The sequence below is a fragment of the Dreissena polymorpha genome, chromosome 1 (assembly GCF_020536995.1).
Source record: "Dreissena polymorpha isolate Duluth1 chromosome 1, UMN_Dpol_1.0, whole genome shotgun sequence".
Lineage (NCBI taxonomy): Eukaryota > Metazoa > Mollusca > Bivalvia > Myida > Dreissenidae > Dreissena > Dreissena polymorpha.
Window position 1 is genome coordinate 38,729,474 of NC_068355.1, and position 72,089 is coordinate 38,801,562.

At 34.5% G+C, this 72,089-nt stretch overlaps 4 protein-coding genes across 11 annotated transcripts; 1 reads left to right on the forward strand and 3 right to left on the reverse strand.

Moving 5' to 3' along the window:
* Positions 1-1,888: 1,888 nt before the first annotated feature.
* On the forward strand, positions 1,889-14,046 carry LOC127877339 (uncharacterized). Its single transcript, XM_052423080.1, has 12 exons — positions 1,889-2,114; positions 4,638-4,814; positions 5,359-5,498; positions 6,551-6,790; positions 7,182-7,310; positions 8,514-8,720; positions 9,385-9,547; positions 10,214-10,391; positions 10,752-11,487; positions 11,605-11,813; positions 12,559-12,704; positions 13,510-14,046. The coding sequence occupies exons 1-12, from the start codon at positions 2,018-2,020 to the stop codon at positions 13,647-13,649; spliced, it is 2,562 nt and encodes an 853-aa protein (XP_052279040.1). The 5' UTR covers positions 1,889-2,017; the 3' UTR covers positions 13,650-14,046.
* A 12-nt stretch (positions 14,047-14,058) lies between these two features.
* On the reverse strand, positions 14,059-17,886 carry LOC127865051 (cathepsin S-like). 2 transcript variants are annotated; one of them, XR_008042454.1, is made up of 5 exons: positions 17,603-17,886; positions 16,484-16,673; positions 15,793-15,998; positions 15,283-15,514; positions 14,072-14,613 (listed from the first exon to the last, which is right to left on the reverse strand). XR_008042454.1 is itself a non-coding variant. In XM_052404935.1 (4 exons), exons 2-4 carry the CDS (start codon positions 16,517-16,519, stop codon positions 14,603-14,605), a joined length of 279 nt encoding a protein of 92 aa, XP_052260895.1. In that variant the 5' UTR covers positions 16,520-16,673; positions 17,603-17,886; the 3' UTR covers positions 14,059-14,602. The 2 variants fall into 2 exon arrangements, 1 of the variants encoding a protein (XP_052260895.1); XM_052404935.1 differs by lacking the exon at positions 15,793-15,998 and having other exon boundaries at positions 14,059-14,613.
* An 11,675-nt stretch (positions 17,887-29,561) lies between these two features.
* Positions 29,562-33,647, reverse strand: LOC127865031 (procathepsin L-like). The gene is made up of 5 exons (XM_052404906.1): positions 32,924-33,647; positions 31,995-32,160; positions 30,949-31,154; positions 30,165-30,396; positions 29,562-29,937 (listed from the first exon to the last, which is right to left on the reverse strand). Exons 1-5 carry the CDS (start codon positions 33,158-33,160, stop codon positions 29,846-29,848), a joined length of 933 nt encoding a protein of 310 aa, XP_052260866.1. The 5' UTR covers positions 33,161-33,647; the 3' UTR covers positions 29,562-29,845.
* Positions 33,648-34,781: 1,134 nt separating this feature from the next.
* Positions 34,782-45,487, reverse strand: LOC127865030 (uncharacterized). 7 transcript variants are annotated; one of them, XM_052404902.1, is made up of 6 exons: positions 45,092-45,487; positions 44,480-44,672; positions 43,718-43,923; positions 42,654-42,827; positions 36,806-36,863; positions 34,791-35,103 (listed from the first exon to the last, which is right to left on the reverse strand). In XM_052404902.1, the coding sequence occupies exons 1-6, from the start codon at positions 45,329-45,331 to the stop codon at positions 35,045-35,047; spliced, it is 930 nt and encodes a 309-aa protein (XP_052260862.1). In that variant the 5' UTR covers positions 45,332-45,487; the 3' UTR covers positions 34,791-35,044. The 7 variants fall into 7 exon arrangements, with proteins under 7 accessions (XP_052260864.1, XP_052260862.1, XP_052260860.1 ...); XM_052404900.1 differs by lacking the exon at positions 34,791-35,103 and adding an exon at positions 35,280-36,072 and having other exon boundaries at positions 45,092-45,486; XM_052404904.1 differs by lacking the exons at positions 42,654-42,827; positions 43,718-43,923; positions 44,480-44,672; positions 45,092-45,487 and adding exons at positions 37,304-37,509; positions 37,778-37,970; positions 38,254-38,677 and having other exon boundaries at positions 34,782-35,103; positions 36,806-37,037.
* Positions 45,488-72,089: the final 26,602 nt, after the last annotated feature.

Here is a 72,089-nt window from a genome sequence, read left to right on the forward strand (position 1 = left end):
ACGTCTATGACGCACGACGGACGAAGCTCCACGTACGACGGTCAAAAGGCGATCACTAAAGCTAACATGAGCACATTGCGCTCAGTCCAGCTAACCAGTCATCCAAAGTGAACACACTAACGGTTGAGGCAAAGTTGGCACGCGTGCCAAAAGCATTTTCATGATACGCCCTGTTATTTTTCTTCAAACGGGCGTTTAATAATAATTCAATAAATATATCGTCGCGTGAACTTTCACACTAAGGGCGGCGTCTCATACAAAGTATGACATGTTATCAAACCGACTGCTAGCACTATAAAGTGCTTATATATTTTGTAACAAATGGAAACTAGCTAATCCACACTATTTTTTAAGTTATTAAAACGCCGACGCAAGTGAAATTCAAAGCGTTTTGAGAACAGCCTTTAATCGATGTTGAGAAACTTAAAACACGTTATTGTAATGCTTAATATATTATTATATATTATATTATTAAGTAAAAAAGATTTCCGATAGTAATTTTACGACATAAACACAGCTCAGTTATGTACGTGTACCTCGAAGGTAAATTGAACCCAAATATAAACAGAGAGAAACTCCATTTGCATCAGCAGGGGATCATTTGTATTATCACTTAAAGTTCCTTTATTTTAGGCAAGTGATCAATTGCCATTCATTTTAACAGTGACTTTTACGTACAATTAAAGATTGGGCAACTCGTTTGAATATAGGGCAATTTATACGCAAATGATATAAAAAGCATTATGCATGTTCAAAAAGGTAAACAAACACTAAAGCGAATTATAATTAACACAAACGATAAGACTCCAACATACTAAATAAACATACACGGCTATATGCGAAACGTTCAACGAAAAAAATATATATGCTTTGATCATGAATGAATAAAATCAAATATGTATATTCCACCGAATCCAACACATTTTCTTTTTATTTTATGCTTTTTTTTCACCGTTTATTTACATTATGAAAGAGTTTAACTTGAGAATTTCGCTTGAGTAATAACGTCACTTTTTAACGAATAAAAACAGTGAATTATCAGTTTTAATCCTCTGATATTTCTCTATAAACCACATGAAAGCATACAATAAATAGTTAAAATTAAGTGAATATGATTTAATGTAGCAACCATGATCGCAAACTCTATGGCTAATTAGGCGAATATGATTGAAAGAGCAATCATGATCGCAAAATCTATGGCTAATTCAGTGAATATGATTGAATTTAGCAATCATGATCGCAAATTCTATGGCTAATTAAGCGAATATGATTGAATGTAGCAATCATGATCGCAAACTCTATGGCTAATTAGGCTAATATAATTTAATGTAGCAATCACGATCGCAAACTCTATGGCTAATTAAGCGAATATGATTGAATGTAGCAATCACGATCGCAAACTCTATGGCTAATTAAATGAATATGATTGAATGTAGCAATCATGATCGCAAACCCTATGGCTAATTAAGCGAATATGATTGAATGTAGCAATCATGATCGCAAACTCTATGGCTAATTAAGTGAATATGATGTAATGTAGCAATCATGATCGCAAACTCTGTAATGGCTAATTAAGTGAATATGATTGAATGTAGCAATCACGATCACAAACTCTATGGCTAATTAAGCAAATATGACCGAAAGGAGGACAATGTTCAAAGTCCTAAACTGGAATACCTAAAAAGTTTGAGATCGGCACAAAAATTAGGGTCGGTTGCGTAAGTGGAGACAAAAAAACTCTTTTTACATCTTACATTAATTGCTAATGCATGAAATAGTTCAAAACCCCTCAGAAGAATCTATCTATCTACCGTTGGGAAATATTCTTCCTAAGTGCAGTCAGCGCTTTGATAATCGACTCTTCTCATATCATATATGTTTACAACTAGAGATTACATAGTCATAGAATCTACTCGATTGATAATGGGAAGATTCGTCCACACGAGTGGACACATAAACACGAAGACTTGTTAATCTTTTCTCGTGTCATTTATTTAAATGTTCAAAACCGAACAATATGGTTGAGGAAAAGAACGAAGACTGGACCTTCTCAATAAAGGATTTAACCGAAAAGCAGCATGTGACATTCACGGGGCGAGGGGAGTACTTCGTAGGTATAAGATTTATGTTTAAATCGTATGAATATACCTTTGAGGTAACTTTCGATTTCATAAAACAGCAAACAAACCATAGGTTAATATTGAACATCTTTAAACACCTTTTGCATAAATATTTACATGTTAAACATTTGTGCAATGGTTTAATTTTATGAAACATACGATAATAGGAAGTGAAAATTACTAACTATATACGCCAACATGCATTTCAAAATATTCAAAAATGTTTCTACGATGTAAATGTTTATCAATATGAATGCGCTAAAAATAGCTTTCATGTTGTTCTGATTTCACATTCGCGTTCACTATACGAGAAAAAATGTGGGTGCATCTCCGAATGAAATGGTATAATACTTGATACATTTAAGTTACAATGGGTATGCATGTTACATCATTTAAGACATTATATCTATATTGGCGCGTAGGAAAAACACACCCTGGTTTTATCCTGCCTATCAACAAAATTTACATTTGTTATACGTATATTTAAAGCGGGTATATACGATTTTGTCAAATATTAATGAATTTATATAAAATGTGTAAAAAATTATTATATATATATTTCAATATAAATTAAAATAAAAGTTAAGAAGAACATTTGTCGAAAAATGCGAAATAAGCCAGATATTTAATTCTGAAATTGAAAACGGCTGTACAGCCGAATTCGCCAGCATGTATACCATACATGTACGATGTGAATCTAAACTTAGTTTAACGGTTTATTTGAATTCCCGCAACGATATATATTCATACGACACACGAACACTAACTCCGATCCTTATACAAAGACGAATGCTTCGGTTATTGTAGGAAAATATGTACGTCACAATCGGCTCGGGGCGCTAATTTGTCTTTGCTGCATTTTATGAAATTCGGCTTTAATGTATAATTTTTCTTTCCCATTTTATGTATTGTAACATATTTTATCAATATATTATAATTAAACACATATACAAAATCGTATATACCCGCTTTAACTTTGGACGACGATTATTATTGGGTCTTTATACTAAGAAAATATTATATTTACGTTCAAATGCATATAAAAACATAAAAAAATATTAAACCACAACATTCAGGGTAGCAATTTCTTCGTTTAGTCTTGCTTTTTATTTAAACCATGCAAACTCATCCCAAATATAATGACTAGAAATGTATTTATATGCCCGAATATCCGCTAAACGACAAGACTTGACGAGCGCTTTATGCCATATAAGTATAGAGTACATATTTTAGAAAATAGTGTGATAAAATAAATCAGTAGTCAGTTTGTTGTGGTAATGGTTTTAACAGAAAAAATGCAAACATTGATTCAAATACTGTGTACAGGCTACGTAACATACACATTGACAGTGATGAATATGTATTAAGCGGTTACATATTGTCTTATATCTAGTGCATATTTTAAATAGTTTGCATTTTTTAAGAACATAATTATGCATAAACAGATCCCAATAAAGAATCGAATTAATACACTGAAGGTATAACGTAAATTATTATATCGAGAAATCTCCTTCTTAAAGTAATGTTGCATGGACAAATACATATAATATGGAACACGTCTTCTATCAATCTCTTGCACGACGGTCATTCCATATGCGAGCACGGAACGACAAATCTGCATGGAGATTGGTCTTCTAGATCGTAACTTCCATGATACAAAAATATCTTTCGTTTCTTGGTATATTTCTAGAAATATAACGGTCTGGTTAATAAATTCTTGTTTCTGACAATCACAAAACAAGGATCCGCGCCTAAGCTTTGCCGAGGATAAAAATATTTTGGAAATGGAGAAACTCTGAGAGTCTAAGGAACGCTCAAGTCACAGCTTATCAAATTGTTAAACGAGTCTGGTCCAGTCTTACAAAGCCAAGTCATCCAGTCGATTAAGAACTGGGTAATACATTAATTAAACCATTAGTTCGGATGTCCTCTTCAGCTGCATACTAGCAGATGCGTTTCTTACAAAGACCATTGCTTTTAATAGCCCAGATACCGTATACCATCAATGACGTAGTACAATTAAAAAGGACAGTGTTTAAAGTAAATAGAGCCTTTTGATTATCAAGACTGGAACCGGATTAATTTCAGTATTACGGTCTAAACTCCATCTTATATCCAAAGGCTCTTGCACATTGTTTTCATATTTTTCTAACTGCAGGTGTTTTCTCGTTTTTCTAAACATCGAAGGAACCCGTCAAGTAAGAATCAACGCTGATTGTCTCGACGTACAATTTACCATACATGTAAATCCATAGCACAGCATTTTGTGGCATAAGAATAAAAAAGTACAGTATTTATTTCGTTTAAAGGAAAAACAATCAAAGTAAACCAGTACAAGGCTGTCGTATCGTCCTTATTAACGACGTTGTTTTACTCGAAATGTTCAATTCTTCATGTGTATGACCAATGCAGTTTGAGGCAGCAGTATTACGAATATGCTAATAACATCTCTTATTGCTTAATGTATATTGGATGGATTGCCTCAAACAGTGACTTACATATACTAAAAAAATTCAGGGCTGACCCAGGCATGTGCGTTAGCAGTGGAACGTGACGTAGACAATTTATGCGTACCCTTACTTCATCTCACTATCAACAACCTAGGCGGTTGCGTCATCGCTTGTGGCAACAAGGACTTCCCATGCGGCCTTAGCAACGGCGAGGCACTTTCTGGAGAAGTTACACTAGTCACTGGTAAGCAAATACAATAACACGCACCGTTACTTTGAACTGTTCAAAACTTTGTTAAGATACTAAAATAGAAGTTTGTTCCATATGAACACTGTTTTGCACATATTTGATTTAGATTTAGATTTAAAACACTGCTTTCATAGATATATTTATTGGTAGTTTAAGTCTACGACTTTAAATATACACATAATACATTTCATCATTTGCCCTTAAATGCCTTACTTTACATACCATATTTGTTAAAATCTAAAGAGGACTGAAGTGAAAAACATTTCGCAATTTCAACACGAAAAATAATATATATATATTTTTTAAATCTTTATACCAGATGATTTAGTTTTTATATTTCACAAACATGCATGTTTAATATGATATTACGACTATTAGAGCAAATTCAAACATTGCAATATATCTTAAATACTATTCTTATAACATTGTTATGTCATTTTTTTACAACCCGATTATTTCAAACTGCATAGCATTTTATTAAACGTCTACATACACACTGACTATTTCAAATCAGTCATTTAATTTGGTTCTGGCACAGGTCTTGTGCTAGACATAGCCGATAGACAGCTACAATTCTTCGAAGGCCCTATCCCGAAACCCAGAAGAAAACTCCCACGTACCCCTGGGGCATTCATACAGGACACCCCTCCTTCAAAGCCTGCTAGACGCACGGACCACGTGAGCTTTGTTTTGAGAAATACATTCACCTATAGTATTTAAACAGATACAAAAATACATTTACTATGTATATTTCAAAATACTATTTTCGTTTGTAATTCAATAACATAAACTAATTGAATATAAAAAACACAATGAAACTCCAGAAACTATATCAGAATAAGAATTATTGTTCTCATCAACTGCTTTATAACAACGCAAACTGTAAACATATCATGATCAAAAGTGGGATCAACGCATTGAAACAGTCTAATCACAGCATATGGGTTCTAAACCGGTTTAAGGGCCAGCCGAACCTTACCCCAGAACTTATCACAAACCAAACGGAAGTATCCACATGCTTACCTGTATGCAGTGTTTGCGTTCAAGCCGTGAGCTGATCTTATAACGTAATGATAATCTCGAATACACAAAAAATAATTGCCTTTGTATCCCTGTGACACAGCGAAAATTCACCGAAAACATTACTTTTAAAGGCTCATTTTTGTCTATAAGAATTAAGATAGATATGGAAACATGTCATTGATTTCATTATACCATTTTACGTTTTGATTTTTAAAGTATTTTTATTTTCAAAGTTACTTTTGACCTTTATTAGATGATAAGAAGTATGTTTATTGAATTAGGCGGTGTTTACATTACTAACACACATTAGTAGATGACTATAATTCGATCAAAATATTCGTACTCAACCAAGTTTGTTTAGGACCTACACTTTTGTTTGAACCAAGTCACAGGAACTAAGTTGAATTTTCGAGAAACGCGCACACTGAGTAATTGTATGGATAAACTACAGATATAACATAATTGTAGCTTTTAACAAGTAACGTTTTTAAAGATAATGTGTTGAATAGCTTACGTGCAGTTGTCGGTCGCTAAAAAAAGTACATAGAAAAAGCATTGTACAATCAATAAAAAACTGGTGCACGTTTTAAGTATGAGCCTGGAAATTCTTTGTGAAAATTCCAGGAAAAAACACTATTAAACTATTATTTTATCGCCAGAGTACTTGCAAATATGATATTTCACTTAATGAATATATCACAAAACAGGAACATCAAAATGGCGAAGAAACGGAAACCGGAAAAGAAAACAAACACGAGGAAAACGAGCAGTCTGAAATTCAACCACACACAATTGAACGCAGAATGTCAGAAGATCCACACTTTGAGCTTCAGAGCCCCGAACAAGTAGCCATTGCAGCGGCGAGTCACTTCATCAAACAGCTTCGAATGTTCACCGATGCCAATGTTACTTCCAAAATGGTCGACGATGTATTTAAGTTATTTGTGGTAGGCATACCGTTAAATACGCATTCTTGTTAAGTAATATATTGAAAGACGGTTGAATGGCAAACATTTTTAAATCGTACAGCTGTCTTTCATACATATGTAATGCTGGCATTTTTGTATCCAACACTTGTGATTGCTTTCTACCAAGGACGATATTTATCTATTATCTAAATAGAACATACCGATTAAACGTTAATTAACAGCTAAAATATTGACTACAATCCTTTAAATTATGATGGAATGTATTTGTGACTTAACCCGATTGAAAGCATTAACAATTTCATTCGGATAAAGATGTAGATACAGATTTGAATGGATATTGTAATAAAAATAATTATTTCAATAACAAGTCATGTCCGTAACACGAATTTTTTGTCAACTGTATTTAAAGGACACAGTTGAGTCTTGTCCCGAAGTGTTCGAGATGTATGTACGCGAGATGGCCAGCGGGAAGAGCGTGGATCGTCCAATGCACGCGCCTGCTGTGAGGGTTATTATTGAGATGCTGAAATACACATTGGTAATACGCTAATACTATATCATTGTTTATTGTCTTCAATAGTTATTAGGTAAAATGCTCAATGCAAATTGATAATACTATATCCTTCAATAGTTTTACGCTCAAGTACACATTGGTTATATACTTATACTTTATCACATTTTATGGTCTTCAATATTTTGACGCTTAAGTACACATTGGTTATAGACTAATACTATATCATTTTATGGTCTTCAATCGTTAGACAATTACGTACACATTGGTCATACGCTGATACCATATCACTTTTTAATTTCTCCCACTAGTTGGCAGCTTAAATACACTCCAATATAGTATGACGCCGATACTATATAATAGTTTATTGCCGTCTATAGTTCGGAGATCAACTAAACAATGGTTATACACTTTTATTTAATGATTTCCGGTGGTTTATAGAGAAATATCAGTGAATCAAAATTGATCATTTCACTGTTTCAAACAGTGAAAATTAACAGTGAATATTATTGATAATTTTCACTATTTATTGTGAAATGACGTCATTTTTTACGAAATGACGTCATTATCCCATTATCCTATATTCTTTAGTTAAACTCTTTAACAATGTATACAAACTGTTAATAAAAGCATAAAAGAAAAAGAAAATATGTTGCATCTGGTGGAATATCGATTTTAATTCACTCGTGATCATAGAAAATATATCTTTTCACTCGTGGCTGCGCCACTGGTGAACATATTATTTTCTATGATCACTCGTGAACTAAAATCGATAATCCATCGAATCCAACAAATATCCTCTAGATCTATATACTATATCACAGTTTATAGTCGCCACTAGTATAAAAATCAAATACGAGTTGGTAATACGCTAATAATGTATCACAGTTATTGTATTCAATAGTAAAAATCACAACTACGCATTTTTAATGCGCTAATACTATATACCAGTTTATTGTTTTCAATTGATAGCTCAAATGATTGTCCATTGATTTTCATTAATATATACTGACATGTTCATACATTTGAGCAATGAACTTGCGCAGTTTAAAGCTGAACCCTTCTCAGACGCGTTCACGCTCAATGACACGTTCATTAAGAAATACTTAATTACGTGTAATTATAATTGCAATGCAACTTGGTAATTACACAGACTTCTCATAGCGCATTTAACATATTCGTCATTGAGCTTCAAATACTTGTTAACCCATTCCTAAACGGTCTTTGTAGGACCCAGTCGAACGCGTGGTTCTGATTCTGGACCTTCTACGGACGTTCTCTCACTTCGACGCCAACCTTCCTACACTGGTGCAGCTCCGGGCGTCCGCCACGGTTCTCGGTACGATGACAGCACTCAGGGACGTAGTCGAGGTACAGCGTTACGGGGCCGATATCCTAGCAAAGATCGCGCTCTACCAGCCGAGATTGGACGAGAAGGTTTGAAATTATGTCAGCAATTAAGTTATATGATAAAGCTGATGTAGTTTTTATATGCTTTCCAAATGGCTCCCGCATGGATAAATAGTCCATATAATTAATATGTATTAACTATTAAGTATGACAAACGTTTCATCAAATACTTATACATTGTTGAACGACAGGCGAAAAAAATCTCCTTTAATACACAACATAATAATTGTAACATATCGGTAAGAGTATTGCAAGCAACGTAGAAGCCCCCTACCGAATTATTTTCACATTGTAGTTTTTCTGTACAGTTGTAATGTTTCATAATAAAATCAAATATCCATGTAGGTATTGAACATTTCCAGAAGAGTTTGGAAGGCACATCACAATGTGTGTGTAAATTTGACGGATATTTGTTTGTTTGTGTTTGTTTGTTGTTGTTGATAAACGAAAGGAATGCTACTTGATTGATGGATGCTTTTTTATGAAAACAAATAATTGATAACATATCAAAATAAATTGCATTATATAACCACATCCGACAAACATTTAACAGTTTTGAGTTTCTTGTTTTACAAGTATTCAAGCCAACAGTTGTAAAACGCACATTTTATAATTGCATAAATGTTAAACCCTGAGACAAACTCTGAAGCTGTCCCTAATCAAGCTACACAATATATAACCATAACCGCAGCCCACTATTCGCGAGGTGGCAGTGGATGTCCTACTAGCGGCCGTCCGACAGCTCAAGGCCGACCTCCAGCTGGCCAGATCCGTGAGCAGATGCATGGCCAACCTTGCGAGCAGCATCACCCAGCTGCTCAACAACAGCATCGACAGACTGGCAGAAGACTCAGGTAAGCCGATAGAAAAAAAGGAATTACACGTTTACAGATAAGTGCGTCAAGTTATCTTTTGAATCGGGGCCTGACGAAGAATAAACAAATAATGCTTTTGCTTGACTCTGCAAGTTTGGTAAAAACCGTAGAGGAGTGAAATGGTTCGTCTGCCTTACATCAGCAAGAAAAAATCTTGCGTTTATGTGACGCTGCCAAGTTCGATATAAACCTTACATGAACAGTGAAATGGTTCACTTAGGTGCCTAAATTGGCATGGGCAGCTATTGTGCTTGATATAAATAGTAAAAAGCAAAAGATAACTCGGATTGAAACTCTTATTGGCGCGTTTATTTGGGAGACATGATATAACTTTAAATAAGATTACTTAGCTGCAGGTACCGTGTAACTGGTCGTGTACATTATCAGATACTTGCGTGCGTATGCCATGCATCAAAACATGAGTGCAAAGATGATTGCGTAATTCACCAAACGATGGAGTGTACGGACACGTTATCCGAAGCAAACATTTCACGCAACTTTTAAGATTAATGACTCAATCTAAGCTTTTAAAGACGCTTCTTAATTTTCCTGCTTTATCAAGTTAGGTAACACATGTCAATTTGAAACATGATACCTTCAACAGTTAAGCAATAATTTTATTATGTTTAAATCTTTTCTGTCCAGAAAGGTCAAGTCCTCTTTCACTCAATTGCGTTTCGACTTATGAGAAACTTTTACAACACGTGTTCAAGGAAGCTATTCCGGTGGTGCAGACTTCTATGAAACAGTTCAACACTGACGTCGGCGTTTGCACAGAGGGCCGGAAGCTCATCTTTTTCTACGGAAAATTTCCTCAACTCGAGTATGTCTTAAAATGAGATATTCAATGTTGCGTATCTATACACCCTTAGTTTGTTTTGTAATGATTTGCACAACGTTGTTATTTGATCAAAACAATACACATTTCTCAATTGTTGTATATTTCATACGAAAATTTAAAAGAATATACTTACATGCATAATATTTTATGTACCACTTTATATTTTATATTTGTTATATCATCTTAAAGAAAACATCAATGCCAACGGAAATGTTGCTTGTGTAACGGTCATAATTGGGCATCACAATATTTTGTTCGTACATGCCCCACACCCTTTATGCTACTTCATACTTCAGTAGCTCCTACTTATGCCTTCTTAAACACTTATCATTTACATTTTAGGCAGAAGTTATCGTCTTTACAACAAGTGTGTCGGGAACCAATTTCGGAGGACATTGACGACATATCTGCCCAATGGAATACTGACACGGACATTCTATTGGTAGAAAGCTGGAAACAGAAACCTTCGGGTATAATGAGAAGCAAAGGAAGACCAGTAAAACAAGAGGGCAAGAAAATCAAGTTCGTTGACCTTGAACGCAGTGACAACGCTGAAAATGATTCAAATGACTATGAGAACGATACCAGTGGCTCGGATAATGAAATGCGTGGACTGAAGGTCAACGGAATGGCACCGAATGACGCTACCAAAGCAAATGGAAATCATGAAACTCAAGTGAGAGACTCTGTCCAGCATAAATATGTAATTAATAGTGATCAATTGATACCTGTAGTTGAGCAACAAATAGAACATGACTTTGTTATTATTAACCCATTAGAGACCACAACGAACACATTCAGTAATTTACCACAAACCGAAAATGTTACCACACATCAAGAGGATGCACCGTTCGAAACGGATTCAAAACAAGACAACGGTGCATCCGAAACAACTCTGCCGTTTCCCAACGAAGAAACACATTTTGGCATGCGTGAAACAGATACAAGCATAAAGAAAGAGTTGCATCAACGTGCTAAATCGGAATCTGCAAGTGAAGATGAAAGTGTAACACTTGAGCAATCCCATGGCTATTTACCTCCAGAGGTGGTCTTTTTGGAAAAGTTAATTCTTGCTCAGGTAATGTCTTTTCTCCATACATGATCCCGAAAATATTTTATCATCTTGTTGAAGAGTATACTCTTATGTTAACATTGCAATGCCAGGCTTAATACATACCTCTTGATTTTTTTGCAGATAACTGTATACGCTGGAACCCTAGCTTTCCAGGGAAACGACTCTCAAGTTTTGATGATTATAGACAAGCCCGTCACAGAAATGTTAGAGTCAGTAGGCGCTAATGCTGAGTTGGTGGCGTTTTGCAAACGGAAACACGGGGACACCACAACACTTATGGATGTTGACCCTTCGCTTATCATTAGCGTTATAGATGCGGTCAGATACAAGTGTGTAAACTCGCAACGACTAACCATAATTTAATAATCATTCTAATTTTGTCTTGTAATTTTAAACTAGCATAAATACGTGCATTATAACAAATTGTGAATTTTGACTGCCTTCTGGTATAAACGTTGCATTATACAAATATGCAATTATATACTTTATTTAAATAGTATTGATTTATAGGATGACATGTTTTCAATGAAAGACAGTTGTTATGATATTCTTTTCTCGACGTGTGTGCAGAGAAGCACTTGTGTTCATGTAGAAATCACTGATATGTTTTAATATCACATAAAACAGCGGGAAACGCCCGCGAAGGCGGGATTCACTCAACTGAAAAAAAAAACGTGTGATATTCGATACATGTCGAGTTCTTTCTTAAATATCACATGGCTTACTTTTTTTCTTTAATGCATTTAGCGTATAATGTTCTTGAAGGAATTGTAAGACTTTGGGGGTACCTGCGTGCTAAATCCTATCTTGTCTACAGCTGAAGGTTTAAATTAAATAACATAAAAGTTGCAATCACTATATCGTGATCTAAATAACATGCATAATATGGACAGAAACATATCGGATTTAATGATCAGTGAATAGTACAGTTTGAGAAAACCCAAGTAATCAAAAATACAAGTACCTATGTAGAATAAAAAGTAAAGTGATTTGCATTAGATATATAGAGATAAAAAGTAAAGTGATTTGTATTAGATATTAATCCTATGTTGGTTTGAATCTTTTCTTAAATAGGTCCGTAATGACTGATCTTGTGCGCTCCACTGTTATCGACCTCATCAAACATGTATCGAAAAGAATGCGGAAACCAACGCTGGAGATGGCGTACGCGTTCTTGGGAGATATCTTCAGCGATGATGTTATCGCAAACAATATAGCAGGTTTGTTAGATAAAATGCAAATGACCGTGGTAGTTTTCAGATGGTAAAAGTTGTGAAAGATGTTAAATAAATTTTGTACGAGAGTCATGATTGATTTGAAGCACTGTAGAAGAAGTGTCTGGTAGTGTTCGATGTGAGCAACGTTTTTGTTTCCCCGTGCAATAATTACAGGAGTATGTTTTTGCTGACCTGCAAAGACTATCTTCATCTTACCTTAAATGACATTGTTGATTGTCATTTTGAACTTCAAACTGGAGATGGCGCACGCGTTCTTGAAACATACATTCAGGGGGAAATGTAATCGCAAACAATATAACATATGCGTTAGATAACATCTTACGTACCATGGTAGTTATGAAGCGTTTTTATGTTGTATAAAAATGTACACATTTAGATAAAGCAAGGACCGGTATTATGTTATACACCATATAATATCCATATACGGTCACATTTTTTATAGAAACTTTATACTTTACCGATACAACCAATGATAACTTATTTACATGATATTTCAACCATTGAAATGTCAAGACGAATTCATACCACTCAACAATAATGCGCCTTAAAATTGCCTTAATGTACGTGATAACACAAAGTATTAATATATAATAAGCATAAATCAGAAACGGCTTATTTAAAGATAGATTATACGTATATCAATATTTTTGTAAGTCATAAATCCGTGTATTAGTTTGTTAAATGCTCCATAGAAGTAACGATGCAACACCGTTTCGATTAAGTAGTATATAGTCCATACAAATTATATGTAAATATTAAATACATTCACTTTTTAAAACTTTTTCAGATGGCACATTTCTTTGCGAGTTGCATGAAAGCCTACAGAACGTCAATGATAAACTAACACCAGCAATAGTGGAAGAAATTCAAAAACGATGCGGGTTTCCGGGGCAAAAAATCGTTAATAGTGAACGGTCAACAACGTGACCATCCTATTGAAAATACTGAGACATGTAAGAAACGAATGGCAGACATAAACAGAACACTATTTGAAGCCATTCCAACAGATAAATGGTCTGTTTCGAAAAGTTCTGGTAAACATAAAAACGTTAGAGGAAGTATCGATTGATGGTATATGTGAGCAGCCATACAAGTGTTCACTCGTGCAATAATAATAGGAAAAAAGGGTGTTTGCTGCTGCGCAGCATTTTTCTTCTTTCATTTGGATTGCATCGTGATTGTTCTTTTCAAACTTCGAAGAGTATACATATTAAATATTTTATTATCAATCATTATATATGTACCATAAATTGAAGTAATACTTTCTTGTAAACCAAATGTTACTAACTGACTTGTTCTCGTCCAATTATACACATATATATATATATATATATATTTATTTATTAATATTTATATACATATATATTGGTAAACATGAATACGTTATCAATTTAAACATGTTGTCTGTTAATCTTATCACGCCCCTATGCTTGCTTGATATTTCGATTTGCAAATAGGCTGTGACCAATTATATTCAAATCTTTCATTACTTTGCTCATGCTTTCGAAAAAGCTTTATATTAAATTATCAAACTTACACTTTATGGTAAACTTATTTATTTAAAAAATGCGAATTCCGAATAAGTTCAGTATTACGTAATAATGGGATTTATGCATCATTCAACCAATAAGTTCAACATTATTGGGTCAAAAATGGCATTACATTAAACATAATTTCATTATAATGTGCATAATTTAAATTCATACACAGGATACGTTGTAAATATCATTGACATAAAGATAGCATACAATAAAGGTAAACACTACTTTGTTTCTTTGTCCACAAGAATAATACAAATATTAAACTGGGTATGACGTTAAGCTTGCAATGCCACACATATTGCCTTTGTTGCGTGCTATGTAAATATACCCCTACATACCTCAGTTGACGCCTGCAATAAAGACAAAAAGTACAGTTCATGTATGTCTACGAAGCAGTAAAATGCTCGAGTAAACGGTTGTTTTGATTTATTTACACAAGGGTGCAGATATGCGTGATATTTCAATTTGTGTGGCATTTCAAAGTTTTAAAACAAATTAGCCTGAACTGAAAAAAATGTTATTTGAACGTAATATTTGATTTAAATGAAAATCGGTCGGCCATTATTCATCAAATTACATGTATATATTACAAAAAGATAAGACAGCGACCTGTTATTCTTTATACATATCCAGTGGAATCAATGCAATACAATCAAGACACAGGAAGACCATTTTTTGTCTCTGCTATTTCGATCTATCCACTTTTATCGACGCAATCAAATCAAGACAAAAGAGGGCATAAGTTTTCGATAGATCCACCGTAAGATACGCAATCTAATTGACAAAAGAAGACCATGGAGTAGCTTTATTTTTGCCCTAGTTGTTTCGGTAGATCAAGTAACTGCAACGCAATCAAATCCAGACAAAGGAAGACAAAGATTTATCTCAAGCTGTTTCAACAGATCCAGTGAAATATGTTCAATTAAATCAAGATAAAATAGGACCTAGGATCGATCATGTGTTATATACGAAATAAAATCAAGTCACCGTAAGAGATAAAAAGTAATATAATATTTTACCCCAGTTGTTCCGGCAGATCCAGTAGTCCATGCCGTTCAGGGACCCATACCCAACCACCTGCAATGGATAATTAACGGAGGAGTTGGGGCACTGCGGGTCGCTGTATATGCCATCCTGGTACAGTTTGAACGACGATCTTGTCGCGTCCACTTCCGCTAGCACAGGCGTGAGGTACACGGCCGATTTTATTGTCTCCTCGTCGCCTATTGGTACCTTTTGTCCTCCCGAGACCTGCAGCAATTAAGCGTTTCCAGTTAAGTTGTAACTGAATCACTATGATAAATTATCAATGACACTGGGATGATTATTTTTATGTGACTGAAATTCATTTCAAAATATTCAAATAAACGAATATACTTGGAATACCATAGCGAAGTATAAATAAAATATCGAGTTGAAGAAGGACGCGCTTGCAAGTTATTTAGATACACTAAATTTTTTAAACGCAAATCATCTTAAGAACGTTAACATGCAACGAACATTCTAATAATGTTGAAAAGATGAGCTACCTTTGCAACGGCGTCACAAGAACGGTTATAGCAGTGTCCATAAATCAAGGGATAGTCCTAATTGGCGCAAAGGCCGCCAATTTGTTGAACACAATCAAATAGAGTATTGTAAGAGAATCCTGAGTAAGTGCAACAGTCGTGCATGTCGGCGGCACTCACTGTAACCAGGTCCTGGGTTTTTATAAAGTTAAAGCTCTCAACGCATCCTGTGAAGAGTATAAAATACCTTTTCAATAACTTGAGGAACTAGTTAATTAAACATGAAATAATTGATTTAACTTTGCAAGATAACCTGTGCCGAGTTGCTTAAAACAGATCAGTGATCATTAGACTGTAATTACACTTGTAAAATAAATGTGTGTTTTTTACAAATGAATTTTAAATGAATTTTCGTCTTTATATGTATATACATATACTAATACATAGTGCCAGTTACGCGGTCTCGGTAGTGTTCAGACTATACTTACGAGGTCAATATAAAAAACGGGGTCTGTATACAACCCCACATTCTGGGCACCTTTAATAACTATTATTATATTTATATATATTTATATATTTAAGTATGAAATAAGCACTGCTTTATACAATTTATTTTATTTTCGTTTGCAATTAATGTACTGTAAGCCTCATTGGCCGTACAAGGTTTGAGCATACAAGCACAGTTATACGAAGTTTATTTAAAATGCCATACCTCCGGCTGCATAGGAATAGGCATCCAATGGCCCATATTCTCGTACTGGGGTCACTGCCCCTTTAGTTCTCCAATCCCAGGAATCGGGAACCAGTGTGTCAATGAAAGATACTGTTTTATCGCTCGCGGGCTGGAATCGTAAGGTATCTGCCGTCGACTTGGAAGAGGCAATTTGGGCGCGTTCATACACCTGCAGGTGTTTCAACACAAGACATTCATACATGTGAACATGATAATACCTTTCAATTTAAAATTTACATTATTGTTATAAATATACGATGTAGAGTAGTGCATTTTTTTGTTTTGTACGAATATCTATATTAAAAGTGTTAACGGATTGCGGGAGGAAATACTTTTCGTCGCTTTATTGCTATAGTGCTCTATTTTCATTTTGTTTCAAAAATGAGTTTTTTTTATATCGCTGTATTCGTGAGAACGAGATCTTTAATATTACGTAATCGAATTCAAGATTCAGCCGTCACAGAAGAGTTTTTTCGATTTCATTTTCAAATGCTCTATCCCCAATTTTCGATTTCATTTTGCTCGATCTCCCTTATTTTTACAAACGGGTGAATGCTGTACTGCACCATCTCCGGGACTTAGAGCAAAGTAGAATTCACGCTCAGATTAGCCTATCAATTGTCAGAATTTTTCTCCATACATAAAATTGCAATTAACATTAACATATAATTTACTAAAGTGAATATTTAATTATATTCATATTCTCCGTTTGCTGCTAAACACTTTAATCCGGTATATTGTTGTCCACATACGTGCATAAATAAGTGCGAAAATAAAGTATAAACCTTTACATGCGTTTTTCTCCAAAAAATGAAAATGGTAGTTAGAGCACTAAAGCAATAAAGCGACGTTTTGGTATTTGAATTACTATGACATGTTTTCATGTAATGTGTTTATGTGATAAATCTACCGTGTTTATGGGGAGTTCCTGATCAAGTGTTTTTTTTAATGATGACCATTTGTTTAACTTAAGACTACTATTAATTGTTTATACGCAGCAAGATCGTTTACAATATCTTTCACACAATTTGCAAAAACTGCCGTTAAAAGGCGCCATTTTTTTAAATCTTACGATAAATAAAAAAAATCGACAATTACCTCATCCGCAAGGAAATTCAGTGCCATGCTGAAAGTTGAATCCTTTCGCGATTTGTGTTATAGAACACGCCAGTTATTACGCCCCCACGTTTGCCTATGTTTAAATTCGCTAACGCGACTTGGATACTTTTTCCCGTTCATTCGCATCCATTCTTGCCATGCTTCGTCCAGTGCTCTGTCCGAAAGAACCCCAGTAATATGAACACCGAGAATGGCGAACAGTATCTTTAGTAAATGCATTATGAACGATAGAATGCAATCGATTTATTTGCACGGGACATATATTATTATGTTATCACAAACACAATGCGATGAAATCATGTACTTCGTTTTACATTTCAATAAAAACTCATCATATGATCGTGTATCGTAATTTGTGCTTGTGATAGTGGTTATATTATCTTTGTTTATGTTAACTTGTGAACTTTGTTATAATCATCAGTATATAGTATTATTATAAAAAAGTAGTCCATCCGAAGTCATGTGATTTCAAATCGCATGATCATGAAATTCAAAATGATATCCAGAAATCAGATTTAAAAACAGTTAATTTTTTGCCTATATTTACGCGAATCATTGCACACAAACACAATTCTTATTCTTTGTTTCACATTTTCAAACCTTAAATTCACAACTGTCGTCATGGATAAAAAGGACTTTTGGTTGTATGAGTGATAGTATGACCTTTGTCAAGCTTTTGTTAATTAGATGTTTTTAGATACCTGTACATGACTATCACCAATTTTTATTTAGTTATGTACATTGTTATAAATTGTTCATTTGGTCATTGTCGGCTCAGGTACTATATTTTAGTACCCCATGTACTATTAAGTATAGTAAAAACTACCCGGGGTATGAAAAATAAACTAAAAAGTACCCCCAATTATTGCCAGTTGCCTTAAACCGTATTTTCCTTAACCGGGTACATGGCAGTATACTAAAGAGTACCCGGGGTACTTTCAAGTAAGGTACATGTAGTGCCTGAACGGACAACACCGGAGCCTGATCATATTGTGATTAGGAGGATGTTTGATCATCTAAATATGGTATTCTTCACAGGCTGTATTTACTGGCATTTATTTAAATCACTAGCCTGGGAGCACTTTTTAGCTTTTTGTCTTGGGTTTACATTAATTTTGTCAGAGGTAAACTACTGTGTATGGATGTCAGGTTTAAGTTTAAAGGATGGAACAAGTATCCAAGGGTAATTCAGCTCAGTTTGTAGATCAGCATGCTAGTGTTCCAACTGTCATGGGTTCGAGCCCTATTCTGGGTTAACCTTTCCTCCAAGGTTTGCTTTGAGTATATTTAAACCTGTAGTTACCTGAACCATATTCAGTCATCATCCATAGAGGAATAATTATAAAGTCTACATGCTAAATATTTTGACTTTAAACAGAAACCATCTGGTCCGCATAAATAATGTTCAAGAGCCTTCTACTACTAAGTACTAGTAAAAGAATATTTATACCAAACTAAAATTACTATCAGATTTTTTTGGGATTTTTTTTTAATTTTATTTTTTTATTCAGTATAATACATACAATGTATACATGTATATGATCATACAACAAAGTGATTGTACAAAGCAATAAAGTTCAGACATGTTATACAAGATTTGATAATATATATATTTTTTTGGTTTCCTTAAGATTAAACAAAAAACAAGAAAAAAAATGGGTTAATATGTTTTTTCATTGGTTGTTTGTGATAGGGTTTTTTTTTAAAGAGAAAAGAAAAGAACAACAGAAAAATAGTTATGAAAAATGATGAGTTGTATAAAGTGGGAAGAAAGCATACTGGACTTGTGTGTTTTGTTGTATATTAACAATGATCTTATAAGGTTGAAAAAAATATACAAAATTATTTTAGAAAGATAAACTAACATTAGAGTGAAATGTATATAAGTGGACAAACATTATGAGAATTTAATCCGATTCCATTTTTGTTCAAAGATTTGTAATGTGTCATTACTGAGGGCTATTTCTTTCTCAATCTGGATTTTTAGTTTAAGACTATGGACAAACCAATTAAAATTTGGTACTTGTTTTTTTTTACTTCATGTTAAAGATAAAATATTTCATCAATGTAAGAATAAAGTTCACAATATTATTTCAGATTATTGATTTCAATGAGTAAATTCCGAAACTTACATTTAAGAAAGATAGTTTAACGTTTAGTTGCTGTTGTTCAAGAAAAGATACTAATTGATTCCAAATAGGCTGGATGTGTTTGCACTCCCAAAAAGGATGTTCTATAATTTCGATGTTTTCACCGTAGAAGTCACACAGATTTGAGTAAGATAATTTGCATTTAAAGAGATATTTATTTGTAGCTATAATTCTATAGATGTATTTATATTGAAAATTTCTCAGAGTGCTTTCAATAGTTGCTTTATCAGGGGGGCACGCGTATACGGGAGCTTACCGCGTTTAAGTGAGAAAGTTGTTGCAAAACTTCAAAGATGGCGTCGTTTAAGTGTTTTTCGTGAAGGAGTAGCGGATATTTTCACCCGGTAAGCCAGTTTATATTTATATTTCTTTTAATTGAATAAGCCCTTTCGGCTCTACGGTGTTTGTGCTCCCCTCGGTTTTTTGTTTCAAAAACGTAGACGTCGGAATAAAAAAGTTATTGAAGCAAAACCGTTGACAAATTTTTTGTTTAATCTCTTGACCTTCGAGATGTTGGATGTTCGAATATCATTTTCTCTCATAATAAACAGTATGTGTGCATGTGTACAGTAAAATATCACATAAATCACGAATATTTTATTATCTCGACGCGTTGTTATGTCTATTAATTCATTTAATGCCGAATTATAACGGGTTTACCCCCATTTTTGGAACTAAACGTCCTTTTAAGCACATTTTGGGACCTGACTTCCAATTGATTAACAGCTCTTTGTTATAACTTTCGTGAATGAATTCCGCATTGGTGCGAATGTCTTGGAAAACATTTTCACTTGAAGAAATCAAGAGTTTTATTTTTTCTATTAATTGTTTTATTATAAATTTGTATGATTATATGTTTTACCGCGTACTTAACGCTAACATTTAGTGTGTGTAATATAAGACATTCGACCTTATTATAAACACAGTGTAATTCTTACCTGTTTATTTTAAAACATATGGACATACTTATGTTTGAATATGCATCCAACGGAATACTATGCTTACTATTTCCAGATATCTAGACGCCAGTTATATATGTTGAGGATGCCAAGATTAAAAAAGACGGCGTAACGAAGTGTGTACCGCTCTAGAATGCGATAGGTACATGAAAACCCACCAATCAAACAAAAAAGATTACGTCGACGTACCTTGCCAAACAATCACATATACGTGCAATAAAAGTGTAATGAAAAACAGAAGAGGGTAAAGCCGGTTTGATACTAGTATAAGGTTGATGTAACCAAATACTGCCATTGTTGCGATTCGGAATACATGAAGCAATTTGGAATACCTGACATCTGCTTAGAAGATGCATATCGGTGGATGTTTTTTTATGATACTTAAATATAAATTGTTTATTTAATACAATGATTTGACGCGTTTTACCATAACGATACTGATACATGTATGTGACTTTGATGTGACACATTTTGGACGACCTTCTTTTAAACCAGTTCTGAGTTGGTCACTATATTATAATCGCAAAAAGTGAATTTGTAGTGGATAGAAAGATTTGTGCAAATGCAATACCCGATATGATTTCAGTAGAAGTGATCAATATAATTTTTATGCATGTACGTTTTTTCTCTTTTATACCTATGTGAATACATATTATTTATGACTGTTGCATTGAGGGAATAAAGTATTGGTTCACTTAGAAAGATTATTTCGTTTGTTCCTAACATTGCCTTCTAATCGTTAGTAATGTTAATATGTCAAATGCATAACGAATTAAATCCGACCCAAATCTTTTTTTTATCATGTATGTAAGTGCTGAATACAAATGAAAATTTATGCAGAGACATCGTGGGAAGAAATGACGTAACACAGATAATGGTTTATTTTCATAACAAAGTGAGAAACTAGCATCATGACATATACGGAATAAAACGTGTAAGTAAGTAGCACTCATAGCAATTATATGTCAGACGTGTCTATGTAGACTTTATAAATAAAACAAAAACACTACAAACATCAGCTATACATGTTTTGTTATGTTCGTGTTTTTTATTTACTGTGTTAGTCCGGCTCTGCTGAAGGATTCTTTCTTGCATATTCTACATTTAAAGTCATGTAGTTCATGAATGGGACATGGTATCTCAATCCTCCCCTGATGTAAAATTCCTGATTACATATACTGCAACGAAAGATGCACTTATTTTCGCCCTTTAACCTGCATCATCTGAAAAGACAGTGAAAGAATGGTTAAAAAAAAGTTCATAGCAGAATAAGGTCGACACGTCATAAAATACATGAAATTAATAACAATATTACTGAAAGATAAACGTTCTATTATCTCGTACATCAGCCACCACACAACCCATCTTCTTGAAAATAGGTGAATTGATTCAGTTGGTCGGCAGGTTTTTCGAACAGCATTATTATTATTCTACAGTTAGTAACGTGATTAAGAAAACACTTATATTGCACCACGTAACATGCTATAAAACTATAATATTGAAGTACACATATACACTTTATTTAAGACGGGTAGGTATATCATGTCAAGCTCTTTTACATATGAAAGAGCTGTTTGTCATTTGGAAGTCAGGTCCCAAAATGTGCTTAAAAGGAAGTCAGTTCCAAATAAGGGGGTTAAACCAATAATGTTTGCCAATAAATTAATTATCAGTGATAAAACGGCGTCGGTAAAATGAAATAGTCATGATTTTATTTATATTTTAGTGTTCACGTGTGTCAATACTGTGTCTTATAAGAGAAAATGATATTTGTACATCCAATTTCTCGAACGTCTCGTAAGTAGACAACAGATTTGTGGACGGTTTCCCTTCAATAACTTTTTTATCCCGACGTCTACGATCTTGAAACAAAAAACCGAGGGAAGCACACACACCGGAGAGCCGAAACGGCGTATTCATTTAAAATAATTATAAATACAAAGGGGCTTACCGGGTGAAAATATCCTCCCTTACTTTAAAGAAAATCCAACAAACGACGCCATCTTTGAAGTTTTGCAACAACGTTCTCACTTAAACGCGGTAAGCTCCCGTATACGCGTGCCCCCCTGTTTATATGGCATGGTAAATATGTGTTTTCAATTAAGTTCATGTCCTCCGAAAAGGACTTGCCATTTATTTTGGGTTTTGGAGTTTTCTGTAGGGTTCTTAATTTGTCGTGTGTAAAATATTTTATTTGTTTTGTTTTTTCTTCCAAGTATGTATTCTACGAATGTTGTTTGAGTACATGGTGTATTATTTGTATTGATTTCAGATTTAATATGTATGGGTATGCTTTTGATTAGTGAGTAGTACTTCAGAAAATTATTTGAAGGTATTCCGTATATGTAGCATATATCATCAAAAGAGTAGAAATCCTTAATTCTGTAGCCATATAATTGGTCGACATATTTAATGCTTCGTTCAAACCAATCTTTATAGAACAACGTCTTATTGTTTGAAGTTATGTCTTTATTGTATCAAAACATAGTTTTACTGCTGGTTTGGGTTTCTAGGTTACGAGTGACATCACTCCATGCTGATAGAACACCAGACAGAAATATGTTTTCGATTGCAATTTCATGTAAGATAGTATTGCTGATGTTACAGTCAAAGGGTAAGGAGTCACCATATTTTTTTAGGATTTTCTGGTAGAATAATTTCCATTTACTCGTATTGGTGTTATCTAGGTATCTTTTAACCCAGCTGCATTTGATTACATTCAAGAATGAGTCAATATTCGTTAATTGGATACCTCCATTTTCTACAGATTGAATTAACTGAGTTCGTTCTATTTTATCAGGCTTACCGTCCCATATGAAATTAAATATTGATGATTTTATATCGTTAATAACATCATTTGATGGATTTGGGAGAACTGGTAATACATAAATTAATTTAAGAAGTGCAAACGTTTTCAATACTGTGTTTTTTCCGATTAGTGTAAGTTTACGGTGATGCCATGATTTTAAGCAGTTTTTAAAATTCTGTAATTTAGGTAGTATGTTTTTAAGAACTGTATCCTTTTCATTATTTGTGGAAGTAATTCCTAACGTTGTGGCTTCATCGGATGTCCAATTAAATTTCATTTCTTTTTTATATTGGACATTACTTTGTTTTAATTTACCTACTCGTAGCACAGTGCATTTACCTTTGTTTAGTTTAAGACCCGATGTCATTCCGTAAAGGGTTAGCGACTCTATTAGGTTATGGAAAGAATCGTAACTGTCGTTTAAAAAATAAGTGACATCGTCAGCAAATAGGGACTGTTTGATTTCTTCGTCAGGTTCTAGTGATATGCCTTTTATGTGTTTATTTTATTGGATGTGATGTGATAGATACTCGATGAAAATAATAAATAGCGATGATAAGAGTGGACATCCTTGTCGAACCCCTCGTTCGATGTTAAAACTGTTTGAAAAGAAGCCATTGTTAATGATTATACTGATAATATCGGTATAGAATAGTTTGACCCATTGAATGAGCATTTCACCAAAGTTCATATTTTCTAAGCAAGAGAACATAAATGAATGATCAAGCGAATCGAATGCCTTTTCAAAGTCTGCAACGAATATTAGACCAGGATTATTTGAATTGTTGAAATAGTTTATGCATTCTTGGATAAGACGAACGTTTTCACAAATGTAACGTCCTTTTATGAAACCAGATTGAGATTTTGAAATGATTGATGGTAATATTTTTTATTCTGTTTGCTATACTTTTAGTTGCAATTTTATAATCATTGTTTAGGAAGCCAATTGGGCGCCAGTTCGATAAGAATTCTAAGATTTTTCCAGGTTTTGGAATGAGTGATATTATACCTTGTTTTTGAAGCGTAGTTAGGTTTTCATTATTATATGAATAGTTTAGTGAATTAATTAAATGCGTTTTGATATCATTCCAAAATATTTTATAAAACTCAATGGTGATGCCATCAGATCCTAGACTTTTGTTATTTTGCATTTCTTTAAGTGCTAATCCACATTCATATTCATTTAGTAATCCGTCACACAATAGTTTTTCTTCTTGATTTAAAGCGTGATGTGTATTTTAAAAAGTGTGTTATTTTCAACATGTTTTCGTTTATAGAGGGTTTCGAAAAATAAACGTTGTTCTATAAGTATTTGAGTTCTGTTTGTTATATCTTCGCCATTGACTACTAATTTGTGTACAGTTTTTTGTTCACTTCTACGTTTTTCGATGTTTGCGAAGTATTTTGTAGTTTTTTCATTGTGTTCAACATGCTGTGCACGCGCTCTTAGTATTATTTCATTGAGATGTGTATGATAGATTCCATCTAATATTTGTTTTTTTTAATGTTATTTCATTTTCAATGTCGGTGGTATCATTTGTGTTTGTTTGATGCAATTGTTTTTCAAGTCTTTCAATGGTTTTGATGGTTTCAGTTTCAAGTTTGTGTGTTTCTTTTTGTTTAAATGATGTGTATCTAATTGTTGTGTTACGCATATTGCCTTTAATTACTTCCCATAAGGTGTTTGGGTTTGCATCTTTATTATTTTGAACTGTATTTAATATTTCCTGTTTTTTTTGTGTTTGATATTGTGTATCTAATAAGATGCTGTTGTTAATTTTAAAGTATCCGGGGCCTCTTTAAGGTTGTATATTGTGCAGTTTAAGTTCAACTAGAGAGTGGTCAGTCATAAATCCTGGTTTTATGTTACATGTGTCAATAATGTTGCAAAGAGACTCAGATATTAAAAAATAGTCTAATCTACAAAATATTGTTGGTTTTGTGTTTGAGTGCCAGGTGAATTTGCTTTCGTTTGGATATATTGTACGCCAGATGTCTATCATATTGTAGTTTTCAATTATGTTATTTAAAATGTTTCTATTTTTAGGATGAGTCTAAAGGTTTCCCTTCTTTTTATCTAATAATGGGTTAAGAACAGTATTGAAATCACCACCGACTATAATGATTTTATCTTGGTTATTATTTATAAAGAATTGTAATGTTTCGTAAAAAGTGGAATCATCTATGTTAGGGCCGTAAACGTTGATTATTTTTAATTGTGTTTCGTGTATTTTAATATCTATACTTGCTTGTCTGCCAATTATTATTTCGTGAAAGTTATCGACTGTGATCCCTATATTATTTTTATTAGAAAGGAAATGCCTTGTTTATTAGTATGTTGTCCACTGAGATAGATGTCTCCGTCCCATACATATTTTAAGGTTTGTGCTAAAGTATGTGTCAAGTGACTTTCTTGTAATAGGCATATACTTATTTTTATGCGTTTATCTTTATTGGTTAGCCATTTTACATTGAAAGTACATAATTTAATCATTTAAAATGGTGAAGTGTGTTGTAAATGATAATTTGTGTGTGCTTGTCCAGTTAGTTTCAATTTTAAAACATGTCCAGTTGCTTTCTATTATGAGACATAAAATGTCCATACATGCAAACAAAAATAGAAAACAAAAATTAGGGATACAAGAGGATGAATATTCCATAGAAATGAAGAAGTTAAAAGAATTAATCATAAAGGTGAAAAGAAACCACAAAAAACGACTGGTCTCCAATGGAGACATAGAAAAAAAAAGAGGTAGTGTTTAATTATCTCTTTCACATACTGTAACTTCAATGGTGTTGTGCAATATATTTTGATATTATTATTTTGGACGTTTAAAATACACCAATAAATAATAATAGCTGGAAGGCCGCATGGGACTCAATACATATAGGGACCTTTTACAGACATTATTAGCGCAGGTAAACCATGTGAATAAAATGGAAATACAAGTTTTTCTATGCACAGTTTCTACAGGCTATTTATTTGATCCTCGTTCGCAAAGATGCTAGACCCTTTGAATGCTTTTGCTTTCCGCAGAATGTCTATTTTGGTTTGTCGTCTGACGAACATCACAATCACAGGTCTATTTTTATTGGGTTGAAATTTGCCTAGCCTGTGGGCTATGTCTATGTCAGTTGGCTCAATAAGGATGCCCAGATGAGTATTTACAAGTGCAACGATTTTGTTTGTAACCGATACCGAGGACTGACGGTCATAGTCTTCCGGTACACCAGCTATTCTTAGATTGTTTCGACGACTGTATTGTTCGCTGTTGTTCGCGAACTCATCGTAGTTTATTGAATGACTGACTTTTTTATGTTCTAATTTTGCATTTTGTTGTTGGAGTTCTTCTATTTGTTTCGTTTTTGTTAAGTTTTCATTTTTATGCATTTCAATCTCGCGTTTTTGTTCGAGAGAATGGCTCTCTAAAATTTCTATTCGGCGTAGGACGTTTCCAAGGAGTTTTTCTTTTAGTATCAGTTTTGATAACATTCTTACCATGAATTTAAAGTTTTTAAATGGTACACATTGCTTTTCCAGTACACAGCTAGCAAAATTACAATCGGGTCCCCTTATTTGTTCGATAAATACAACATAACTGACCGTTTTCTCTCTCTCTGTAAGTACACGTTTGCTGTCGAAGCCATGCCTTACTTCACTCAATTTGTAAATTTGTTTACATAAGCGAATTGAGCGTAATAATTTTATTTGGGTAAATTGTCAAAAAAATTGTTCTTAAAAGATGCATACAAATTACTAGGGTTTAGCCCGATGTATCGTAAATTAAAAATTTATGTTTAATATTTTAATGCTCCCGATCGTAAATTTTAAAATACATATACGTTGAATGCGTTTTTATTTTGAACAAGATTCTTGTTCTTATATGGCTGCCGAGCCCGTTGCAGAGGTGTATGTGAGGACACCAAAACTCTTATAGATGTCGATCCTTCGCTAATCATTAAAGTCTTAGATGCAGTCTGATACAAGTATGTGAACTCGGAGCGAATAATTATATATTATAATAGTGGTAATTTCGTCTTTGGTCACATTTAAACAACCATAAATAGTTGCCTTAGTTATACTGTAACATTTCACTCCGTTTGGGGATAAAAGCATCAGTACACTAATATGCAATGTTATACTGTCTTAAATGCAGGGCAATCATGGCCGTTCACAAAGAATTCAATGAAATAGTTTCAGATTAGAGAATACAGCGCGAAACTTTGCGTGTTGGCGGTTTATACTAAACTGAAAAAGCAATTAAGTTTGATACGTGTTGAGTTCTTTCTAACATATCACAGGGCATACCTTTTCTATTTCTTAAATGAATCAGCGTATCAGGTCCTTCAAGAAAATGTTTTGATGATCCTAACGTGCAAAATATTGGCGTTAGTATTGACTACAGATGAAGTTGTTTTATTTTAAATAAATTACATTAAGATTTAAATAATTATACTGTGACATAATCAACGTGCAGAGTTCGTAAACGTTACATGTCGGATTTAATTATCATGGAATAGTGCATTTTGGGCAAAAGATCAATTATTTTGCGATACACATGAGCAATAAAGATTAATACTGTCTTTTAAATGTTGACGTACAGATTTACTTTTATTGAGTAGGAACCCCAAGTTATCAATAATCAAAGTTGCAATAATCAAAAATGCCTATCTATAGTAAAAACAAATTCGTTATATATTTATCCAATGTTGTTTGAATCTTTTCTAAAATAAGTCCGTAATGACCGAGATTGTGCGCTTCAGTGTGGTCGGCCTGATCAAACATGTGTCGAAAACAATGCGGCAACCAACACTGGAGATGGCGCACGCGTTCTTGTGACAAATCGTTAGTGATGATGTTGTCGCAAACCATTTAGGAGGTGCGTTAGATAACATCCTTCGAACCGTGATTGTTTTGACCAAAAGTTGAAACTTGTTTAAGTTGTATAATAAAATGTACAGGTAAAGATAAAGAGAAGGGAACAGTATCATATTATACCACATATTAAATACATATACGGTCAAAATGATTCAGCGATCGAATAAATGACATCTTATGTACATGATTTTCGTACAGTTTATATTTTTAGATAAATTCGTACAACGCAAATATGTAGTAACTTAAAATTGCCACAAGTTACTTGATAAAACAAAGGCACATTAAAGACGGCTTATATACAGAAAGATTAATGTTTTGTTTTTTGTTGGTGTTTGTTCAATCATACATTCGTTTCTTAGTCTTATATTTGCTCCATATAAGTATAGGTGCAGCGACGTTTCAATTAAATATAAAATACTGCGTTAACTGTTATGTCGATAACAGTGAACGTTCACCAACATGACCATACTCATGAAAATACTGAAACATGAATACACCATTCGCAGACTTGTACAATATATGAAGCTTTGCTCACATATCGATGTTCAGTTCCGGAAAGTTGTGAAACAGTTTTTAAGCAATAGTATAAAAGTGCTATAATAAATATGACGACTTTTAAAAGAAGTGTCGATTAGCTATTTATGTGAGTTTACTCGAGCAATATTTCGAAAAAATATGTTTTGCTGCTCCGCGTGATGTTTCCCCATTGTTCGCATTGTGGTTGATCATTTCGAACTTCGAAGAGTATGTATATTTGTTATCATATAATCAATCGTTATTAATGTAATTTATATTTATGGAATAAATACCCGCAAACCCGAGGCTTCTATTCGTCCGATGATAAATTAACGGGGCATCAGAAACTGTGTTATTATACGTAAATACATATGGTGGTTGTCTCTTGGATGTTATTTGATAACATGATCACGAGGCATTTATCGAAACGCTCACGAGGTAAATATGATTACTCAATCATATGAAACATGTGGTCTGTAATCTAATTACGCGCATTTCCATTCTAGATATTTGGATTTTCTAATATGGTGTGACCCGTTGTTTTAAAATGCTCCAATACTTTTAGTTTGCTTTCGAAAAATGTGTTTATGAAAATATAAAACTTTCCCTTTATCGTTGATAAGAATAAAAGTCTGAATTTATTTATTTCAAATTACGCGACTTACATCTTATTTCAACAGTACATGATAAAGGCATTTTTTAATCATTCAAACTATAATAAGCTCAATATTATTGAAACGAAATGGACTAAGATAAAATTGACAAGCAATGTCAGGAAAGATGCATATTAAAATCCCTAAACTGGGTATAACTTAAATATAATTGACATAAAGATGACATAAAATAAAGGAAACACAAGTTACTTTGCTGTACACCTCGGTAAATATAAACATAATACAAATATCATTATTAAACAGGGTATATCGTAAAGCTTGCTATGCCGCACATATTGCCTTTGTTGCGTGCTATGTATATATACCCCTGCATTCCCCAGTTGACGCCTGAAATAAAAACAAAAAGAACAGTTCACGCACGTGTTTGTAAACACACTACCGTCAATGCGGAGATGGCTTACAAACTGTTAATTTTATAATAAGCAATCACTGCCTTTTTTCAAGAAAACTTCTTATCATTTCCTATATCTTACAGCTATAATTAATATCTCTCCTTAAACTGTTATGCGGTAGGCATGATCGGCTTCCGATGGATATAATGTCCGTAAACTTACCCCAGCTGTTCTTGCATATCCAATAGTCCACCCCACTCGCCGATCCATACCCGACCACCTGCAATGCGTGATCAAGCATACTGGAGGAGCATCTCGGCTCGATGTATGTTCCCGCTCTGTACAACTGAAAGGATGGATGGCTTGCGTCCACTAAGGCGAACACTGGTGTTGTATACACAGCCGCCTTCATAGCTGTCTCGTCGCCTGTCGGTACCTGTTTCCCGCCATTGACCTAACGAAAAGAAGCACCTGAATTAAACGCTTAAAACTGGAAATCGATCGTATCGCAAAATTTGCAATGGAAATGAGTGAATCGCATTTTCTTGACAATGTTTTTTTATGTGTAATGACATTAACATAATATCAACCACTTGTTTTGTTTTGGCAATACGGATAAGTTAATTTCCTTATAAGGACCTCTACCGGACTTCGGTAATATCAGTGTGTTTATGGCATCATATTAACAACTTTTCTAGGCTGGTACTTACAATGAGTAAATTACATTATAATTATTGAAGTCATTTTTTATAACGGTTTTGTCGAAGGTTTCATTATATTATATAGACCGCTTTTCTATATTGGTAATGAAAATGGCTAAATTATATAACATCGAAAGTTTCTCTGTATTTGTAATAAAAGGTGTTAACTGTTTTGTTTACATCAAATAACGCATATAACACAACAGCTATGAAATAGATGTCAAGACACCATTGGTTTGTATTCACGCCTTTTCGCCCACGAATGTACACAACGGCTCACGTGAACATCACGTTACCACAATTACCGTTGCTACAGCTTGGCATGTAGAATTTTTACAAACACCGGTGCTTCTTGGATAGTCACCAGTTGAGCATAGACCACCAATGTCGTGCACGCATTGAAATATATGGTTCGAAGCAATCGGGGTTTTGGCACAACAGTCATGCATCTCTACGACGCTTGCGGACACCAGGTTTCTCGTTTTAGTGCAATGAAAACTATCAACGCACTCTGAAATAAGAGGAAAATATATAAATATGGTAAAATCAAGTGCTTTACAAACACACAAAAACCGTAGTTTTTTTCTTTTACCTTTTTCTCAAACATTAGTTTTAGTCCAAAATATGAGAACACAAAACTCGAAAGAAACACATGTTGTTATGAATATAAAAGAGCGCTAGGGCAAATAGCTAAACATCTTTGAAGAAAATCTTAAAGCCACTATATAACGCTCACCAATACTACATACATACTGTATTATGCTATATATAAAAAAATAAACGACAAACAGTACCATACGATGGTTATTTACAATAGGAAGACCCTAAAAACAAGAACGATGTCATCTACTTTCGTTTTGTGGATGATATCAAGTCACGATCGGATTCATTCGGCTTGCGTTAATTTGCATAATTCAAACAAGCTATCCCAGAAATCTGCTGCCGAAGCTATCAGACGCTGACCGAATCCAATCTCGCGTTCGCCCGTAAATGTTCGGGTATTTCGCGGGAAATAAAAATGGAATTATTTGTGACACAAACAAATAAAAACGAGACTTTTGTATCTCGTTAAATGTTACCAGACAACATCTAACGTTGAAATTTTGCATTTTGCTAAAAGGAACAATGATTTGTGTATGGGTTAGCTTTATTTTACGAAATATTCGATATTTTTAGCGTGATCGTTACTTTAAGTTTGAGAAAGATACATACGGAAATAGTTTTATAATACCGCATACATATAATCCGTTTCGATGGTTAAATACCAATACCACTCGTTTACTTTAAAAATGCAGATTAACTTAACTGCTAACCTAATTTCAACGAGGATATTTATAAGCAGGACCTTTACCTGTAGCAACTATCGGCACATTGTCCCCCATTTGTCCTTGGTCCTGAACTGGACCCACACACCCTTGTTTCCTCCAGTCCCACGCATCAGGGACATTGTTCAGGTGATGTTCAAATCGAAGAATGGGCTCATCCAGAGTAACTGTCAGACTATGCATGCGTTGTTTCTAGGATAACAAGAACAAAAAATTAAATAGCAGAATTTTTCGCTTTACAATTGTAAAATATAGTTTTATGTACCTTAATTGGACCGGTTACTTAGCAATAACATAAATGCATTTCAAATAAAGATCTAGCCATTTACAAAACAAAAAATAACACTTTATCAAAAGAACCTATGGATCAATGAAAGCTCAACAGGGCAATTGCGGCTTAGTTGAATAATAATCGGGAACTCTGGTTAGAGGCTACTGTTGACAACAAACTGAATAGAGGATCACTATATGAACCTGGTCCTTTGACCCCACAGGCTTGATTTGCACAATCTTGCATGTCAAATATCAAACCTCCGGGTTTAATGGGTAACAGGGCAGATGATTTAAGAGTTTACACTATGTACATATATAAGGAAATTGAGTAACCCCATGGCGGGGACCACTACTGTTCCCAGGGGCATGATTCGGATTAACTTGGAAGAGGACCATTGCAAAATACCAAATCTATGGTCCTTGAGGTTTCAGAGGAGAATAGTTTTACTAACATACAAGTAAAACAAGTTTACAAATGTACATCAGGGTAAAAAAAAAATATAATCTACATTTACAGTATTTTCCATTTCGGTGAATTAACAACGTTACGTTACACAACTATCGTTATAAACTGCACAACAGGATGTAAACATATTTGTATTAAATCATGTAACATGCGTTTATAACACACACCGAGATACACCTTACATATTATAGAACTAATATAAATTATTAAATTTACCTGATCCGCAAGGTGATTCAGTTCCATGGTAAAAGTCGCGTTAGCGTTTGCGTTGTGTTTCTGAACAAGCCGGTAATTCTCTTCCCAAATGTGCCTGTGTATAAGCTCACTACTCACGTCGGAGTAGATTTTCTGATGGACCAATTTCCATGTCAACCAGTCAAAGTCGGACTGACCATTGGTTTCAACAATTGTCAGGGTACCGTACACCGCCAAAATAAAAACACACGCGAGCATTGTTATGTCTATCGAACTTACAGTTTATACTTATGGTAGACAGAAATCATTCATGTGTATATATACGTATCAATAGTGTGATAAGGTCACGCGACAGACGTTAGTTTAATATTGTACATTGTAAGATAAGTGTTAAATAAAGAGTTATCTGTTTTTATCGTCTTTAAACTTGACGATCACACGATTTGCGTTATATTGAATTAAAAACAGTTGTTTTTAACGAATATCAATCGTACTGAATACATAAAACAACCGTAAGGCCTAAAACACAGTAATGTGTATCCAATTATCCGACTGACCCAATGTTTTGGTGTAGACTTCAAGCTTTTGTTGGGTCACCCAATTTAAGCGTTTTATTATTTTTCTGCTACATCCGATGATATACACAAGATTTAAAAAATGATATTTCAAAAATATTTTGGTAGATATTTGTCAATAAATATTTATTAGCTATGTTCACTCGTTGTCAAACAGGTTAACAGAAAAGTTTAGACCGACAGCTTTTCTTTTAGAGCTTCTAGTGGACGCGAAAAAACATGCTTACCTATGCATTTACCTTTGGCTATGTTCCTTTTCTATGTTCAAGAGTTTACTATTCATACAACCAACAATATGTTTACAGATTAATCTGGCTATTTATTTCGGCTGTAAACTACTTAAGACAGCAAATCAGTACACTATGATAAAGTAAGTAATGGATACATGTCGAATACATACATACAAAATTGAAACAATATCGCATGTAACCCTTGCTAGTTTGATAAATAAATCAGTTTGATTAAAGCATCATGGTGTTCATATTAAATATTACTGACAAGTGAAATTAAGATTATAGTGGCCTCTAGAATGGTGACGAGCTTAACGGGGATACCAATGACCGAAACACACACGAAGTCGAGCGCCGGACATACTTCAACATCATATTGCCTATCCTGAGCACTTTTAAGCTTGAACGAAACACTTCAAGCCTTAAACAACGTTTGATACGAGAGTCAACACAATTATTGAAGGTAATAATAATTTAAACATCTAAATCCAACAGAGGAAATATAGTTTAAATATTGAATGCATATATCAACAAGAAAGCCACGGAGGACCCTGAGTGTAAGGTACACCTATGTCGAATATTTAGCCTGTTAATTAATCTAGATTTTGGCCCGCTTTGACCAAGATTCAACCAAGGTTTATTCTGTTCAGACAAACATTCTGACAATGTTTTATCAAGCTAGAGTAATACATGACTAAATTTAAACCTGGTCTAGATATTTTCAAGATTAATATGACCATGCTTCATCAATATTTCACATTAATTTAGCTTCTTAAGTGGTAACAAGATTTTTGTAAAATTAAATCTAAGGATTTAGATGTAAGTCGCACGCGACCCAGATTCGAGCTTGGCATATAAGTTGTCAAGAAGAACACTCTGAACCGTTTAATAACAAAGTCATAAATGTGGTTTCTTTAGTGGAAACAATATAGTTATAAATCTGGTGATCTAGCTTTAAGACACACACTGACCAGATTCGAAATATGTCTAGATGCGATCAAGATTAAAATATTCTGATAAAGTTTTATCAAGATTAAGTAATACATTTGACTTCTAGAGCGGTAACACTTTATTTCTTACAAAGACCTTATGATTAATGCAACAGTCGACGACTTAAATCACAAACCACACGACGCCGGACGGAGTAATCACAAAAACTCATACTGAGCACGAATTGAACAAGTGTACTTAACATTGCTCATATGATATGCATATATTTCAACGCGTGACATTGTTTTCCAGTAGCAAATATCGTCTGTTAGTCATCATTTGTCTGACAGCTACATGATTTTTCCTTTCCAATGCATCTGCAATTTGTGGTTAAATTTGAATGATGTTCAAACAGTAGATATATGCTTCTCTGGGTATTTACATTTAATCCTCTTTCCTTCGATTTCTGGAGAGAAAAAAATGTATAAATGGAAACCTATGTTTAGCAATTATTTTTAAAACGATACACAATTAGATGTGTCAAAGAAGGTAGGAAAACGTTGACGTAGAAATAAACCCAATGCTTGCACATAATGATTCCGTCAAGTCGTATTATGGACAAATGCAAAAGCAATCAGGAAACACTGGTCTCATATGTATCGTGAAATTGTAATAATTTTCAGTTGTAATACAATGTGAAAGTCATTCGTATTATCAATTAAATGTCGGTCATGTGACTGAATTCATCTGGTAGCATATTTGTAAATAAATGTTAGCACACGCACACTTAAATATTCCTAAATTTATAAGCACTCGTGTACAAGCTCTTAAGAGAAACATACGATCATAACCAATAATTGCCGGTGGAATTCTGAACTGTAAGTTTATATAGATGAAAAATTATTATTTTGTCTATAGTATCGTTCTGATATAAAACATAAGTCTTTATTTTATGTCAATGAAACATTTTATGTCAAATATTTGTTAAATACAAATAAAATACAACGTTTTGTGTCAAACAAATGAATACGACGCATATACATATTAAGTTATGTAATAAAAAATGTCATCCGTACCACACGTTGTATTCAACAAATAATACATTCAACATGTTTTACAAATAATAAGACAGTCTACCCGCATGTTATATTCAACAAAACTAACAACTATTAAGACAGTCATTCCTCATTCTATATAAAACAAGCATAAAAAAAACATGCACATACAATTTAAATGAAACAAAAATCATTTTATAAAAAATGCACCATTCAAATGTTCCATGATTGTAACAAGTTTTCGCACGAAAGGCAATACACCGTTCCTTAAATGTAAAAGCGCGTTATTCAAACAGGGTAGCTCGAAAACGACGCTATCCCGCACATGTTCCGTCTGTTGCGAGCAATGGTGATGTAACCGTTCATACCCCAATATAAACCTAAAACGACACTAATGTAAATAAATAGCATTTTTGTTGGGCATATTTGGTTTAATGCTTGCAGTTTGCCCATAATTTCTTAGATAACATACAATTATAGTTATCATTATCGATTTCTAAGATATTCACACACAAATATTATCGAACATTCGAAACCATGCCTACTCCGTGTAAAGGTCAAAGGTTTGTTTGATTTTAAACGGAATTAAACAGTAAGCTCTATTCAAATTAAGACTTAAAATATACAACATATGTTTTGATGGATCCAGTAGACACATACTAATCAAATCAAGGCAAAGTAGTACACAGTAGGACCTAAAGTTTAAACCAGTTGTTCCGAAAGATTCAGTATGCAATGCAATCAAATCAAGACAAAAGAGGACCATTATATTTGACCCTGCCATTTCGATAGATCAACCGCAATCAACGCAATCAATTCAAGACAAAGGCGGATGTTTATTGAACCCCTCTGTTGCGATAGATCCAGTTCAAACTACGCAATCATATCAAGACCACGGAGAACCTATACTTTCGACCCAGTTATTACGATAGATCTGGTACCAGCAATGCAATCAAGACAAAGAGGACATTTATTCAACTCAATATGTTTCCACAGATCCCGTGCAATACACTCAATCGAAGCAAGATAGTTTGCCCCTGTTATGTTGATAGATTTATGTTATTATCGCAATCCGATGAAGACAAAGTAAAACATAGAAAAATTATATATTACCCCAGCTGTTGCGGCAGATCCAGTAGTCCATGCCGTTAAGTGACCCGTACCCCACCACCTGCAATGCATGATTAACAGTTGAGCTGGAGCAATACGGGTCGCTGTATATGCCCTCCTTATACAGTTGGAACGATGTAAGACTCCCGTCCACAAAAGCTAGCACAGGCGTAAGGTACACGGCCGATTTCATTGCCTCCTCGTCGCCTGTTTGTAACTTTTGTCCCCCGGACACCTGACGGAATAAAGTGTTTCTAGTTACAATGTTACTGAATCACTTTAATAAGTTATAATCGACACTGTTGATTTAAGAGCTTAATTTCATTCAGAAAATAAAGAAATCCAAATAGTATAACATTGAGAACTAGAACAAACCATAAAATCGAAAAAAAGCGTCTAATGCACATTTCGATATGCTTACAATACAAACGCAAGTCCTTTGAAGAATGCTTACTATAAACATGCTCCTAATATTCTGATAATGATGAAAAGATGAGTTACCTTTGCAACGGGGGTACAAGAGTCGTTATAACATTGTTCATAAGACGAGGGATAGTCCCTATCGGTGCAAAGGCCGCCAATATTATGAACGCAATCAAATACTGTCTTGGTAGCGAACCCGGTGGCCGTGCAACAGTCATGCATCTCAGCGGAACTCCCTACAACCAGGTCTCGGGTTTTGATAAAGCTAAAGCTCTCAACGCATTCTGTGAAGTAAAAAACAAACGAAATGTATTTAAATAATAGTGAAGCATGAAGATAGAGAAGTAGAGAGAGAGAGAGAAACAGAGAGGAGAGGAGTGGAGAGAGAGAGGAGAGGAAAGGAGAGAGAGGAGAGGAGAGGGGAGAGGGGAGAGGAGGGGATTGGAAGGAATGGGATAAGAGGGGAGGGGAGAGGGGAAGGGAGGAAAGAGGAGAGACAGAGAGAAGCGCTGCTTTATAGAATTTTAATTGCATTGTTTTCTTTTGGATTACCCCCTGCTGCATATGCCTGTGAATCCCCGAATTGCCCCTGTTCGTTCACTGGAGTAACGGCCCCTTTAGTTCTCCAGTCCCAGGAATCGGGAAGCAGTATATCGTTGAAAGATACTGCTATATCGCTCTCGGGCTGAAACCTTAGTGTGTCTTCAGTCAACTTTGCAGAGGCAATTGATGCGCGTTCAAAGGTCTGGAAATAATTCAACAAACGACTTTCATTTATGTGAACATTCAAACACCTTTACATTTATGAATTATGTTATTGTTATAAATGTACAATGTAGTGTGTTGAATTTTCTGTAGTGTGCACATATCTATATAAAAAGTAGTAACGGTATTGCCGGAGGAGGTACATTTCTTGTATACATAAATTGGATATGTTTTCATGCGATGTATATGTAACAATCGTACGATGTATATGAAGAGTTCATGATAAAGTGTTTATAGCGTCGTAATATACACATATTACATACCTGATCCGCAAGAAAATTCAGTTCCATCCTGAAAGTTGAATTATGTCGCGAATTGTGTTCTAGAACACGCCAGTAATTACGCTCCCATGTTTGCCGATGCGTAAATTCGCTCACGCGATTAGGATACGTTTTCCCATTTAGTCCCATCCATTTTTGCCAGGCCCCGTCCAATTCGCTGTCCGAAAGAGCTCCGGTAATGTGGATGCCGAGAATGGCGAAAAGTATCCTTTGCCTATGCATCGTTCACAATAATATAAAAGCTTTTTTAACGTCCTATGTATGTATTTAACGTTATCACAAATACAGTTCGATAGAACCGGTACCGGTTCTACTTTTTACACTTCAATAAATACTCCTCATATCATCGTGTATCGTCATTTGGGCATGTGATAGTGGTTATGTTATCTTTGTTTGTGTTACATTTATGACAATTCAATTATCAACAGGATATAGTATTATTATTGCGTGTTGATTGGGCGTACAAAAAGTGACCCTTTCATGAAATTCCAAAAGCCTATGAGTACAAAAATCTACCATATATCTTGAAACATGTGAATCACGTTATATTATAAATCCCGATTGCCAGGTAACATTCCAAGTATAATTATTATCACTCCTGACACGTCAAGGTTATAAATAAAGATAAAATGTCATACATTCTAAGTACTGTTCTGTGGCTGTTAATGCCTAGGAGGAATCTTATATGTGTGTACAATATTATACCCATGATTGAGTAAGATTTGCCGTCTACAAGTCTTATGCTCTTAGGTCAAATGTCTATGTCACAATTCAAGGTAAGTGGTTAGGAATGTTCATTTCTGCTTAAAACGTTTAAAGATACTTTTTAAAATACGGTTTTGTTCATTCAAAGTTCTCGCATGGATCATTCTTTTTTAACGTTATTAGTTTGTCCTTAGATATCAGGTTATACAAAGAAGCTTCCGCTCACATTGCAATGCTGAAGGATACACGAAAGTGCATGGAATTTATCAAAAACAAAATTCTAACACACAAACATATCTATTAAATAAAGCAGATAACTGCTTCACTACATTACATTTGCGTAAAGCTTCTTATATGGTGTTCACTTAATGAGAATCCAAATTGCTTACATATTTTAAAACAAACTGTCATGTACAAATAAGGCACAAGTGGTTGAAGAAAACAAGAAGGCCATCATGGCCTTGAAACACCCACTTGTTTTCAGTTGCACCCACTGTCAAAGAGCTGACTTTGCGAACTAGTTATGTACCCCACTTGACCCATATTCGAACATTGTCTTGATGTTGCACAGACAAATATTCTAAACACATGTTATCAAGAGTGAGTCGTAAATGTGGTTTTTCTTGTGGTAATATGGGTTTCTAAGTATCCCCGTACATATCTTCGATATTGTTATATGTTCAGCCTTCAGAGGCTGGTGGCGGTATTGTGTTTTTATTATTATTTTAAGAATTGTTTTAATGAGAATTCAATACTGCTCCAGCAGCTGGGGTTTCACTTCTTTATATTTCTAAGATTTGACCTGGTGACCTAATATTTGCCGACATGTGTCTTTGAATCTACCTTGGCCTAGATATTGTCAAGATAAACATTTTGGCAAATTTTCATAAAGGTTGAACGAAAAATGTCGCCTCCCGTGTGGTTGAACGTTTTTTAAGATGTCTTCACCTGCTTAATTAGTTTTTTTATTACGCATGACCCGCTTCACACTTGACAAAGATATTGACCATGTTGCACTTAGATTGAGTCATGCATAATGCTTCTTGAGTGGTAACAAGGATTTACAAATATTTGACCTGGTTACATAGTTTTATGATGACTGTGACCCAGATTAGACTATGGCCTATATATTGTTGAAATAAACATGCTGTGCAACTTTAATAGAGATTGAGTCATGAATAGTGCCTCGAACGTGGTAACAAGGTTTTTCTAAGATTGGACTCGATGACCTAGTATTTGTATTGGTTTAACACCAAGTATTATCAAGTCTGAGTCACTAATGTGGCTTCTATAGTGATAACAATGTGTTGTTTTTTTTTAATAGATTTGACATTGAGACCAATGTTTTGATGCAAGTGACACAGATGCAAACCCAACCTGTTTTATATTGTCAATATAAATAATCTGAACAAGTGTCATTTAAATTGGATGAAAGTTGCCTCTGAATAGTTATCAGTTAAAAGTTGAAGTAGCACGATGCACTTCACAATTTTGGAAACCGAACTAAGGTTAATCAATATAGCTCTTCATGAATATTCCGAGCTCAGGTGAGCTCGAAGCCAACAAAAATTAAAACATCAAGACATAGAAGCATGATCGGTCTTTTAGAAGTCAGTTTTACAGTTGTTTGACTCTGAAAAGTAATTTTCTTAAATAAACCTTTTACAGTTACGTAGTGCTTCATGCCTTTACTTCAAAATTTCCATGAAAAACGCGCACTGTGCTTATTCAGCAATATGATAATATTTGTATACATATTTCTCCTAGTTATACGGTTAAGAGAATTTCAACAGATTCTATAATACCCTTGTAATCGATTTTCAAGACTCAAATTGTGAACCTGTCTTTTTCTTTATTCGTGCATGTGCATGAGACCAACACAATTCCAAAAACAAGATGTGTTTGTGAAACACAATGTCCCCCTATATGATGTTTGACCTTGAAGGATGACCTTGACCTTGTGAAGGATGACCTTGACCTTGACCTTTCACCACTCAAAATGTGCAGCTCCATGAGATACACATGCATGCCAAATATCAAGTTGCTATCTTCAATATTGCAAAAGTATACATAAAATAAGCGATTTGGGCCACATATATTTGACCTCTGACCTTGAAGGATGACCTTGACCTTTCACCAATCAAAATGTGCAGCTCCATGAGATGCCCATGCATGCCAAATATCAAGTTGCTATCTTCAATATTGCAAAAGTATTTACAAAATAAGCGATTTCGGCCACATATATTCGACCTCTGACCTTGAAGGATGACCTTGACCTTTCACCACTCAAAATGTGCAGCTCCATGAGATACACATGCATGCCAAATATCAAGTTGCTATCTTCAATATTGCAAAAGTATTCATAAAATGAGCGATTTCGGCCACATATATTTGACCTCTGACCTTGAAGGATGACCTTGACCTTGACCTTTCACCACTCAAAATGTGCAGCTTCATGAGATACACATGCATGCCAAATATGAAGTTGCTATCTTTAATATAGCAAAAGTTATTGCAAAATGTTAAAGTTGGCGCAAACAAACCAACAGACCAACATTCCAACAGACAGGGCAAAAACAATATGTCCCCCACTACTATAGTGGGGGACATAATAAACAGCGAAGTTATTTAATGCCGAGTTTCAAGTTACAAGAAAACAAAAAGCAAACAACAGCAATGCTCATTTAAAACATGATAAGGCTTCACAACTTTGAACCACTTGAAAATCTATCCAAGACTCTATCTTAGATAGTATACACATTATAATCTTACCAGTAGTCATATTAATTGATATCTTAAGTTGGTATTAAGTTTAAGATAAGAACTTTCATATGTATCTGGCAACAGCTTCTAATATCTAAGCTAACAATTCATAGTCAATTCATCTATTTAGACATTGCGTATACTAGTATTGTGAAAACATAACAATACAAATTTACAATTTAAACATGTAATGAACTTTAAAAATTTCCCCTGGTTTCGTTCTTTTGCCAACCCGATATGTTTCTTAGTATGTGCGTTAAACTACGATAATTTGGTCAAAAACAAATCACGATATTGGTTCTAAAACAAAGTGGTGCACACGTTAAGCATAACGACATAAAATGGATTCGACACTTTTAGGAATAATGTATTAACCGACCATCTTGTCTAGAAATTTTCACTGGTGATCAATGATCAACTGCTAAATGATTGCTCAAATCTTTCGTAAAAGACAGCAGTCAATTCTTTCAAGATTTTATAAGATTGTCATTTAATATGGGTAGCTCGAAAACGACGCTATGCCGCACATGTTTCCCCGGTTACGAGCAATGTTGATGTACCCATTCATACCCCAACCAGTACCTAGAATAAAAGTGTTACATGAAAAATAATTTCAATTACAAAAAATGAGATACCTTTTTGTTATGACTATTTAAATTTAACAATAATAAGTCACTGATCACTGCATTATTATCATTAAGTAATTTATCGCAATTTTATCTTTAACCTTTTGATCTCTTAATTCCAATATTCGAAATCGTAACAACAACACGATATTAAGTAATTTACGATTGAATAGTATACAAAATTAATTAACTAAACAGCATCAAAGAATAGGCGAAACTAATATTTTTACCCCAGCTGTTCCGGCAGATCCAGTAGTCCATACCGTTAAGTGACCCGTACCCCACTACCTGCAATGCATGATTCACGGTTGAGTTGGAGCACTGTGGGTCACTGTATATGCCCTCCTGGTACAGTTGGAACGACACTTGGCTAGCGTCAACAAGCGATAGCACAGGCGTGATGTACACGGCCGATTTCATTGCTTCCTCATCGCCTGTTGGTAACCTTTGTCCTCCAGACACCTGCAGCAACGAACTGTTTGAAGTTACATTTTTACTAAATGACTATAATTATAAGTTAAAAAACACTGAAAGCTTGTGACAGTTTCTCAATTCGAAGAAAATTCTGAAATATTCAGAACTTAACATACTATAGACCGCCAGCGCTGCAAACTGTTGACATGAGCACAATTCCAATATTGACGTAAGTCATTTGAAGAAGTCTTCAAACATGCACTACTTGTCGAGTTTAATTTACTTCATAATTGTTGAATGAATACGGAATGCGAAGAAATTAATGTTATATTAGAAGGTATTTAAAGCGAGATTATACGATTTTGTCAAATATTAATTAATATATATAAAATGTGTAAAAATCTTATTAAACATATATTTCAATATAAATTAAAAATAAAAGTTAAGAAGAACGTGTGTCGAAAAATGCGAAATAAGCAAGATATTTAATTCTGAAATCGGAAAAGGCTGTATAGTCGATTTCGCCAGCATGTATTTAATGCATGTACGATGTGAATCTAAATTTAGTTTAACGGTTCATTTTAAATTCATGCAACGATATCTATTCATACGAAACAAGAACACTAACTAAAAAGACGAATGCTTTGGTTATTGTAGGAAAATATGTACGAAATATCTTCGTCACAATCGGCTCGGGCGCTAATTTTTATGAAATTCGTCTTCAATGAATAATTTTTCTTGCCTATTTTGTGTTATTGTAACATATTTTATCAATATATTACAATTTAACACATATACAAAATCGTATAAAGTATGATCAAACCAGAGTAGCCATTGTTATAATGTACGCTTTCGTTTAAAAGTTTAATAAAATATTAATGATTTTTCAGTTTCCATACTGTACACACGATTTCAGTAAAGTCCTTCAAGGGTACTACCTTGGCCAGAGGTGTACACGAGTTGTTGCGACATTGTCCATAAGTCGATGGATAGTAGTAATCTTCACACAGACCGCCAATATTGTGGACGCAATCAAATACAGTCTCAGTAGCGAACCCTGTGGCTGTGCAGCAGTCATGCATCTCAGCGGCACTTGCTAGAAGCAGGTCCGTGGTTTTGATAAAGTTAAAGCTTTCAACGCATTCTGCGAAGTGAATAAAAGATTTATAATAAAAGCGAGGCATGACAGTTACCAGGTAACAATTTGTGTATATGCATTTTGCGAGTTCAACTCTTAGCACATTCAGTGAAGAAACTTAAGTCCGTAATGATGAAACTTTATTTTGTGAAGAAACGCAAATATTATACCAAAAAATATATAAGCGATCATGCATCAGGAACAGTTAAAAAAATACAAATACAAAGGAACACAATCAGAATAAAAATATCCATAATCATGATAATTTTTAATGGAATAACATCATACAGACCCAGCGGCAAATATAGTTTACGATAACGAATTGTGCTCAGTTGAGTTAAACATTTATGTTCAACTGAGCTTGCAAAGCTTGATATCAATGTCACAGTTATTCATGTAAATTTCATAATTATTAATCTCATGTCCTTCCGAGATAAATTTCTTTGTTTTTTTTTCTTAAGTTTCAAGTGTGATAAACGCGTTGCTTTTAATCTTATATTTATTTACATTTACAGTTCATTTGCTGGACCCAGGCGACCAAAGTTCAGTTTTGATGACTTACCTTTCGCCGCAAATGCTTGTGAGTCACCCAATTGCCCCTGATTCTCTACGTGGGTCACGGCCTTTTTAGTTCTCCAGTCCCAGGAATCGGGAAGCAGTATATCGTTGAAAGAAACTATTAAATCGCTCTCAGGCTGAAACCTTAGTGTGTCTTTAGTCAACTTTGCAGAGGCCATTGGGGTGCGTTCAAAGGTCTGCAAGTGTTTCAACAAAGTATATTCATGCATGCGAACATTCAAATACATTTTTAAAGTTACAAGTTATAATATGTTAAAAATATATAATGAAATATGCGCATTGTCTGTATTGTACGAACACCGATAAACAAATGATTAATGGATTGCAGGAAGATGTAAACATGTTTTTGGTATAAATAATATTATTGTTTGTTTGATGTGTATATGTGAGATGCGTACAGTGTATATGGCGGGTTCCTGGTTACATGTTTACTTCATCTCGTATGCCGACCATCAATTGTTTAACGCAACAAAACGTTTACTTGTCAAGAAGCAACACTATAGTTTAACAAATGATCTAGAAGATTTACAAAAAACTTACGTCTTATGGCGCAAAACGAACAAAATATCAGATTAAGGAATTCATCGTCACATACCTCATCCGCTAGGAAATTCAGTTCCATCCGGAATAATGAATCCTTTTCCGTATTGTGTTCTAGAACACGCAAGTAATTACGCTCCCACGTTTGCTTATGCTTTATTTCGCTAACGCGACCTGGGTACGTTTTCCCGTTCAGTCGCATCCATTCATGCCATATTTCGTCCAATACGCTGTCCGAATGAATCCCAGTGATATGTACACCGAGAATGGCGAACAGAATCTCTCGCAGATGCATCGTTCACGATAGTACTTAAAAAAATTATTTGCACGGGATATGTATGTGTGTATAGTTGTAACAACACAATACAACAAAAATATGTGATACGGTGTACACTTCAATACAGACTTCTCCAATCCTTATTTATCGTCATGTGTGCATGTGATTACGGTCGTATTATCTATGTTTGTTTGAAACTAAGGCCAACGTTAATAGTATTATTTTTATATGCTGGATATGAATTTTCTACCCAGCGGCAACACACAATTTTCTTGCTAAATCTTTTATATATTTTCAAAAATGTCATCTAATTTAAAAGCATGTCATTTTATTTGCTTTGCATCGCCAAGAGTTGCACAGTCTGTCACAATTTCCTAATAAAGAATTGTAAAGTGTACTTGGTTGAAACCGATTTCCAAATATAATATTTTTAATAAGACCGAACCGTAAGTGAATTCGCCCATCGGAGATAACCGGTACGAGTATTCGATGCTACACTAATTACTTAAGCATCCTTAAACGACGTGACTATTTGAAACGGAATATATGAACTAAATAGCACTGGTTCGTCTAATGACTTCTGAACATTTATAAATTAAATATTTATTGAGAAACATGTACGGATTAATCAGTACCCCGACACGGTGACGATAATGGTTTGCTATTTCTTTCGGACTATGCGACCGTTTGATCGCGACGGTAATATTTTGCTGTCGCCACACTGACAGTCGATTGAGCGTCGCATTTCGGCGCGATGCTACACACTTTCGATATCATTGCTTTTCCTACACCTCTTTCCCAACCCACCAATCCATGAAAATGAGTTTAAAAAACTCCAAAAGCCTAGCTTATATTTTTATATGCAGGCATTACGTGCAGAAGTCAACTCGACTCACTACAATGGCTCAAGGCTTATTTAGCATCCCATATATTCGTTAGAGAGTATGCCAAAATATGTTGGTTGTCAAACCTCTGTGAGCCACCAATTTCATCGTATACAAAAACGCGGGGTGACGATTTCGATGAAATATTCTTACCCGAATATACATGCAAGGGTAAAAAGGTTGTGATGCCAGCGCCTGTGAACAAATATGGCCAAGTAGTTGAAAAAAGTATGGTTCAATGGACACCATGCAACAATGATTAAGTGTAGAATAAAAAACCTGTTGTGAAACTCCATTATTGCGCGTAAACGTTTAGAAATCAAACAGTTCCTTTAAATATATGTATATATGTATGTGTTCTATAAAATTATATTTATATTGTAAAATCATGTTTTTATTGTTTGTTTTTCGTATTTATATTGTGGAAATATATACATGTATTGTGTTTTTTTACAAATATGTAGCCAAATGAAATATTTGTCTGTTAGGAAGATTATTAAAATGTGTAAGGAAAAAACATGTAATATGAATGTGGATTTATGTTCTATATTCAAAATAAGAACATTACAGTAATGTCGTTTAGGTATTGAACACTTACATAACATGACCATAAACAGATGATGAGTGCACTATGTTATTCAGTGAGTCGGGCAGTTTTAAGCGCGAGGTGTTAAATGGAAAACAGGAGTTTTTACGCATGCGCTATGCAAACTCAACATTGTCTTACAGTCCTAGTTCGCGGAATAGATCGTTGTTTTGCATATCAATCGTATAGCGAGAAATAAGCTTTACATAAATTCATTGAAATATATTTTTATCGTGGTTGACATCGAAAACCTGGTCAAAATCGGTTTTGAATCGATAAAATAATATATTTAAATGATCATAAATACATGCAATAGGCGAAAATCATTGCAGCGTCGCGGGTTATGCAAATTTTATCTATATTTAGCTTCGCTAAACATTATTTTCATATGGAAGATACATACATAGAAATTAGAACAAACGTAGCGTTCCAAATCAGTTTTCCGTCTGTAACAGATGTATTTGCATTTGTTCTTACCTCCTCGCCGCTAAATTCGCCCGTATCCGCAATTTGGTTTGTTTAGGTTAGAACAACCAATCTCTTGCACGACGGTTACATTACATTCACCAATCTCTTGCACGACGGTCACATTACATTCACCTCTGTGTTGGGCACAGAACGGACTATTGTTAGGAAAGCGTCTCATTCATGTCATGATCATTCCAAGCATTCATCATTGAGGTTACAGTATACTAAACAATCTCTTGCACGACGGTTACATTGCATTAACTGCATTAAAGAAAACCATCTCATACCATGATATCTTTTATCAGTCTTAATTCATTATTATATAAAATTGATATGTTTTTTTATGTTGAGAAACCAACATACATACACACGTCGAAGCAATTCCTAACGTCACTCAATAAAAAAGTATGTTCAATTGTTTACATTTGTGAAGTGCATGGAATGATTCCATCTGCGTAAATGGGTGATAAAATAGTCCCAAAGAGTTGCATTAAAACTCGCAAGTTTTTGCACGAATTATCGTACATTTTAAAGTCATATTTCTTAATTTAATGCATGCGATCTTAAATATCCAATCAAATATACATTGAATGCGTTTGTTCGGTTTTAGCTATTTGGTAGACAAAATGGCGTGCTGAGCCTTACGCAGAGTTGTATGTGATAGCAAGGAACGACAACTCTGCGTGGAGATTGTACATTCACCTCTGTGTTGGGCTCAGAACGGACTACTAATAATGATATGAAAGCGTCTCATTTATGTCATGATTATTCCAAGCGTTCATCATTGAGGTAACAGTATACTAAACAATCTCTTGCACGACGGTTACATTGCATTCACTGCTAAAAAGAAAACCATCTCATACCATGATATCTTATATCAGTCTTAATTAATTAATTATTATAAAATTCATATGTTTTTTGATGTTAAGAAACCAACAGTTCCAAAGAGTTGCATTAAAACTCACAAGTTTTTGCACGATTTATCGTAAATTTAAAAATCATATTTCTTAATTTAATGCATGCGATCTTAAATATCCACTCAAATATACATTAAATGCGTGTGTTCGGTTTTACCTATTTGGCAGACAAAATGGCATGCTAAGCCTTACGCAGAGGTGTATGTGAGAGCAAGGAACAACAACTCTGCGTGGAGATTGTAGAACAACGTGTCGAATCATGAATATTAATTTGGTCGTTTTTGTACTTTACCGTACTCGACCCCAAAATAAAAATCGATATATTGTTTGTTTTCAACAGATTTCAACCGGATTTTCAGTGATATCCACAATAAGAACACGTTTTCTTACGATTCTGCTCATATTAATAGCTATGAACGGGGACTTAAAACAAGATTGCCTTTTGCCCGGGCATTAAAGATTCATTTTTATAAATATATTTATTGTGATAACTAAAAATCTCGAATAAAGGGCAAAAATTAAATCCGTGTTTTATTCGTTCATTGTATCATCTTATTCCGGTACCAATTTGAGGTTTTTCTTAATATTATTAAATTTCGATGATCGGGTGTAATAAATAATTAAATACTATCTGATTCTCGAATTATAAGACATCATCAGGGCAACTTTAAAAAACTTAAAACAATGAGCTTTTTATAAATCTCAGAGACAACTATGATAATATATCAAGGGTAAATATAGAACAATACCAACACCTGATTGTTTTAGTCAAAACATTGGCTGTATATACACTTTTAACGGGAAATTAACAAGCCATGACAATTAAAAACACTAAAACCACCATTATTTCAAGAAGTTGGTCGATATTACTTTTCTAAAGGGCATTAATTACTAGCCATAATTGATGCAGAAAAACACCATCATCAGCAACGCTGTGTTAGTATGTGTTGTAACACTTCAAATTGGCAATTATAGTATTACCTAACCATTAGAAATATAAGACACTAGCATCATATTTGATACGGTTTTACTTGGTGACCCATCTCTGGTAGCCCATGATCCGGTTTTTAACTTGGCCTAGATATTGTCAACATAAACACAAGATTTAAAATGTTGCATCTACAGTTATAACACGTTTTTTCTAATCCTTTGACCTTTTTAGCTGTCTTTCTGACGCACGTCACCAACATTCGAGCTCGTTTTAGATAGTGTCAAGATAATCATTCTGGTCGTCATGCGACTGGAGATTGAGTCATGCCCGTGGTCTTAAAGTTGGTAACTAAGTTTCAATAACATTTGACTTAGTGACATAGTTGTTACGCACGTTGCCCAGATTCAAACTCTGGCTTTAAATTGTTCACAAATGCTTTGAAATACATGTGGTGTCTACAGGGGGGAATGGGACGAATACAGGAGCTGATTGAGTTAAAGTGTTGTTGGATTGAACTGACTTGCAAATGGCGTCGTTATTGTGATTTTCGCCAAAGTGTAGCGTGTTTGTTTGCCAGGTAAGCCACTTTATATTCATATATTTTTTAATGAATACTCCCTTTCGGCTCTACGGTGTATGTGCTTCCCTCGGTTTATTGATTAAAGATCGTAGACATCGGAATAAAAAGGTATTGAAGGAAAACCGTCCACAAATGTGTTGTTTAATTAGTTGAACATCGAGACCTTGGATGTATGAATATCATTTTCTGTTATAAATAAGCGTCTTCGCGCATGTTTATAGTAAAAGAAAACGTAAATCAAAATTATTTAATTTTCTCGACGCGTTTTATAAATGCATTTTATTCCGATAACTTTTGGTTTGTACTCCGTCTGTATGTCTGTCTGTATGTCTGTCTGTCAGTCTGTCTGTCAGTCTGTCTGTCAGTCTGTCTGTCTGTCAGTCCGTCCGTCACACTTTTCTGGATCCATCGATAACTTTAAAAGTTCTTAATATTTTTTCATGAAACTTGAAACATGGATAGATGGCAATATGGAGATTATGCACGTCATTTCATTGTGTTCCTACGTCAAAAACTCTGGTTGCTATGGCAGCAAATATATTAAATTTTATTTTATTTTTTATTTTTTACTGACAATGGTGGAGTTTCACCGGTAGGGGACCATATTGCTTGGCAATCTCTTGTTTTAACACATATGTACACTCTTACGTTTTGCTATGCCTAACACGGAATACTTCGCTTACAAAACGGAATACTGTGCTTGCTTTTTAGGTGACAATACGCCAGTTATAGACGTTTATGATGCCTAGATTAAAGAAGAAAGTGTTACTAAAAGTGTTATGTTCTAAAAAGCGAAAGGTACACGAAAACCCACCCATTAAACAAATAAGGATAACGTATAAATACCACGCATGTTAAACACGCAAAGCAATAACATATGCATGAACGTGCATTATAAGTTTATGATTTTTTTTTATAAAGCTGGTTCGATACTATTACAATGTTGATGAGAGAAAAATACTACCATTGTTACGATTTGGAATGCCTGAAGCAATTTGAAGTACCTGAAGCGAGCTTAAACGATGCATATCGGTGGATAGTTTTTTTATTGCAAACTTAAATACTAGTATAAACTTTTTATTGAATACAATGACATTTAACTCATTGTTTTTTCACAGCAATACCGATATATGTATGTAACTTTGATGTGACACATTTTGGCCGACCTACTTTTAAACAATTTCTGTAGGTGGTGAATATATCATAATCGCAAAAAGTAAACGTGTAGTGGATATAAATATTTTTGCACGTGTAATACACGATGTGATTTCAAACAAAGTGATGAATACATACATGCATTTTATTTCTCTTGGATACTAATGTGAATACATATTATTTAGGACTGTTTACTACTGGATTGTTCCTAACATCGCCTGCTTATCGCAAGTAATTTAGATATGTTTCATGCATAACGAATTTAAGCGCTGAGTAAACTAAAAATGAATGTAGTAACAGCGTGCGAATAAATGACTTAACACAGAAAATTATTTATTTTAAAATAAAAAAGTAAGAAACCAGCGTCATGAAATATCCGAAACGAAAAGTTAAATTAAGTAGCTCTTGTAACAATCATATGTCAGAGTTGTCTATGAAAACTTTATAAAAACACTACACACATCAGCTGTACTTGTTTCTGTTCGGTTCATATGTTTTATCTGCTGCTTTAGTCCGCCTCGATTGAATGATTCTTTCTGGCATATTCTACATTAAAACTTGTGTGGTTCATGTATGGAAAATAGTATCTCAGTCCTCCTCTATTTATATAGAGGATATTTGTTGGATTCGAGTGATTTTCTATAATTACGAGTGAATTAAAATCGATATTCCACCGAATCCAACAAATTTTCTTTTCATTTTATGCTTTTTTTCACCGTTTAAATACATTGTTAAAGAGTTTAACTAAAGAACTTCGCGGGGAAAATGACGTCATTTCGTCAAGAAAATGACGTCATTTCACGGTAAACAATGAAAATTATCGATAATTTTCACTGATAATTTTCACTGTTTGAAACAGTGAAATTATCAGTTTTAATTCACTGATATATCTCTATAAACCACCGGGGAGCATAAAATAAAAATTCTTAATAACATATTCTGCAGTAAAATATATACTTCGTATCGCCCTCTGAGGCTTGCATCATCTGACAAGGCAGTAAACAATGGTTAAACATAAGTTAATATCAAAATAAGGTCGACACGTCATAAAAAAAAAACATTAAATTCATTAAAATAACATTGAAAAGGGCTGATACATATTCTATTTTCTCGTATATTAGCCACCTTACTATCCATCCTCTTGAAAACAGGTGAATTGATTCGTTGGTCGCCAGGGTTTCCGTACCACATTATTATAATTTTACAGTTAGTAAAATGGTTAAGATAAAACTTATATTGCACCACATTAAATGTAATAAGAATATAAGATTGAACTACACATTCAAACTTTTATTTAGATGGGTAAGTATTTCGTGTCAATCTCTTTAACAAGGGAATGAGCTGTTTGTCATTCGAAAGTCAGGTCCCAAAATATGCTGCTTAAAACAAAGAAAATTCCGAAACGGGTGGTTTAAACAGCATATTTCGGCAATATATTGTTATTTTAGTGATAAGCCCGCGTTGGAAAAAGGAAACAATAGTAATTGTTGTTATATTTTACAATACACATGCGCGAAAACTCTTATTAGAGAAAATGATATAAGTACATCAAAGTTCCGAAGGTCACGTAAGTAAACAAGACATCTGTTGACGGTTTTCCTTCAATAACTTTTTTTATTCCGACGTCAACGATCTTGAAACGTAAACCCAAGGGAAGCACAAACACCGTAGAGCCATTTGGGCGTTTTCATTAAAAAGGAATACAAATATAAAATGGCTTACCGGGCGAACATATACGCTACTCCTTGAATGGCACAAAAACGACGCCTTTGTGTAAGTAAGTTCCAACTAATCCCACAATCAGCTCCTGTTAACAAATGACCATCCCCTTCCCTGCCCTAGAAAGATTTTTCTTGACTGACCTGTTACCTAGTTAATTAACGTACGTTACCCAGATGCAAACTCGTCCTCGATGTTGATATTGAGTCTTCAACGTGGCCTCTAGAGCGGTACAACCTGAATGATGACGCACATCGCAGCCCTCGCGACAATGACTCCGGATTTCACATTAGCTTTGTGCTGAGATGAGCTGAAAACATTTATTACTGGCTAAACTATGCAAATACTTTTCGATGTTTTCGAGAAAATGTTCACTCATAATCACAATACAAGTTGAATTTCAACTGTTAAATTTGAAAAACAAAAATCGAAACATTTCGACATATCCATGTTTTTGAAAGGCTATACGATTGAATGCTATTTAACAAACGAACATTTCCTAAATATGTCATTCAAACCATCGAAATAGAGAAGTTACAAAAATCATGAATGGATAAGTATGGAATTCCATTGGGTGTCATATTGAACAAAGACCACATGTTTTATACCAGAAGGTTAGATGAAACTAGTTTGTCGTGTTATTAACCGCTATTTTCAGGTCGCCCAAAAATATATAGCGGCAACTTTACTTCCGATTTATTTAATTAAACAACTACTTTTGTGGTTATCGTGAGCAGGAACAGGCACATTATTAAAGCTTTTCAACAAGCAATTTTGTTTCATTAAGCGCAAAGATAGTTGAGCAATATTATTGCAAATAAGCGTAAGCTTTCAAAGCATTTTTTATTTTGGAACATCTTATTCAAGACGAAAATACGTATTCACATGGTTGCAAACAAAGATCATGTGCCGTATCAATACAATAACACAGGGGCATTTGTTATGTAAAAACCATTAAAGCAATTAATGCATTATTGTTTAAATGCAATGAATTTCACTTAAAACCAAATATATTTTACCAGTTGTTTGACTCTTTTGTGGGTTCTTTATCAAATTATGCTGCAGATGTATGGGGCTTCACGAAGCCAGATGATATGAAACTGTCTGTCTGTCTGTCCGTCCGTCCGTCCGTCCGTCCGTCCGTCCGTCCGTCCGTCCGTCCGTCCGTCCGTCTGTCTGTCTGTTTGTCTGTCTGTCTGTCTGTCTGTCTGTCTGTCTGTCTGTCTGTCTGTCTGTCTGTCTGTCTGTCTGTCTGTCTGTCTGTCTGTCTGTCTGTCTGTCTGTCTGTCTGTCTGTCTGTCTGTCTGTCTGTCTGTCTGTCTGTCTGTCTGTCTGTCTGTACTAATGCTCATACCCTATTTTGTGAATGACTGAATTTCCCTACAAGTGTAGTTTCTGGTTTAAATATTGGCTGGTCAGATAAACTTTCCCGTAATGGCAATATCTAGGGATTTCACGTTTTAATCAAATTAATTTACATTGTCTATTACAATAATCGTGATCAAATGAATTCACATGTCGAACCCTCATACAATACAGACATAAAAGCTACCGTGGTGTGTTCCAACACAGCAATGTAATATGTCAAAAATAGCACGATATAAGCCATATTGGAATTTTTATACTCATGCTTTATAATCATGAGAGGAATTCTTATATCAAATTTTATGTTGCACAATATTTGAAGAGGGCCGGAAAACAATGTTAGATACCAAATATTAAACCTTCGGAACTTCGCAGGATAATATATTTTTCTTATTTTGCTATATATGACTAAATGAACTATTTGACTCAGTCGTATTGCCAGCCCTGAAACCAAATATTAAAACTCCGGGCTTTGTGGTTTTAGAGATGTAAAGGTGTTCCTCTTTAAGGATATATTAAACATTGTTGCCGAAAGTAACAGCTGAAAAACGGCACAGAGTTTGTAATTGTGCATCATGATGCATCAGTCGCAAGACAACTTAGTTTTATAAGAAACATTGATTGCAAGTTCGAATGTGGCACATTCAAAATAGAAGGTTAACTTCTTCGGACAAGTTGGCTTCAAAACACAGATGCACGCATGGACCGAAGAACAGTCAGACGTCGTCCATGGTTATTCGTGTAATGTCCCATTTAAAGCATAGCTCTTAAAATGATTTAATAATAAAAGCTAAATCTCACTGGTAACTACACAGAGTATCTTTTAAGCAATTGGAGATTTATGAAAATTGCAAATGGGCTTTCACAATCATAAATGTATCTCGACATGAATTTCATGTACAATCCAAGATTGTATGATGTTAATATTTTGATAAAAATCAATGGCAGTATTAGATTTTCTGCATCGTATTGTTTTAACATGCAACTCTTTGATTTATGCGCATTGTTTCTAATGTGTTGCATTTTACTATACACACATAACATACACAATTATTATTCACGTTCAGTTTATGTCTCTCAAAATACACACGAAACTGATTAATCATTATTGCATTCTCATTTTGAAACAAAAGGTTGATATAATTTAACTGATCTATTTTAAGAGACAATCGATATGCTTCAATTTTTACGTAATGAATGTCAACCTAGGTACGTGATTATTAGTGTTGACGCGTATGGTTTTGTTTACTTTAACACCACTTAGCAAGCTCCCAGCTTCCGGTATATTCACATGCCCCCATGTGCATATTTGTATTACGGTGTGGTTAAATGACAAACTATATTGATCTATATTTTAGTGCAATAACACGAGTAACATCAATTAAAACACAAGTGAACAGTTTAAGGACATTGTATGTATTTATGAAATACTATTAGATAAGCTTTAGTCTACACATGCTATGTTTCACTACAAGGTGGTCGTGCAATCCAAGTCAATTACTTTTTTAAAATATGTTCTTAAGTCTTTAGAAATGTGCTTATACTTATCAGCGGATGTCATTTGGTAGAAAATGCATTCTCAGATATTTAATATTCAACGTGGTTTGCTAAGAAAGTGATGCCCCAGAGGCCGGTAACTCGCGGTGTGAATAGGAAAAAGAAGAATGCCACTATATTAGGAAATCAAAATGCACAAATATGCACAAACAGTTGCCAAATTAACATTTTGTAAACAAATAACTGAAAGCTTTAGCTTTTAAAGACAATGAAGCAACAGTAAAAATAAGCAGAATGATCGAATATTTCTTTTTTAAGAACATGTTAGCTATTCAATATACAAGTATCTGATTTTGCTTCATCTGCCTCAGTTAGATCTTAAAGGGATCTTTTCACGGTTTGGTAAATTGACAAAATTGAAAAAAGTTGTTTCAGATTCGCAAATTTTCGATTTAGTTATGATATTTGTGAGGAAACAGTATTACTGAACATTTACCATAGTCCAATATAGCCATTATATGTATCTTTTGACGATTTGAAAACCTAAAAATTATAAAGCGTTGCAACGCGAAACGATTGAATAATTTGGAGAGTTTTGTTGTTGTCGTTTAAATTTACGAAACTACGAAGATTGCTTATATAACGTATAAAATACGTGTTCTGTGTATACTCGGCGGAATAGCCGAGAAAGCTAATGCGTTTTTACTTCAGACTAACTCCAGGACTCCGGGGGTCACTGGTTCGAGCCCTAGTACCGGCTACTTATTTTTCCTGTTTTAATTTTATTCTTGATTTTTTACTGGAGCTTTTAAAATCCAATGTTACATTTATCAATATAAAACATTTAATGACAAACTTCAAAATATGCCAAAATCTGTGAAAAGGCCCCTTTAAACAGAGGCTCGACTGATTCGCAAGGGTCAAGAATACAGTGTGCGGTCTTCCCATGTGTTATTAAGCAGCTAACATGCATGCAGTCCTTTCTTTATAAATCCATCTTTAGGAATTAAACGATCATATATTACATTCGCTAGAATAAGAAATACAGCTAATGCAATCTCACAAGAGGCAGGTGAACCCGACGTAAGAAAATAAGAATAATAATTTCGTTGTATGTTGCCAATACATAAACGCATACATATCAACAATAATGGGACATATACTTACCGTATCGATGTATTTAATGAACATGTGTAGCCATGAATATACAGTTATGATTGTTTTTCGATTGTACAGTTATAGAAGTAACTGGTACATATCGATTGGGCTGAAAAAACACACGGATTGGATGTCGAAAATAGACATACCATAAATATATGACACCGAATCATAGAACTGCCTTAAGGTAGCGCACCCGTAATGATTTCCCGCGATGTCTTCAAAGATCGAAGAGCCTTTTTACCTGTTTACTTATGCATATATTATTTAATCAGGTAACAATGTGAAGTTGTCGTGGCCGAGTGGATAAGGCGATAGACTAGAAATATTTTGGGATCTTCCCGCGCAGGTTCGAATCCGGCCCACAACGCATACTTTTTGCGACCTGTTTTATTTCTGTTCTAAAGTAATTTGATTTAATATTGCATATAAGCTATGTTTATTGTTAAATATGTTGCAATTTGTATGCACAATCTTCAATTTTTAAAATTAAAACAACATTATGGCTAAATTGGGTGATTTACTTCTGAAAATACGAATCATGCATGTTCATTATTATTTGTTTTTCAAAAAGTAAACGGTAAATCTGTCTATTTCTTGGTATGTTTGATGTATATAGTGTTTCTATAAAAGTGTAAAAGTGTAAAATATTACTTAAATGATACTATTTTGAATTTTATGACACTTTGTTTTTAACCAACCCAGTTTCTACTTGGCTGAAACCACATAGCGATATTCCATATATAACAAGTTATTAAAAATACATGTCTGTAAAAGAATACTTATTTCATCTTGTTTAAACTTTAACACCTTTACTGCATCTGTACAAACCAACTGCACGCCCATATTATATCTGGATGAATTATGGAACTTTAATATACCCCAGGGGTTAAAATAAACTGGACACAAGCAGAGCGTGGAGGTGGTTTTGAAAAAATCAGTATATATTTTTTTCAGCAGGGAAAGCCTACCTAAAACTTTGCGTGTAGTTCAGTGAAATGATGCTGATTAAGAAAATAATACATTAGATTATATTACGAAAGGTGCCAATTATGGATGCGCTACCTTAAAGTAGATGCTTTTGTTAAAGCAATTGCATTGTAAATTAAGACGGCTAGTCTTGGTCTTCTTTTGTGAAGGGATATTTAAAAAATACAAAACAAAAGCCACAACTACTCAAATAACATGACATCTGAATAGCTCAACCTAAGTCCTTGAGCACTCATTCAAATGTAATAGACGATACCGCAATGTATTCGTAAAGGAGATATTGGTGCGCAGGTATGTTTTTTATGTATAAACCATAATAACTTGTAAAGTTGTGTATAATTATACCAATATTTCTTTCAAAATATTGTTATTAATTGAATGCTTGCAAACATTGATCTATAATCTGAGTAGTATGGTTATTGGCAAAAACAAATTAATCACATATAGTGGATTTTTAAAGTTGACCAGTATAAAGGGTTTACACTTAAACGAACCGAACGTTTGTCGCTAACCAGTTTTCACTTGTTGGCATGCGTAATTTGTTTATATAATTAAAATATGTACTGTGATATGTGAATTTCCTAAAATGATCAGCTATTACCACTTATCATAATGTATCGTACAGTTGTTAAAATAAAACAAATCGTTACAATGGTACATATTAAAGCTCAGAACATCATTTATTCAATATATTCCTATAGAAAACTCTCGCGAATGAGCGAGCTCTCCACTTTATCCCATTAAAAATGGTGAGATATTTAAAAAGACATCTTTAAAAATGTTATCTGGGTCGCGTTTTATTCTCCCAACACAGATCTTTAAAAGTCACGTGGTATAGGCACCGTGGTAATGCTCTAGTGTTATGTGATTTAAGATTTGTGTCTGTTTTGGCAGATTCATATTTGTCCCGCTTACGCTTTTAGCTAAACAAGAGGGCCAACATGGCCCTAGATCGCTCACCTTTTTTTACAAGGCCTTGTAAATTGCTTAGTTGAACATTCAGTACTCTATATCATATACGATTGGTTCTTTTCTGTTTACTTTTGCAATGTGAGCATATGATTAATTCTGATTGAGTACTGTCTATTTGCATGTTTTTTTTTTTGCATGCAAACATTTGCAAGTACCGGTAATGCTAATTCTACATGTGTTTACAAGGTTTTTGTAAGATTTGGACCTCCTGACCAAGATGTTGACCCCACATGACCCAATGGCAAACTCTGCATAGATATTATCGAGAAAAACACTTGAGTATTCAATTATCTATCAAATAACAATGTTATTCGCTTAGGGTCGGATCGTTTCTACTGTTTTCACATATTTTACCCCTAACGGTGGCATTTGCGAGTTTTAAGGTTTCCGGTCGCCAGGTTGCTAGTCTACGTCACCATGTATATTTTCTTTCGATTGTTCTTCAGCTTTAGTACTTCGGTAAAAGCTTCTCGGGCGGTTTCTAAACCGGTTTCTAAGACATATTGAAGTCCGTCGCATACTGAAACTCCTTTATCTTCAATTCTTCAAACTTTGTTTCTCGGTCTTCTAGCCGTTTCATCACTTTCAGCATATAATCTGACTCATGTGTCTCTGCTAATGTCTGATTCAATTTGACTGTTTGTTCCTGTTAACAGTTAGCTCTCTTTCTAACTTCATTTTATTCTCCTTTGCTCTGATTTTAGTACGAGCTCTTTATACGTCATGTGACTCTAAAAGTTAACACGCGCTGCTTGTCTCAATGTGTCACGTTTTCGTCCACTTTCATTATTTATTACATCTAATACGTCCTGTCTTGAGTTAAATGGTTTCTGGTATATAAAACCCTATTCAACAGTTGACTGTTCGGTTCTCGGTTCCTCTAATAGAAGTCTTGAAATGATGCAGTTTTCTCTGGCTATATTATCGAAGTTTAAGGATTATTTCCGAATATATCTTTCAAACACTTTTGAAATCCAGCTTCAATTTCTCAAATAAAAATTCATTCTTAGCTGAAAAGGGTGTTATCTTAACTATATCATTTCATTCTCTCGCATTATTTTTGGTATTCATCATAGGATGTCGCATCGCATCCTGACCCTAATCGAAACATCCAGTTTAGGCTGGCCTTTTAATGTTCAAGCTGACAAATTTAACTATGACTGTCATATCCTTTTTTCATCAACTTCGGTGTCTAGTTGTTTTTTGTGCACGCTTGTCTAGTCATTTATAACTGCTGGTCTCTTTCCTACACATCATTTCGTATGTCGTCTAGCTTCTGCTCTATTTTCATTAAAATCCCATAAACACTCAAAATCAAAGAATATTTCGTACAATATCTTGAAAAATATAGTTAACACAACTCAAAATCACTGTTTCTTATAGCAAAAGCCAAACTTTTAACGCTAGATGCGGTCTGGTTTACGCGATACAAAATGCTCGTTTTTAATTGCCGGCTACGATGTGCGAACATTTACGAGCGGACTGCACAGGCTAAGCTGGAACGACACTTTGCGCACATGCATTAAACCCCGTTTTTTACAGAGCACGGCCAATATACAAACTGTAGTATTATTTAAGTCCATTTTTTCTGATTGAAATCGTCATAGTATATTGATTTAAGATCCTTTTTTAATAATGGAGCGCTCGTCACCTCTTAGATATATGATGGTTTCATTATTAAAACACGGCCAAACAAAATGTTTAGCAGTCATTGGCGGAAACAATTTGTATCATCGAAAGAATTCCATGTGAGATTGTTAACACTTTATGTGAAAGCAAATTTGTTTTGTTTTATGATTTATTATTTTAAATTGGAATCTAGATGTTTTCTCTTAATAATGTTGAATATACGCATTCCATTTTTTACAGAGAGCACAAAGGTGGAAGTTACTATTACCATTATTACATCTACATCGTTATTCACTGAAGCAAACTTGCCAGACTTGTCATATAGAGATGTACATTTAAATCAAAGGCTTCCTGCACAACGTCAGAGGATTGTATGCAATAAAATTCACGGAATGTAATAGAGATTCAAACAGATATTGCAGAATGCAAAAGCGGTGTAAGTAATAAAAAGTGGTATTCCTTCCAAATGCATGTAATTATGTTTACGGTACGTGGGATGCTAATAGTGCTTTTTTATTCTTCATGATAAACGCAGGTAACACCTGGTATTGAGGAGAGTAAGACGCTCAACGAAGTGCATGCTTTTTGTTTTCAGACCCAATACGATGGATGATTCTTGGTATTATGATTTTTGCCATAGTCCAGATGTTTGCCTACCGACATTTCAAACTGAACACAGTCGTTCCAGACGGTCGGCATGGTGGAAAAGCGGACATCGTAACGACTCGTAATTCTTCCTCTCAAAGTTCAGACATTTTAAACAATAGGCACAACGAAAAGTTTAGTCTTGAATTGAAAGGGCAACAATCCAAATTAATAACAGTCGTTCCAGACAATCTGCTTAGAGAAAAAGTGGACATCGTAACGAAAAGTAATTTTTCCTCTCAAAGTTCAGACATTTCAAACAATAGGCACACCGGAACATTTAGTTTTGAATTGAACAGTCAACAATCCACCCTTAACATAATCGTTCCAGACCATCTGCATGGAGGAAAAGTGGATATCGTACCGACTAGTAATTCTTCCTCTCAAAGTTCAGACATTCCAAGCAATAGGCACAACGGAACATTGGGTTTTGAATTGAAAAGGCAACAATCCAGCCATAACACAGTCGTTCCACCTCTTCGGCTTGGAGGAAAAGAGGACATCGTAACGGCTAGTAATTCTTCCGCTCATAGTTCAAACATTTCAAACATTAGAAACAACGGAAAAATGAAAAGGCAACAATCAAAGCTAAACACAGTTGTTTCAGACTTTCTGCCTGAAGGAAAAATAGACATTGTAACTACAAGTAATTCTTTGGCTCAAAGTTCACATATTACTAACATTAGACACAATGGAACATTAAGTCTTAGATTGATAGGTCGCCTAGGAAATCAGATGTTCCAATATGCATCAATCCTTGGACTGGCCGACATGCTGAAATTCACACATATTGTCCTCGAAGGCGGTCAGGATCTTCAGTCCTCATTTCAACTCTCTGACAACAGAGTCAAATTTACTCGTATATCAACCGAGCGTAGAATCATAGGTGAAAATGTCTGTTGTGCTTTCGACAAACGTCTTACGAAATTCAATAACACCGAGGATGTGCACGTGATTGGATACTTATTATCATGGACGTATTTTCACAATATTGAGAAACATATAAGAAAGGAATTTGCATTTTCGCTCGGCATCTCGTCAGAGGCCAAGAGAATAAAGCTTGACATCGCTTAACAGTTAAATGCCACAGGACTAAATCGCACATATGTTGGAGTACATATCCGTAGAGGTGATTTCCTTGAGAAATCGAAAATCGAGTTCGGCCATTTTGCAGTGACAAAAGGGTATATTAATCGAGCAATACAATTGTGCATTGAAATGTTTGGAAACGAAACCATTTTCATATTTGGTTCGGATGGTATCGATTGGGTGAAAGACAACTTTAAAAACAACAGCGCCAACAGGAAGATGGCTTTCTTGGAATGCCACCTTGCCGCAGTTGTTATGGCAGTTCTGAGCTCATGTGACCATACCATTGTCTCCACGGGGAGTTTCGGTTGGTGGGCAGCCTGGTTGGCGGGTGGAACAACTATCATTTCTAAGCATCAGGCCGTAAACGGATCCCAACTTGATAAGCAATTCGTCCTTTCGGAATATTTTCTTCCAAATTGGAAAATTTTAGATTGAAACAGATCATTGTGAGTTTTTTTATTATATATGAGGACAAAATAAAAAAGATATCCAGATGTAGCTGTGAAGAATAACGGTAATATTAAGCGAAACGCGGAATGTGTTGTTCTTCATCAATTTCCGAATATATTAAAAATGTTAAAACATATTTAATTATATTAGTTATAGGAACAATTGATACAACATGCTTTACCACAAACATAACAATATAAGATATATAAGATACATATGTAGAAGAATACTATCTTTTAATGTTTACAACAAGCCGTAACATGATTTATTATGCCCCCTTCGGTGAAATGGGGGTATATAGCTTTGCACATGTCGGTCGGTCCGTCGGTCCGGATGATAACTCAAGAACGCTTAGGCCTAGGATCATGAAACTTCATAGGTACATTGATCATGACTGGCAGATAACCCCTATTGATTTTCAGGTCACTATGTCAAAGGCCAAGGTCACAGTGACTCGAAATAGTAAAATGGTTTCCGGATGATAACTCAAGAATGCTTAGGCCTTGGTCATGAAACTTCATAGGAACATTGATCATTACTGGCAGATGACCCCTATTGATTTTCTGGTCACTAGGTCAAAGGTCAAGGTCACAGTGACAAAAACGTATTCACACAACGACTGCCACTACAACTGACAGCCCATATGGGGGCATGCATGTTTTACAAACAGCCCTTGTTTTTATTGTATTTTTTATTAGAATAAAAGATAAAAACCAATATTTGGTTTTGAAATGGTAAACGATCGTTGATCTTATCACACAGATGCACGCATGGACCGAAGAACAGTCAGACGGTCGTCCATGGTTAATCGTGTAATGTCGCATTTACTGCATAGCTCTTAACCCATTTATGCCTAGTGGACTCACCTATCCTTCTAAATTGGATAAATTTATTTCCAATATTAGGGATGTCTAGTATATTTGTTTCTATATTTAGAATATTTCTTACATAAATTCCTTTAAGCAAACAGCGCAGACCCTGATGAAACGCCGCATCATGCGGCGTCTCATCTGGGTCTACGCTGTTTGCTAAGGCCTTTTTTCTAGACGCTAGGCAAAAATGGGTTAAAAAAAATTAATAATAAAAGCTTAACCTCACTGGTAACTACACAGAGTATCTTTTCAGCAATTGGAGATTTATGAAAATTGCAAATGGGCTTTCACAATCATAAATGTATCTCGACATGAATTTCATATACAATCCAAGATTGTATGATGTTAATATTTGGAGAAAAATCAATGGTAGTATTAGATTTTCTGCACCGTATTGTTTTAACATGCAACTCTTTGATTTATGCACATTGTTTCCTATGTGTTGCGTTTTACTATACACACTTCACATACACAACTAATATTCACGTTCAGTTTCTGGCTCTCAAAATACACTCGAAACGGATTAATCATTATTGCATTTTCATTTTGAAATAAAAGATTGATATAATTTAACTGATCTACTTTTAAGAGACAATCGGTATGCTTCAATTTTCACTGAATGTATGAAAACCAATGTACATGATTATTAGTGTTGACGCGTATATGGTTTTGTTTACTTAAACACCACTTAGCAAGCTCCCAGCTTCCGATATATTCACATGTCCCCATGTGCATATTTGTATTACGGTGTGGTTAAATGACAAAATATGTTGATCTATAGATTAGTGCAATAACACAAGTAAAATCAATTAAAACACAAGTGAACAGTTTAAGGACATTGTACTAGTATGTAATTATGAAATACTATTAGATAAGCTTTAGACTACACATGCTATGTTTCACTAGAAGATGGTCGTGCAATCCAAGACAATATATTTTTTTTAATATGTTCTTATGTCTTCAGAAATGTGCATTTTACTTATCAGCGGATATCATTTGGTAGAAAAGGCGCAAGCGGACAACGACAACAAGCGAGGCATGGTATTGTAATGCTCATGTGGAGGGGGGGAGGGTAGAGGGTTAGGGTAAGGGTTATGGTTAGGGGTCGGGTTTGGGTAAGGTTTAGCCTTAACCCATACCTTAACCCTAACCCGACCCCTAACACTAACCCAAACCTAACCATAACCCAGGGTTAACTCCCCTATACCATGCCTCGCTCGTTGTAATTGTCCTCTTCCCTTCTCAGATACTTAAGATTTAACGTGGTTTGCTAAGAAAGTGATGCCCCAAAGGCCGGTTACTCGGATGTGAATAGGAAAAAGAAGAATGCCACAATATTAGGAAATCAAAATGCACAAATATGCACAAATAGTTGCCAAATTAACATTTTGTAAACAGGTAACTGAAAGCTTTAGCTTTGAAAGACAATGAAGCTTCAGTAAAAATAAAAAAAAAGAAGCAGAATGATCGAATATATCTTTTTTAATAACATGTTATCTATTCAATATACAAGTATCTGATTTTGCTTTTTCTGCCTCTATTTGATCTTAAACAGAGGCTCGACTGATTCGCAAGGGTCAAGAATACAGAGTGTGCGGTCTTCTTATATGTTAATAAGCAGCTTACATGCATGCAGTCCTTTCTTTATACATCCATCTATAGGAATTAAACGATCATATGTTACATTCGCTAGAAAAAGAAATACAGCTAATGCAATCTCACAAGAGGCAGGTGAACCAGACTTAAGAAAATAAGAATAATAATTTCGTTGTATGTTGCTCGCTTTCCGCGTGTATCGCTAGCCAATACATAAACGCATAAATATCAACAATTACGAGACATATACTTACCGTATCGATGTATTTATGCACTGGGTGGAGGTAACAAACAAAACATATGCTGTGGTTAAATGGTAATTGACTGACCGTTTTTATTATATTACAAAAGTTCAAAACATATATCAATATATACCAATATATATATATATATATATATATATTACTACCAATATATATAACTTAAGACATAAGGATATTAAACAATTATGTTATTCGGTAAAATGTGGAGGTTCTTTAGAAAATGGCCTTCAAAAAGTTATTACAAAATATACTAAGAACAACAAAACAATTTGTTTCCTGCAGGCAAGTGCCGATGTGCGAGGAGATTGGGGTGGGAGGTGGGCAAATAAAAGTTTTCGTTGTTCTCTTTGTAAAGCCGCATGGCATCTGAATGCGCATAATTAAAGATCGTTAAACTTCTTGTGTTTCCGTCATTGTTTACAGGGAATAAGCTGATCCGATTTTTTCTGTAGATAGGTTAGTCTATCTGATTGCCGTTCCTTTCACCCAACGCATAAAAAACACTGATACGTTATTTCGTATAGTTTGCATTTATGCACTGGGTGGAAGTAACAAACAAAACATACGCTGTGGTCAAATGGTCATTGACTGACCGTTGTTATTATATAACAAAAGTTCAAAACATATATAAATATATACACCAATATATATTCCCAATACAATTTTCATCAACAACCAAAACACACAAATCCAAATCAATACAATATCTCTGACAGATAAAAACAAAACAGCATCTTTCAACATACTTCACCAAAAGCAAAGCAATTTTAAGATAAATATATTTTAAGTTTAAATGACTGTTACTATTAAACAATTATATTAAAACATGTTATATTAATTTAATAATTGAAAGACTCGATGTGATATCACGAGGATGTTACACACCAAGATGGAGGAGATATGCTGCAGGAGTTTGTCAACAACCAAATGTATGTTGCTACGAAGCTGAACACTGTAGCGTCATGCCGCGGGGAAACTGTTCCAGAACCGCCAGTGTTCGTCACTGGTACCCCCTATATCCCCGGCACTCCAGTTCGCGACGAGAACCCACCAACATGTTGCTGTGTGAAATTAGAGGATATTTGAATGCCGCATGGCTGCAGCAATGCAGTTCCACGCTGATAGAACTCTTGATACCCTACAACAGTCGCTAAGATACCAGCAGCAGTTGGTTGAAATTTCTAACCAAAAAGGGAAAACGGTAGAGGCTAGCTTAAAAGATATTGGGCAAGCCATTACGAACAATTTGTAAAAGTATCGTCTGCTTGCCGAGGTCCGCCTCTTTCGGGTTGCGAGTAAGTTGCCCATAATTGGAGTGGGTCCATCCAGGATCAGGCCAAGAAGATGGCCCTGGATGGGAAAATGAAGAAGCCTGACACGAGCCCCGTGTGACGCTGTAAATAGTGTATATAAACAATGTTGGACTAGATAATGTTAATTGATAATGTGTTTTTCTTTAATTCAGTATTATGATTTTTTTAATTGTGACATTCAATATAAGATCGTGGACTTAATAACAGTTGGTTGAATAAACTTTTGTAAGTGTAAATTATGTACTGTTTCTAGTTCTTCATTTGTCATTATTACTCGGTTGACAGTTTCTCCAAAAGGAAACTATTTAAAAATTCTAGGATTCGTCTAACAATTTCAACAATAAAATCAAAAAGCGGATATTGGTCTTTTTTTGTGAATGGATATTTAAAAAATCCAGGACAAAAGCCATCATTACTCACAGTACATGAGATCAGAATAACTCGACTTTAGTCCGTGAGCATTTATTCAAATGTAGTAGACGATATCACAATGTATTCGTAAAGGAGACATTGGTGCCTACGTATGTTTTTTGTATAAACCATAATTACTTGTAAAGTTGTGTTTTATTATACCAATATTTCTGTAAAACATTGTGATTAATTAAACGATTACAAACATTGATCTATAATCTGAGTAGTATGGTTATGGGCAAAAACAAATAAATCTCATTTACATATTAATGGCATTTTGTGGACACGACAATGTCTTCCTCCAAGTTAAGAACTAAGACCGGAGTTTCATTGCTGGCTTTATTAAATGACTTCTATATTTTTTAAGGTGACCAGTATAAAGGGTTTACACTTTACCGAACGTTTTTCGCTTACCAGTTTCACTTGTTGGCTTGCATAAACTGTTAATAGAATAAAAATATGTACTGTGAGAAGTTAATTTTTCTAAAATGATCACATATAACCATTTATCATAATATATCGTTCAGTTGTTAAAATAAAACAAATCGTTACAATGGTACATATCAAAGCTAAAAACATCATTTATTCATACATGGTCACCTAATTTTCATTATAAAAATCCGCATCGATATTGACATATCATATGAAGCACATCTTTAACAACATATATCAACTGCATGTACAGTTTCAGCACATTTCATTAACAAGATGCACATTACAAACACGTTATGCCATATGCATGGAATAATATCATTAATTAGGATAAACTTTCAAAACCATTACTTTTAGAGTTAGCATGTTTCATCGACGAGTCTGTTATAGCAACCAAAAGTGATTGCTTTTTATTATGAACCTTAATGCATAGGTCAGGGATGTTTCATTGTCTAAGCGGAGCCATTAATATTAATTTTCCAATGACTCATGTAAGGCTCTATTTTTATGTGACTTAAGATTTTGTCTGTTTTGGCAGATCCATATTTGTCCCGCTTACGCTTAAGCTAAAAAAGCCATGTTTGCGACTAAACAGATGTGTGGATAAATGTCATATGTTAAGTAAATTAAATAAATTACTCTAGGTGTTGAACATTCCAAACTTAAATTAAACTATTATGACAATTAAACTGTGCTTCTTTTTAACTTATTTTGATTCCATTACTCCGCTCCCAGTTAGCTTTGGGTTTGAACTTACTTTTTTTAACAAACTAATAATAATCACTCTTAAATTCGAAATTAATTTTTAATTGTAAAAATAGTCAAAATATTCAGCTTCGACCTAATTAATTTATGAGCGCGCTTCTTTCCATTCGCTCATTTTTCAATACAAATGTCGCAACCGGTCTATATTACCTTGGCGTACGACAATACTTTATCTGCATTCAATGTAAACAATGACTTGACGTCATTCATAACACACATTCTTTATGGTGTCTATCCTTCCTTGTAACCCGATAGGTTAACCAATTATAACGTTTCATTTAACAAGGTTGTCCCTGGTGTAATCAATATTGTTTATCCTCAAAAGATTTTACTTCCGTGACAATAAAGTCACGCAACGTCGACTTAAGGTGTGCAGAACGATTTGAGCTTCTTGTTTAAATTACAAACGCTTGTAATGACACACACAGAAAATAATTGAAAATAAGTATGGGATAGAATGTTGGACGTTTACTTTGACAATAATACGAGATTTTAGCCTTTTCGCAATTCGTATTTTTTTATGGCTAAATTGTCAATATTTCGCTAACGAAAAATATGTCAAACCACCGCTCCAGCCATGCAGTGAATCTTTAAAAGTAATAAACATTTAACATCACCAGACTTAACAATTAATATTCCATTGGTGTATACAGACTCATGCATAGAAATTCGTCATTATTCCCTATGCACTTGTATCGAATACATTTCAAGTAAAACCGTCGTTCATGTTAAACATTGTGTTACAGTTCTTTTTGGATGTAGCTGACCAAGTTCACATAGTTTTGCTTTTTAAATGCAGAACCATATTTAACACTGACTTGTGTATTCAATTATCTATCAAATAACAATGTTATTCGCTTAGGGTCGGGTCGTTTCCACTGTTGTCACATATTTTACCTATAACGGTGGCATTTGCGAGTTTTAAGGTTTCCGGTCGCCATGTTGCTGTTCTACGTCATCATGTATATTCTCTTTGTTTTTCCGCTTTAGTAGTTCGGTAAAGGCTTCTCGGGCGGTTTCTAAACCGGTTTCTAAGACATATTGAAGTATGTCGCATACCATGTCTTTGAGTTCTGAAATCTACGTCTTCATACTGAAACTCCTTTATCGTCAATTATTCAAACTTTGTTTCTCGGTCTTCTAGCCGTTTCATCACTTCCAGCATATAATCTGACCCATGTGTCTCTGCTGATGTCTGATTCAATTTGACTGTTTGTTCCTGTTAACAGTTAGCTCTCATTTTCATATTATTCTCCTTTGCTCTGATTTTAGTTCGAGCTCTCCATACGTCATGTGACTCTAAAAGTTAGCACTCGCTGCTTGTCTCAATGTGTCACGTTTTCGTCCTATTTTTTATATATTACTTCTAATGTGTCCTGTCAGGATTTTGATGTTTTCTCGAATATAAAACCCTATTCAACAGTTGACTGTTCGGTTCTCGGTTCCTCTAATAGAATTTTTGATATTATGCAATTTTCTCTGGCTATATTATCAAAGTTTTAGGATTATTTCCGAATATATCTTTCAAACACGTTCGAAATCCAACTTCAATTCCTCAAATAAAAATTCATTCTTAGCTGAAAATGGTGTTATCTTAACTATATCATTTCATTATCTCGCATTATTTTTGGTATTCATCAAAGCATGTCACATCGCATCCTGAACCTACACGAAACGTCCCGTTTAGGCTGGCCTTTTGATGTTCAAGCTGACAAATTTAACTATGACTATCATATCCTTTTTTCATCAACTTCGGTGTCTAGTTGTATCTTGTGCGCGCTTGTCTTGTCATTTATAACTTCTGGTCTCTTTCCTACCCATCATTTTGTATGTCGTCTAGCTTCTGCTATAATTTCATTAAAAGCCCATAAACACTCAAAATCAAAGAATATTTCGTTCACAATTTCGAAAATATAGTTACCGCATAAAAAAATCAATGTTTCTTATAGCAATAGCCAAACTTTCAACGCTAGATGCGGTCTGGTTTACGCGATACAAAATGCTCGTTTTAATTTCCGGCTACGATGTGCGAAAATTTACGAGCAGACTGCACATGCTAATCTGGAACGACACTTGCGCACATGCATTTACAGAGCACGGCCCATATACAAACTGTAGTATTATTTAAGTCACATTTTTCTGATTGAAATCGCTATAGTATATTGACATAAGATACTTCTTTAATAATGGATCGCTCGTCACCTCTAAGATATATGATCGTTTTATTATTAAAACACGGCCAAACAAAATGTTTAGCAGTCATTGGCGGCAACAGCTATTTGTATCATCGAAAGAAATCCATGTGAGATTGTTATCACTTTTAGTGAAAGTAAATATTTGTTTTGTTTTATGATTTATGATTTTAAATTAGAATCAGGATTTTCAAGCAACTTAAAAATTATTATATTATTGAATGTTTGCTCATAATAATGTTAAAGCGGGTATATACGATTTTGTATATGTGTTTAATTATAATATATTGATAAAATATGTTACAATACATAAAATGGGAAAGAAAAATTATACATTAAAGCCGAATTTCATAAAATGCAGCAAAGACAAATTAGCGCCCCGAGCCGATTGTGACGTACATATTTTCCTACAATAACCGAAGCATTCGTCTTTGTATAAGGATCGGAGTTAGTGTTCGTGTGTCGTATGAATATATATCGTTGCGGGAATTCAAATAAACCGTTAAACTAAGTTTAGATTCACATCGTACATGTATGGTATACATGCTGGCGAATTCGGCTGTACAGCCGTTTTCAATTTCAGAATTAAATATCTGGCTTATTTCGCATTTTTCGACAAATGTTCTTCTTAACTTTTATTTTAATTTATATTGAAATATATATATAATAATTTTTTACACATTTTATATAAATTCATTAATATTTGACAAAATCGTATATACCCGCTTTAAATAAACGCATTCATTTTTTTACAGAGAGCACAAAGGTGGAAGTTACTATCACCATTATTACATCTACGTCGTTATTCACTGAAGCAAACTTGCCAGACTCGTCATATAGAGATGTACATTTAAATCAAAGGCTTCCTGCACAACGTCAGAGGATGGTATGCAATAAAATTCACGGAATGTAACAGAGATTCAAACAGATATTGCAGAATGCGAAAGCGGAGTAAGTAATAAAGTGGTATTCCTTCCAAATGCATGTTATTGGGTTTACGGTACGTGAGATGCTAATAGCGCTTTTTGGATTCTTCATGATAAACGCAGTAAACACCTGTTATTGAGGAGAAAAAGACGCTCAATTAAGTGCATGCTTTTTGTTTTCAGACCTAAAATGATGGATGATTCTTGGTAAAATGATGTTTGCCATAGTCCAGATGTTTGCATACCGACATTTCAAACGAAACACAGTCGTTTCAGACTATCGGCATGGAGGAAAAGTGGACATCGTAACGACTCGTAATTCTTCCTCTCAAAGTTCAGACATTTCAAACAATAGACACAACGAAACGTTGAGTCTTGAATTGAAAGGGGAACCATCCAACCTTAACACAGTCGTTCCAGACTATCTGCATGGAGGAAAAAATGACGTCGTACCGACTAGTAATTCTTCCTCTCAAAGTTCAGACATTTCAAACAAAAAGCACAACGGAACATTGAGTTATGAATTGAAAAGGAAACAAACTAACCTGAACACAGTCGTTCCAGACTTTCTGCTTGGAGGAAAAAAGGACATCGTTACGACTAGTAATTCATCCGCCCATAGCTCAGACATTTCAAACAATAGGCACAACGGAACATTGAGTTTTGAATTCAAAAAGCAACAATCCAACCATAGCACAGTCGTTCCACACTTTCGGCTTTGAGGAAAAGAGGACATCGTAACGGCTAGTAATTCTTCCGCTCAAAAGTCAAACATTTCAAACAATAGAAACAACGGAACATTGAAAAGGCAACAATCAAACCTAAACACAGTTGTTCCAAACTTTCTGCCTGAAGGAAAAATAGACATCGTAACTACGAGTAATTCTTTCGCTCAAAGTTCAAATATTACTAAAATTAGACACAATGGAACATTAAGTCTAAGATTGATAGGTCGCCTAAGAAATCAG

What these genes read in the sequence shown, in the direction of transcription:
- LOC127877339 (XM_052423080.1), top strand. Translation starts at nt 2,018, where the DNA reads ATGGTTGAGGAAAAGAACGAAGACTGGACCTTCTCAATAAAGGATTTA. An exon ending in GCGAGGGGAGTACTTCGTAG is followed by an intron (nt 2,115 to 4,637) that starts GTATAAGATTTA and finishes AAAAAAATTCAG; the next exon opens with GGCTGACCCAGGCATGTGCG. An exon ending in AAAAGTTAATTCTTGCTCAG is followed by an intron (nt 11,488 to 11,604) that starts GTAATGTCTTTT and finishes ATTTTTTTGCAG; the next exon opens with ATAACTGTATACGCTGGAAC.
- LOC127865051 (XM_052404935.1), bottom strand. Translation starts at nt 16,519, where the DNA reads ATGGGCCATTGGATGCCTATTCCTATGCAGCCGGAG. An exon ending in CTATTCCTATGCAGCCGGAG is followed by an intron (nt 15,515 to 16,483) that starts GTATGGCATTTT and finishes TAATTGCTGCAG; the next exon opens with GTCTCGGGAGGACAAAAGGT.
- LOC127865031 (XM_052404906.1), bottom strand. Translation starts at nt 33,160, where the DNA reads ATGCTCGCGTGTGTTTTTATTTTGGCGGTGTACGGTACCCTGACAATT. An exon ending in TGAATCACCTTGCGGATCAG is followed by an intron (nt 32,161 to 32,923) that starts GTAAATTTAATA and finishes TTGTTATCCTAG; the next exon opens with AAACAACGCATGCATAGTCT. An exon ending in CATGCCAAGCTGTAGCAACG is followed by an intron (nt 30,397 to 30,948) that starts GTAATTGTGGTA and finishes TCTTTTCGTTAG; the next exon opens with GTCAATGGCGGGAAACAGGT.
- LOC127865030 (XM_052404900.1), bottom strand. Translation starts at nt 45,331, where the DNA reads ATGCATCTGCGAGAGATTCTGTTCGCCATTCTCGGTGTACATATCACT. An exon ending in CCGTGAATCATGCATTGCAG is followed by an intron (nt 36,864 to 42,653) that starts GTAGTGGGGTAC and finishes CATGCATTGCAG; the next exon opens with GTGGTGGGGTACGGGTCACT. An exon ending in GATCTGCCGCAACAGCTGGG is followed by an intron (nt 36,073 to 36,805) that starts GTAATATATAAT and finishes GTGTCGTTTTAG; the next exon opens with GTTTATATTGGGGTATGAAC.